Source organism: Gallinula chloropus (genome assembly GCF_964237585.1).
Source record: "Gallinula chloropus genome assembly, chromosome: 5".
Lineage (NCBI taxonomy): Eukaryota > Metazoa > Chordata > Aves > Gruiformes > Rallidae > Gallinula > Gallinula chloropus.
Window position 1 is genome coordinate 1,193,185 of NC_140090.1, and position 60,948 is coordinate 1,254,132.

Here is a 60,948-nt window from a genome sequence, read left to right on the forward strand (position 1 = left end):
CCTGGCTCACACAGCAGGTAGAGCCCAGCCCTCACCACGACAGGCACACTGCAGCCTCACCCCTTCCCAGGAGCCAGCCCTGTGCCCTGGGGCTGAGAGAGACAATGGGATCCTGGGGCATCAGGAGGAGTGTGGGCAGCAGGTGACAGGAGGGGATCCTCCCCCTCTGCTCTGCCCTGCTCAGGCCCCACCTGGAGTGTTGTGTCCAGATCAAACAGCCAGGGATCTCCTGGAGAGAGTCCAGAGGAGGGACAGAGATGAGGAAGGGCCTGGAGCATCTCCCCTGGGAGGAAAGGCTGAGGGAGCTGGGGCTGTTCAGCCTGGAGAGAAGCAGCCTGAGAGGGGATCTGATCAATGGGGATCAATAGCTGAAGGGTGGGACACAGGGGGCCATGGGCAGCCTCTGCTCAGTGTCTGTGGGGACAGGACAAGGGGCCATGGGCTCAAGTTGGAGCCCAGGGAGTTCCCCCCCAGTGTGGGGAAGAACTTCTTGCCAGTGAGGGTGAGGGAGCCCTGGGACAGGCTGCCCAGGGGGTGTGGAGTCTCCTTCTCTGGAGAGATTCCAGCCCTGTCTGGACACCGCCCTGTGTGCCCTGTCCTAGGGACCCTGCTTGGGCAGGGGGTGGGACCCCATGGGCTCTGGGGGTCCCTTCCCACCCCTGTGACTCTGATTTCCAGGTGATGTTAGCAGCTCTGGGGGATGCTGGAGCTGTGGCTGTGCTGCTTGTGCTGTGCAGTTGGGTCTCGTTTGACCTAATTGGTTTAGTTCTAGTTATGCAACTGCTGACTTGATCCTTATTCATATTTTAAGCTGCTTATAAATAAGAAATGAGTTTCTAATAATAGCCCCTTTCCTCCCCTAATTAAGGTATTTTCATTTAGCGTCCCCTGGGTGTTTTTCTGCTCCCTGGTTTGTTTTTTAACACCTTGGCCCTAATGATCACACAGTTGGAGGGATTACACTCAGGAGGAAGAGCAACTTTGGGGTGCCAATTAGAGAGTCTCCAGAGCCTGTGCCATGAGTGGGGTGTAACTGAGGGCTGCTCATTACTGAGCTCCAGATGCATCCCAGGGGTCACTCTCTGCTGGAGAAGGCAGGTAGGGAAAGCAAGGTGGATGGTTGCAGTGAGTGGGAGTTCCTCAGGCAGCTCCCCTCCCCTCAGCAAACAGCCTAGTGAAGGGCAGAGCTGCTGCTCCTAGGAATAAACTGAGGGGAGGGAGAGTGATGGAGGGAAGCCTGGCACCTTAAACCTGGGGTGCTGCAGAGGATTGCCTCTTCACAGCCCTTCTCAGGAGCAGCAGGCACACTGCTGCAAAGCTCTGCCACCTTTTTTTTTTAGTTAATTCCTTTAAAAAAAGGTGCTTTAAAAATACAGCTGTTTGGGAACAGTGATAACTTCAAGGTGATGCTCCTGTGAACCTGTCACTATAAACACTAAGGGGAGAAAAAGGCAGGACTGAGAAAATGAGGAGCACTGAGACCTGTGAGCGAAGCAGTTGTGTTCCCATGGCTTGAAATGCAACATCTTCCCTGCACCCTGCCGTGGTGGCCCTTCACCTGAGGGGTGTCAGCTCAGGTCCCACTGGAACAGAGTGCCCAGAGAGGTTGTGGAAGGTGTTTGAGGCCAGGCTGGATGGGGCTCTGGGCACCCTGGGCTGGTGAAGGTGTCGCTGCCCCTGGCAGGGGGTGGAACTGGATGGGCTTTGAGGTCCCTTCCAGCCCTGACTGTTCTGTGATTGACTGGGGGTGTGGGGGGGTGTTTGTGTCCCTGGAAGATGCAGGAGTGCTGAAAGCCTGGAAAGCAGGAAGGGGAGTAGTGCTGATGTCAGTGGGAGTGGAGCTGAGCCCGCCCTGGGGGCTGCAGTGGTGGTGCTGAGCCCCCCCCGCCCCACTCTGGGCAGTAGGATCCAGAGCAGCAAATTGTTCTCCCACCTGGAAGGAACTTGGCATTTCCTTAAAAACCCAACCAAACCTCCTGAGCAATGGATCTGGAAACCAGCACGTTCTAAGCCATTCCCAGGTCCAGCCCCCCTGCAGCAGGCTTCAGCATCTTTTAATTAACTGTTATTTCCACAAACCATCTGTGTCCCCACTGGGGAGACCCTGGGAAGGCTTGGAATGATGCTGGCTGCTCTCTGTATTCCCAGATAGTCCCAAGTGTCCCCAGTGGTTGTAGCTGGGCCCTGGTGGTGTCCAGCTGGGTTGGGAGGTGTGGACTGGGAAAGCCTGGGGGATGTGTGGTCAGAGCAGTTCTTGTTACTGACAGCACACATGGGCATGCCAGTGGGGGTATGTGTGTGGCCCTGGGAGTGGGTACAGGCTCCCCAGACAGGGATGGAGCTTTCCATAGTCCTGCTCTTTCATCCTCCTCCTCCTCCTCCCTCCTCAGGAAACTTTCATTAATAGCAAAACAAACCCCAGGAAAACCCACTGCAAAGCCCTCAGTCAGTGCCCAGTGTGAAAGCTTTAGTTAAAGGTGCTTTCTGGGGGCTCTCAGGATGCTTCCTGTAAAATCCATTGCACCTTGTGTTCCTGCTCCACCAGGCAGCTGGCAGAGCCTTGAGCTGAGACTGAAGGGTGCCTTTTATAAACCTTTACTCACTGCAGTGCTTCCTCAGGGTGCCAGCAGCCAGGTCCCAAGTGACATCCCAGCCTGGTCTGGGTTGGGAGGGACCCCAAGGGTCCCAGAGCTCCAACCCCCTGCCACAGGCAGGGACACCAACCTCCAGGCCTGGAGCTACACAAGGTTGCCCAGGGCCCATCCAACCTGGCCCTGAACACCCCCAGGGATGGGGCACCCCTGTGATGCAGAGATAAGACACCCTCATGCAGAGCAAAGCCCCTGGGGAAACCAAGTGATTCTCTGACTTCTCCAAACTGGTGTAGTTTGGCATGTAGATCCTCACAGCCCCGTGGCATGGTCTGGAAGGGACCCCAAGGATCACAGAGCTCCATACTTGTTTCTATGGCAACTGCTCATCAGAGAACCCCATGTCTTGAAGGTGGTGGGGTGTAAACCTCCCAGTCCCATCACAGACCTGTGGCTCACTGTGTCTCTGAGGGTCTCCATTGCCCCTTGCCATGATCCATCCCTTCCCTGGTGTCTCCAGCTGCAGACCCCAACCAGCCTCTGCCCATGCCAGCCTGGGAAGGGCCCCAAGCTCATTTTAAAGAGGCAAGGCTGGAACCCCTGTGCCCTCCCCTTGGCTTGCCATCAGGTTTGGGGTTGTTTGTGAGACTAATCTAGAACAGCCTGAAAGTACCTGGGGGCTGCAGGGGACAGCCCTGGGCTGGGAGCTGTCCCTGGGGGCTGCAGGGGACAGCCCTGGGCTGGGAGCTGCAGGGGACAGCCCTGGGCTGGGAGCTGTCCCTGGGGGCTGCAGGGGACAGCCCTGGGCTGGGAGGTGTCCCTGGGGGCTGCAGGGGACAGCCCTGGGCTGGGGGCTGCAGGGGACAGCCCTGGGCTGGGAGGTGTCCCTGGGGGCTGCAGGGGACAGCCCTGGGCTGGGAGGTGTCCCTGGGGGCTGCAGGGGACAGCCCTGGGCTGGGGGCTGCAGGGGACAGCCCTGGGCTGGGAGGTGTCCCTGGGGGCTGCAGGGGACAGCCCTGGGCTGGGAGGTGTCCCTGGGGGCTGCAGGGGACAGCCCTGGGCTGGGGGCTGCAGGGGACAGCCCTGGGCTGGGAGCTGTCCCTGGGGGCTGCAGGGGACAGCCCTGGGCTGGGAGCTGGTGGCCCTCATTGGAAAGGGAAAAATAGAAATGCCTATTAAATGGGGTGAAAGGTCCTGATGATTAGACTGAGCTAATTAGTGAGTGCAGCATCCAGGATGTGCAGGAAGTACAAAACTCTCCTGTCATTGTCTGTTGCAGAAAGGGGCTTTAATGAGGTTTTGGGGGTGTAGCTCTGCCACAGTGCCACCACCTGCTGCTCCAAGCACATCGTGCCTCTTCATTATGTCTCTTAACAATGCTGATAATACCTGTGTAACAGCTCCACCTTTTAAAAACTTGGCAACAGGGGTAACAAAAACCACCCCCAGCCCTGTAGCTGTTGAGCTCTGTTTTAGTTCACTGGAGTGCTGTGTGTACAACACAGCTCACCTGGAACCACAAGTTGGAGGTGTGGAGTGATGCTTTGATAAATCACTGCTCCTCTTTCTCAGAGGGCTGACAGGATGTGCCTGGTGTGTGACTAGAGCTGGTTTTCCCCATGGTGGGTACTTTATGGTCTTGAAATGGAATGTTAATGACCTGCAAATAGCTAATGAGCCCCAGCCCATGACCTGAGTAGAACAGAGCAAATAAATCCTTCCCAGGAGGAGGATGTCCAGCAGCATCCTGGCTTGTGTCAGACCCAGCATGGCCAGCAGGTCTGGGGAGGGGATTGTGCCCCTGGACTGGGCACTGGTGAGGCTGCACCTGGAGTGCTGGGTCCAGCTCTGGGCTCCTCAGCATCAGAAGGACATGGAGGTCCTGGAGCGAGTGCAGAGAAGGGCAACCAGGCTGGGGAAGGGGCTGGAGGGCAAATCCTCTGAGGAGCAGCTGAGGGAGCTGGGGGTGCTGAGCCTGGAGAAGAGGAGGCTGAGGGGAGACCTTCTCCCCACCTCCCCTGCCCTGCCAGGAGGGTGCAGAGAGGTGGGCGATGGTCTCTGCAGCCAGGGGCCAGGAGATGGGACAAGGGGCAATGGGCTCAAGCTGCCCCAGGGCAGGGTCAGCTCAGCTGGGAGGGCAAAGTTCTTCCCTGGCAGAGTTGTGGGGCTGTGGCACAGGCTGCCCAGGGAGGGGCTGAGTCCCCAGCCCTGGGGGTGTTTAACAGAGGGGAGATGAGGTGCTCAGGGAGCTGGGTCAGCACAGGACAGGGATGGTTGGACTGGATGGGCTAAAAGGGCTTTTCCAGCCTGTGACTGGTGTCAGTGCTGCCTGGAGAAGGGCACCTCCAGCAGCTCCCAGTCTGAAATGTGGTGATGTCTCCCCCAGCTGCTCTGCCTGTCTTTGGCTCAGTGCTGGTGCCAGCAGCAGTGTGGCTGGGGTGGGAAGGTGGAGCTTCTCTCTGGGTGGTTGGTGGGTTTTCTCCCTCTCTGCCAGACGTGAGGGGCAGTAAATACATCCCCCTTAGTGGTCACAGCCAGGGATGCTCTCGGGTTAAATCAAACCTACCCCACCCCTTGGCTGTGGGAGTGGGGAAGCTGGTCCTCAGTCACCTCATGGGACCAGAGGAGCATCAGGAGGGTGTACATAGAGCACAGTGCCCTGCCCCTCTTTACCAACAGTTATTCACTAATTAGCCTCATCTCTGAGCTCCAGATCCTGGTGGATTACAGGTATCCAGCTGCCCATTGTCCTGGTCCTTTTCCTTTCTTCTTTTCACAAACCTTCCAGTGACTGGAGCAGACCTGTCTCTATAGAAACAGATTCTGGGCTTTTCTGCAGTTGTTCCCAAAGTGTTTCCTTTATTACATGTTCTGAAGGCAGGGGAAGCTGTGATGAGGAACAGGGAATGATTGGTTATGAAGATCTCAGGCTGAAGAATGAAGGGAGTGGTTTCCCCCAGTGGAAGGGAGAAAGGGGAAGAAGAATGACAGTGGGGTATGTATCTCATCAGCATTTTAATACACATGAAGAGGGAAATATTTAAATGGCTTTTCAACCAGCAGCAGCCATCCCCAATAGCCCAAGTTTAATGGAAAGCAAACAGGAATGTGAAAGAGCATCAGTCACTGCTGGGTTTGTCTCCCTGCTGTCAGGTCTCCCTCCCCTGAAGGCAATAACAGTCCAAGTGCCTTTGGTCAGATCCTCAGCCCTCTCTTTACCCTCAGTGACACATTTCCTGTCAGCCCCAGGCAGTGCTGCACTTCATTCCACACCAAACACTTGTTTGCCTTGGAGTTCAACCCACCTGGAGGCTGGGGGAGGCTGGGGGAGGCTGGGGGAGGCTGGGAGCATCCCTTCTGTCTGGATCCGTGGGGCTGGGGACCGGGGGGGCACTACTCCAGCCCTGATTCCAGGTGGCAATTGCATCTCCTTGGAGGACACTTGCCTTGGTCCCTCATTTACTCCTCCCTCACGTGTGAATGTGCCCTGCTTTGGGTTAAACCCCTGGGAAGTCAGTCAGAAGGCTGGGTTGGTTAGGGGTTGGGTTGGGATCACTCTTTCCCTCGTGCATGCTTTTGGCCAGTGCTAGAAACTCTGATCAATGCCTGTGCAGCCTATTCTTCCAGAATACCCTGGGAAGATAAATGAGCTTGCTATTCTAGCTCTGCCTTGAGCAGGTGCTGTGTGGGCAGTTGTTTTACAGCAACACAGCCACTCTCCTTAATCACAGGATGGAAAAGTGATGCTGAAAATCAGCTTTTGCTGCTGCAGGTGATTGATTTGAAGAAGGCTCTGTCTGCTGTGCTGCCTCCTGCAGAAGGCAAGGTCTTCCCATCAGAAGGCTTTGTGTTATTGGTGGTCAGGTCTAAAATAAACCAGGTGGCCAGTGTTTAAAGCATCCTACAAAGGTCCCTTTGGGAAGTGATTTCTCCTTAAAGCTGAGCTGTGAGGTCTGGTTTGTTGGAGCTGAGTGCTTTGTCCTTGTCAGGCTCCTGAGAATGAAGCAGGTCCTGCCCAAAACACCTCATGGAAGTGGAAATCACAGAATCCCAGACTGGTCTGGGTTGGGAGGCACCCCAAGGAGCACAGAGCTCCAACCCCTTCCTTAATTATCAGTAAATGGGGCTCAGGATGCTGAGGGTCAGGGCAGTGGTACTGCTCAGGAGAAAAAGGAACCTGAGGAAATACCACCCAAACCTGGAGCTCATCAGCTTGGGCAGTGCCAGGGGGGGCTCCTGCCATGCTGTGGGAACAGCGTTTGGAGGGGAGGGTCAGTGTTCCTGCAGGTGAACGTGCCCAGGGCCCTGTGGCTGCTGGTTGGCCTGGGCACCGGCAGCACGCGGCTCGTGCGCTGGGCAAACGCAATAAAGGCTGATGGAAACCACCACGCTGCTGCTTCCATCCAGACTGATCCAGCTGAGGTTATTTGGGAGACACAAATCCAATCTGGCACGACGGAAGCGGCAGCAGGAGGATCTATCTAGAGCAGCAGCAGCAGCAGGCCCAGGCCATGGTTTGTTTCCTGCTGCCATCTTGGGTTTCAGTAGGGCAGGAGATGCTGTGGGTGCTTCAGGGGGCTGGACTGCGCCCCTGGCCTTGCTGTCCTGAGAGCTGAGGGTGAGCAGAGCTGGTAGGAACGTGGTAAATAATGGAGAGACTGTGTGGCCTGGAGGAATCAGCCTGAGCAGAGTCCTGGGGGGTGTGGGAAGCAGCCTCGAGGTACTCGGGGGCTGAGGAGGCCCCAGGCTGGGCAAGGGGCTGGAGGGCAAATCCTCTGAGGAGCAGCTGAGGGATCTGGGGGTGTTGAGCCTGGAGAAGAGGAGGCTGAGGGGAGCCCTTCTCCCCACCTCCCCTGCCCTGCCAGGAGGGTGCAGAGAGGTGGGCGATGGTCTCTGCAGCCAGGGGCCAGGAGATGGGCCAAGGGGCAATGGGCTCAAGCTGCCCCAGGGCAGGGTCAGCTCAGCTGGGAGGGCAAAGTTCTTCCCTGGCAGAGTTGTGGGGCTGTGGCACAGGCTGCCCAGGGAGGGGCTGAGTCCCCAGCCCTGGGGGTGTTTAACAGAGGGGAGATGAGGTGCTCAGGGAGCTGGGGCAGCACAGCACAGGGATGGCTGGACTCAATGGGCTTACAAGGCTTTTCCAACCTGGTGACTCTGTGTGAAGTGATGTTAGTGAAGAAAAGACAGGCTTTCCTAAATGACAGGTGTGTTCTTAACCTCCATTTGCTCTAAATGCATTGGCAGCTGAGGGGTTGTTTGGTTGAGCACACCAGGCAGGAGGGGGCTCGGTGAGGCGCACACGTGCCTGCATCTGGAGGATGCTGGTACCTGGTGTGATGGAGCTGCACATCCCTGGATGCTCCCAGCTCCTGGTACCTGGTGTGATGGAGCTGCACATCCCTGGATGCTCCCAGCTCCTGGTACCTGGTGTGATGGAGCTGCACATCCCTGGATGCTCCCAGCTCCTGGTACCTGGTGTGATGGAGCTGCACATCCCTGGATGCTCCCAGCTCCTGGTACCTGGTGTGATGGAGCTGCACATCCCTGGATGCTCCCAGCTCCTGGTACCTGGTGTGATGGAGCTGCACATCCCTGGATGCTCCCAGCTCCTGGTACCTGGTGTGATGGAGCTGCACATCCCTGGATGCTCCCAGCTCCTGGTACCTGGTGTGATGGAGCTGCACATCCCTGGATGCTCCCAGCTCCTGGTACCTGGTGTGATGGAGCTGCACATCCCTGGATGCTCCCAGCTCCTGGTACCTGGTGTGATGGAGCTGCACATCCCTGGATGCTGCCAGCTCCTCCACCTGCTGATGGGCATGTGGCAGCCCCAGCCTGCTCCCACCTCCCAGGCAGGGGGTGGCTTTGCACGTAGGACACAGTCCCTGTCTCCCATGCAAAGGTGGTTGTGGGTGCAGCACCAGGCAGGAGGGCAGTGCTGGGGGACGCTGTGCCATCCCATGTTTGGTCCTCTGGTTTCTGCACTTAAAGGTGTTTCTGTGAAGTGCTTAAGCTGTCTCTAGTGCTCTGAAGTGCTGCAGGATGCAGCAGGAGCAAACCGCCCTCTGTGTCCCCTCCAGGCTCTCTGGAGAGGTGCTGCTGAGGGACAAGAAATGTCTTCCTCAGCAGTTTGGGTAGCTGTGTTGGTTGAGAGCTCAGACCCCTGCCCTGGACCTGCTGGGAGCCCAAGTCAGTCTGGGAAAGGCAGGTGGGTGAGCAGACAGCATGATTCCTTTCCTTCCCAGCATCCAGACCTGTGCAGGGTGCACTCACCCTGTGCCAGAAGCGCTTGGTCTGCAGGTCCGGTGCAGCCCCCCAGAGCTGGCAGTTCCAGGCCATCAGGCTGAGTTAGTTTTGCATTATCATTCCTGAGTTCCCTGGTGGAAGAAGAATCCTCCCTCCTTTGTGAAGGATGGATTTTGTTTCTGCCAAAACACTGGCAGCTCAGCGAGCAGAATTCATCTCTAACTCGGCAGTCACTGTGTCCACCAGCTCCCATGGAAGGGGGAGAAAAAAACCCCAACTTATTAAACTTAATCAGGTTTCAGGTTTTCATTATTTCTGCTCTGATAAGCACAGGGAGCCACACTGCAGGACTGCAAAGGCTGGGAGTGCTTTGGGGGGCTGCCAGGGCCCCACCACCCTGGAGACAGAGAGCTGGGTGACCCCTCCTGCACCCTGAATTACTGGAGTCAGCTCCAGCAACCCCTCCCTGCTTTTGTACATGTATTTGCTTTTATACATATAACCCCCATCTGTCTGACATCATTATCCTAGTAAGCAGAGTGTATTTTGTGTGTTATAACTGTATCATTAAGAACACATAAATATACATATGAATGATGCTGTTCACTGGTGCTGCTGCTTTCCTGAGTGGCTGTTGATATCAAGGACCTTACTAATTAGTTTCACAGCCAGAGCTGAAATTAATGACACAGAGGCAGATATTTTACATTCTCTCTCTTCTGTTCCCCCCCCCCCCTCAGATGCCCCATGTGTTGCTCTGAGGTGGGAGATGTGCTGGGTGGGTGGCAGGGGCCATGGGGCTGGGTGCTGGGAAGGATGCAGTGGTGTAAGAGTGTAAAACCCCTATTGTTTGGGGCTTTTTTCCTTTTATAAAGTCAACCAGACGTTGTTATCTTAGTGATAGCTGTGATTTATAGGGTGCAGCACCTATGTGGAGTGGCAGGGCTGGGATGATGGGGGTCTGGAGCTCTGGAGCTGGTTTCTCTCCCACCCTGGTGCTGATGAGGCTTCAGGTCTGGGGTCCTCACTGGCTGGGTAACTAATTGTTCCTCTCTTCTGAAAAGAGACCAAATGACAACAAAGAGCTGCTTTTGTGTCGTGCATGAAATGGGTGTTTGAGTGCCAGGAAGGCTTCTTAAAGACTTTGGTGTGAATGATGGGTGGAAAATGGGTGTAATTAAACATCCTCAGGGATTGGTATGGGCATCTGGAAGGAGTGTCAGGGGGTGATAAATAAAAGCTCCCAGGATACAGAGGAAAACCCAAGCTGATGGGAGCACGTGAGCATATTTAATTATGGTGAGAAGTTATGATTACATTCCAGAATTCCTTCTGGGACTTGAGTGCTTTGGGAAGAGCTTTGGCTGCTTTAAACCCAGACCATCAGGATGGCTGCTTGAATTGCCACGGCTTGTCTGCCCTCACCACTGACCTTCCAAGCACCATCAGCCCAATGTCTGCTCTGATGCTGGGTCCAGTTTTGGGTCCTTCACTGTAAGAAGGATGTTGAGATGCTGGAGTGAGTCCAGAGAAGGGCAACCAGGAAGGGGAAAGGGCTGGAGGGCAAAATCCTCTGAGGAGCTGGGGGTGTTGAGAAGAGGAGGCTGAGGGGAGACCTCATTGCTCCCTGTAACTACCTGCAAGGAGGGTGTAGGGATGTCAGGGTCGGTCTCTTCTCTCTGGTGACAAGCAACAGGACAAGAAGAATGGCTTGAAATTGCCCCAGGGGAGATTTAGGCTGGATATCAGGAAGAATTTCATTACTGAAACACAGAGTGTACATAGACATGTGCCCACAGTTATTAAAGGTGTTAATTGGCTTTTAATTAATTTTTAGATTGCTCTTCTTCCTTCGTGGAGAGATCAGGAGCAGTATGAGATTTTGTAGGCAGCTTTAGGTGCTGAGAAGATCTCAGCTGGGAGAGGTGCTGCCCAAAGAGGAATGTGTCATTTGCCATTTGGAAGAGGAGGGATGTGCTTTCTGGGGAGTCTGGGAAGTGGTGCAAGGGCCTGGCCCTCAGCTGCTGCCAAGCAGGGCTTGCAGAGGGCTGAGTGCTGCTGATCTCCTGCAGAAATGCCACTGCACAGCTCTGCTGAGCTCCGTGCTGCAGGGCTCACTCCCATCAGCATCCGTCCTGCCCAGGCTGCTGGCTGGGGGTGCCCACGGGTGGCAGCGATGGAGCCATCAGATGGAGCAGTCTGTGTCCTGCAGCCCTTCCCAGTGGGACTGCACAGGAGAAGAGGCAGCTGCAGCTTTGCTGCTGTGAACCCTTGGGGTTAAGAGCTCTGTAAGGAGCTGTCTTTGTGTTTTACTGCAGACCTGGTGGGTGAGTGGGAGTGATGCGGCCAGTCCTGGGGGCAGCGGCTGGTGTGATGGTCCCACTGGGGCAGCAGCAGACACAGGCTGGGTTCTAGCCTGGGGTTGCATATGGACTCCTATTAAATGAATATATATGTGCCTTGTGCTTCACCTCAGCATAACTCTGATGTATTGCTGCTCCTCACCATGGCTCTTTGGACCATCAGCAGCCCGGCGTGGGTCCCAGCTGCACCAGCTGTTCCAAAGCTGGTTCAACTCCTACACTTGTGCCCAACATTTCCCCACTGAAACCCTTTCCTGCTGACAAAGGGCACGGGGGATACATGCTCACCCTGTGCTTTTTGGAGGTGACTTACTGAGGAGGTTCAGCAGCTGCTGGAGGGATTAACGGCTTCGTGCACAGTGCCAGCAGAGCACTGCAGGAACTGGGATGGCTCTGGGATACTCCTGAAACTCTTGGTCATCAGGCACTGCTCTGAAATCCCTGTGCATTTGACAAAAGGTTGCCAAGCACCTTGTTGTTGTTGTTCAGCTGTGTGTTAGCAGCTAGGATACACCTTTCTGATGCAGGGTGAGAAACCAGCCTTGCAGGGCTTGCGATGCCCGTGCTGCTGACCTTTGCGTGTTCCAGCAGCAGCTGGGCAAGTTTGATGTCTCTAGGAAGTCTCCCTGTGAGAAAAGGGGGTGAAGGTGGGGAAATGTGAAGCTTAAAACCACCCTGAGGGGATGCAGAGCACTGAGCATCCCTCCCCAGCCACCCCCCACAAACAGCCCTTGGGTTAAGCTGGTGTGCTCCTGCACGTGGATGGGTGGACTGGGGGAAGGTACCAGCACCCGTGTGTCTGTCTGTGCATCTGGGCAGGCACGTGTTACCCTGACTGTCTTTGTGCCCAAACTGCCCTGGCATCCCCAGCAGAAGCCATACTCAGCAGTATCCCTTATCCAGCAATACCAGAGGGTGTCTGTGACTGGGAAATAGAACCCCTATTTTTTCCTTAGGGTTTGGGGAGCCCCCTGTTCCACATGCTGCTCCTGATCGTTCTGCCTGGTGCTGCTCGGCCAGGTTCAGTGGGAACTCTCTACATGCAGGGGAGGTCAGCTCAGCCACTGGCTGCTGCTGCAGTGAAGTTGCATTTTGGTGAAGGTTTTTAACTAAAAGGCAGAGGAATGGGTAGAACTGAGATTTTCCTGCTCTTGAGGAGCCTTTGCAAGGCAAGTACGATGCCTGAGACTTGTGCAGAACCTGGCACTGGGAAGGGTTTGTTCTCCCAGGAACTGCAGTGGGATGAAGTGTACCCAGCCACAGTGAGGGATGGCTCTGAGGAAGAGCCTTTTGTGCAGAGAAGGGGCTGCTAGCTGCCTTCCACACAGCACCTGGAGCTTGGGAGCTGCTCTCCCAGCAGCCACAGAGCTGTGTTCCCGGGGGATGCCTGATGCTCACAACTAAACCCTTCAGAAAGAAAAGGCTTGAGAGCTGCTCCAGGGGGTGCAATGCCTGAAGTGATGCCTGTTCTCATGATTCTGTGGGTGCATGCCCCTTTCAGGCAGTGATGTGGCTTCTCCCTTGTGTTGTGGGGTATTAAACCACCCTGCAGTTCCTGCAGGCTCCAGCCCGATGCTGCAGCACCTGTCAGACTGGACTGTTCTGAGGTGCAGTGTGGACCCCAGAGACCCCCAGAATGCCAGGGGATGCTGCAGCTTGTGTTTGCCTGCATCCCTGCAGCTCAGGCAGTGGCCACAACCCATTTTACTTTATTCTTATTGTTGTCTTATTATATTTATAGTATTTGCATATCAGATTTACCCAGGGTATCTGGGTTTTCCATCCAGCCTCCCTCCATCCTGTTGCACATTACATGGGCAGTTTACCTGGTGGTTTCCTGCAGGTTATGTGTATCTACATGTATGTGGGGGGTGTATATATATGGGGTTTTTTACTTTGGGATAAGGAATACTAATTGGAGTCAGCTCATAGCTAACTGCAGCAGCAGCAGCCCAGTTCCACCATCACCCACCATGTGCTGCCTCATCCCCCAGCAGCTCTGCCCCCTTAGCCACAAAGATGCTCAGGGGGCTGGAGCAGCTCCCCATGGAGAGAGGCTGAGGGAGCTGGGCTGGGTCAGCCTGGAGAAGAGAAGGCTGTGGGGGGACCTCACTGCAGCCTCCCCGTCCCTGAAGGGACCCCAGGAACAGGAGGGGAATCAGCTTGTTAAAGGGCAGAGACTGGCAGGACAAGGGGCTGGAGTGAAGCTGGAGGAGGGAAGGGGGAGAGGAGAGACTGGGGGGAAGTTCTTTGCAGAGAGAGTGGTGAGGGGCTGGAAGGGGCTGCCCAGAGAGGGGGTGGGTGCCCCGTCCCTGAGGGTGTTCAAGGCCAGGTTGGCTGGGGCCCTGGGCAACCTTGTGTAGCTCCAGGTCTGGAGGTTGGTGTCCCTGCCTGTGGCAGGGGGTTGGAGCTCTGTGACCCCTGGGGGTCCCTTCCAACCCAGACCAGTCTCTGATTCTGTGATTTCACTTCCATTCAGTCCCCTCCCATAAGTCTGTTAAGGACTGCAGACACTTTATATTTTGCTTTATGCCACACCACCTTTTGCTGCCCCTGGAAAGGTGCAGTGTGGGGGATGGGGATGGTACCGACCCCACACACTGTGTGCCTCGCACAGCACCCATCACTTCAGCCCCTTGCCTTGCAGTGGCTTCCAGGCTGCCCCCCCAGCTGACCTGCTCTTTTCAGGGATGCCTGAAGGAATGGAAAAAGGAAGCAGTAAAGGAAAGCTGGGAAACCTCCTCTCCACCCCCAACCAGTGCCTGGATGCTGGCTGTGTGTCCTGAAAGCTGGGCTGGTGCTTGGCAGCAGCAGGGAGGGTTTCTGGCAGGGGGGATGTGCAAGGTCAGAGCTGGGCTGGTCGTGCTGCAGTGATGCTGCCTTCCTTTGCTGTGGCAGGATCGCTCTGGGCACCCCAGGACCTGGCAACCCCCTCCCCAAATGAGCTGCCCACGCCTGAGGTCAAACCCTTCCCTAATCCTGGTGTCCCCTGGAAGCCCCAGGAAGCTCTTTCTTCCTGGATTCCTGCAGGACAGGGGTGGGTGATCTCCTTTGTGTTCCTGCTCCACGCTGAATAATTAATTTCCAAAGGCAAAGGGGAAACCCCCGGGGATGGAGCTGTTACCATGGCACCGTCTCAGCAGCGGCTCAAGGCCTGGAGGCAGCTCAGGGCTCTGGGTGGGATGAGTTGGACCCTGTCTGCCTGCTCTGGGGGAATCCCAGCCCCTGTATGCCCACTGAGCGCTGCGGGGGTACTGGGGGGTGGCTGGGGGAGCGCAGGTCTGGCCCGTGCCTTGCAGCCAGCGTGAGCTGGGATGGGGCTGACAGCTCCATCCCAGCCCCGGGGCTCCATCCCAGCCCCCCAGGGCTCCATCCCAGCCCCCCAGGGCTCCATCCCAGCCCCCCAGGGCTCCATCTCAGCCCCCCAGGGCTCCATCTCAGCCCCCCAGCTCCATCCCAGCCACCCAGCTCCATCCCAGCCCCACAGCTCCAAGTCTGAGATGCAGCCCTGGGAGCAGCTGGGGGTGATGCTTGTGTTCCCCTGGGCTTCGTGCCGGGCAGGGGCTCGTGCCCCATGGTGGCTGTGCCCTGTGCCACAGGGAGATGTGCAGGGCAGGGTGCCCGTGCTGCATGAGGATGAATTCACCCCCCGTAAGGTGGGGTGTGTGTGAGGATGCTGTGCTGTTAGGTCAGCTACAGCTGCCTCTGGAATGCTGTGTCACTGACACAGTGTGCTCCTGCTCTTCCAGGCGCCCAGCGCCCCTGCACCAGGCCTGTTAGGAATCCATCTGCTGAATTGGCATTTCTTCTAATTAGCATCAACTCCAATCACAGCCACCTACACAAAAACACAAAATCCTGGGAAAAGCTCTTCCCAGCATGTGACAAGCCCTTTGCCTTGGCCTGGCTGGGGGTCGTGATGCACCTGACAAGTCTTTATCCAGTGGGAAAACCACTGGTGATGCGCCAACGGCTGTGAAATACCTGGCACTGCTTTCCCCTGCCACAGGCAAGGGTGGATGGGAGAAAGCTGGGCAGGGTTTGAGGAAGGCTAACAGGCTTCTGTTAGTGTGTGTTGACTGCTTTTACTGGGTGCCTTGTGTTCCTGCCCTGCATGTTGACATTATGCATGGTGATGCTAGCTTAGAAGGTCCCAGTCAATTAACTGGGAGAAACACCTTTGCAGGACTGGGAGTGGGGTCCTTGTTGTGGTGAAAGCTGGAGAGGACCTGGGTGGCCAGCATCTCTGCTGCCAGCCTCCCCATGCCCAGGATCACAGGGTTGGGAAAGCCCTTTGAGATGGAGTCCAACCGTCCCTGTCCTGTGCTGACCCAGCTCCCTGAGCACCTCATCTCCCCTCTGTTAAACACCCCCAGGGCTGGGGACTCAGCCCCTCCCTGGGCAGCCTGTGCCACAGCCCCACAACTCTGCCAGGGAAGAACTTTTCCCTCCCAGCTGAGCTGACCCTGCCCTGGGGCAGCTTGAGCCCATTGCCCCTTGGCCCATCTCCTGCCTGGCCCAGCCCAGCCCTGCTGCTTGTCAGAACCCTCAACCAGCACCTCTGTGGTGAAAGCCTCAGGGTTGTTGTTCTGGGGGCTGATGGGTTCCTCTGCTCAACCCTGGGGATGGGTTGTGGTTTTCTGAAAGGAGAGACAGGTGGGTGGTAAAAAGGGAGCCTGAGGAAGGGCTGATGGGGCTGGTGTGGCTGTTGGGCTGGGTGACTGGTCTGTCCATCCCCAGGTCAGCTGGTGTGGGCACAGGGGTGTGTGTGTGTGTGTGTTCTGCTTCCACAGGCAGTGATGTTGTCACACACTCATGAGCAGACACAGGACGTGTCTCAGTACAGCTGCTTGTTGCTTATTCACAATTAACACTGAAACTTCCCAAGACAGAGAGCTTGGAACACCCAGGTGTCTGCCTGTGTCCTACCTGATGGAGCCCTGGGGGGCACCAGACAGGGGTCGTGCCTGGGACCCCCAGCCGGTGTGACCTGGGTGTGCAAGGCCCTGGTCGCAGTGGGGATGCTCCCCTGGCTCAGGGGTTTGGTTTGCTGCTGTGGTTTGGCTTTTGGCTTGGAGGTTTCCTCACTCCCAACGGCCCCTCCTCACCCCATCAGAGGACTCTCCTGCATCCTCTTCCCATCACCCCGTGATGGCAGCGCTTTCAGGGGCTGGGTAAGGGCCCAGTTCCCTGTTCCCCTCTTCATCCCTTATCCCAGCAGGTGTAGCGAGCAGCCAGAGAGCAGTTGGGGGAGCAGCACTTCTAAATGCTTCAATTCCCTCAGGCTCCAGAGGGCAATCCTGCTGGGCACTGCTCTGAGGCTCCTCACAGAGGTGTCTAAGGCTGCACTGGAGATGTGGAAGCTTCAGCAGAGGTGGGGTGAGGCTGCAGCTGCCGGTTGTGATGTGAATCCTGGGAGGACAGAAGGAAACTCACTCAGGTTTTGCTCCAGCAAAACCCGTGTTTGGGGGTTTTGGGTAGGGCTGAGAACACCTTCAGGGCCCAGAGGCATTCAGGGGTGTGCCAGGCCTCAATGGAAGGATGAAACAGGTATACTTTAGATAATACATGCCTTTTTCAATTAACTCTCCCCCAAAACGTCCTAGCTGTTCAGAGCCCTGTCTGTCAGCCTCCTGTTCCATCCCTATGCAGGGCACCAATGGGTTTTCCAGCCTCTGCCCTGCCTGTGACAATAGGATGTTCTGTCTCTACAGGACCAACATTGCAAACCATCTTTTCCTTCCCCCCTTCCCTGACAGTCATTCCTGGCACTGGGATGCTGGCTGTTATTACCTGCACCCACACAGCCTGTTACTTCCCTGTGCAGTTTTGCCAGAGTGCTTTTTTCATGGGCTGAAGCCCGGGGCCTTGTCCACAAGGCTCAGCTGGTGCCCTCTGGGGAGTTAGATGCTGTATTTCCACTGCTGAGAAGAGCCCTTGCAGGGAACAGGCAGCCCAAGGCAGCCAGGGCTGCAGCAGGTTTATTCCCATCTATCACCATAGAAACACATCACCCACAAAGGGCCCGTGGCTGCGCAACCAGTGTGGGAGCTGGAGCAGGGAGCAGGATGCCCTACTCAACAGCCCTTCCTGCTCCTTGCTGAAGGCACCTGGGGAGGGGGAAATCACAAAAAAGGTGTTTACATGTCATCACCCCACACCTCTGTGTGAGGGGTGCAGGGGGTACACCCAGACAGCCAGCTGGGTGGGTCTCGGTTGCACCCATCATCTGCTGGTGGCAAGAAGGACAGAGAACATCCCCAGGATGATCCAGCCTCCCCGTCCCTGAAGGGAGCAGAGGAACAGGAGGGGAATCAGCTTGTTAAAGGGCAGAGACTGGCAGGACAAGGGGGCTGGAGTGAAGCTGGAGGAGGGAAGGGGGAGAGGAGAGACTGGGGGGAAGTTCTTTGCAGAGAGAGTGGTGAGGGGCTGGAAGGGGCTGCCCAGAGAGGGGGGGGGTGCCCCATCCCTGGGGGTGTTCAGGGCCAGGTTGGCTGGGGCCCTGGGCAACCTTGTGTAGCTCCAGGCCTGGAGGTTGGTGTCCCTGCCTGTGGCAGGGGGTTGGAGCTCTGTGACCCTTGGGGTCCCTTCCAACCCAGACCAGTCTGGGATTCTATGATACACAAATCATGCAGCAGTGTTAAGGTGTCTGTATGGGGCTCCAGGTCTCGGTGAGAGCTCTGTGTGTGTGTGTGTGTGTGTGCAGAATCACAAGTCACCCCTTATAAAACACACACCCTGTGCAGGGCCCGTGGTGCAGCTGACACACACGATACCCCGGTTCTGTATCAGACACCTCAGGCAGCCTGTACGTGGATAAAGAATGGGCCTTGTCAAGGACACTGTTGTTTCCTGCTTCTTTTAATATTAAATTCTAAATTATGCATTAGGCAGGCGCCGTGTGGTGCCTCCAGTGTTTATCAGGGATGCTTACTGCACATTCCTAGTGGTGTTTTGCCTCCGCTATGACATCATTCCCCCCCCTCCAAGAGCCCAGCAGAGCAAAGCTGGGTCTGATCCCCATCCCTTGGTGGGAAGGAGGGTGAGGGAGCCCTGGGACAGGCTGCCCAGGGGGTGTGGAGTCTCCTTCTCTGGAGAGATTCCAGCCCCGTCTGGACACCGCCCTGTGTGCCCTGTCCTAGGGACCCTGCTTGGGCAGGGGGTTGGACCCCATGGGCTCTGGGGGTCCCTTCCAACCCCTGTGATGCTGGGATTCTTTGCTGTTGGCTGTCAGACCCCTGACTCAGCCTTTCTGGGGCTGGGCTCAGCCTGACCCTCCCCAAAGACCCCGAAAGTGCAGCTCAGCTAACCCAAGGCTTTTCTTTTCACTGCTTCCCGGAGCAGGCAGAGCTTGGCCTGGATGTGACATCAGCAGCCCTTAAACCTCCTCGTTACACCCTCATTTATTAACGTAATAAAAAGCAGCCCAGACAAAAGACAGACAGGTTTAAACCCAACAACGTTTGAAAGTTTAATACAGCTTTAGATAAAACTGAGCTTGCAGTGTTAATGAATACAAGAGTCTGTTATCTGGTATAATTCAAATAAACTTGTACATTTATACAGCTATCGACTGCATGCTGGAAAAATGCATTTAGTTGATTGTAATTTGGCTCTGTACAATTTACAGTGTCATTAGTTCAAGCATGGATTCAGCAGCAGAGAACACAGACCGGCTGTGCAATCACACGGTCACTGCTTCCTAGCACAAGCATCAGGGCTGGGCTGAAAATGGCCCTTTAGGGAAACTAAAAGTGGCCACAGCAAGGAAAATGAACTATTAACCAAAAAATTAACTTCTTAACATGAACAACCCCAGCCCATTGTCAACAACATCCCTGTTTGTTCAGGCACTCTGTTAATGCCAGAGGCAAGTGCTGTGAGCAAGCCAGGAGCCTGGGACACCCTGGCAGGACGGGGCTGGGGTGTGATGTTAAAGAATCAGAACTTCACATTCCTCATGGCATTAGTGTACTAGAAGTGGGGATACTGTCCCCACGTTGCACAGACTTGCAGACACTCTTTGACACAGGTTACACTCAGGCTGCCGGTGTGTTTCACAGCTCTGGCACAGCTCCCTGGCACCTGCTGCAGGCTCAGGGTGCGGAACAGCCGCGCTGCTCCTGCTTGAGTCGGGCTGGCACAGGGAGTCAAGCCCAGCTTTCCCCCAGGAAATCGCTGCTGGGCTCTCAGGAAGGCAGGACATGGAGCAGCTGCCCTGCCAGGGGAAGCCAGGCACCTTCCCCATGGCTTTTGGCTCCTCGGTTTTGGGGAGGGAGGATGCTGGTGGCCCCTGGGCATGGCTGGTGACACCCCACTGCTTAGTCTGGGGACACGGCACAGGGAGTTCTCCATAAAGGAAAGTCAACTGTATCATGAGCTGTCAACAAGGCTGATGGGAGGAGAACTCAGCAAAGAAGGGCGAGCCCCAGGGGAGCCCCACCTTGGACCTGTGCTTATGTACCAGAGCCCCAAACCTGGGTGCAGGGGATGGGGAAGGGTATTTTCAGTTGGAAGGGACCCACAATGCCTGTCTCTTCCAACTGCAGTCACAGAAGGGAATTGGGTCATGCTCCAGCAGCATCCCAGGAAGGAGGCAGTGGTCCCCCCATCCATCACAAATAAACCAGAGAGGTTTTTCAAGGCAAGGTCAAGCTGCTGGAGCCCCTCCTTTGAAAACCAAGCCTGATATCAACTCATCCCTTAGCTGTGCCCCTGACTGAGTGGTTACCATGCTGACCAACATCCTCTGGTTTGGACTCAGTGGTGTTTTAGTGTTGACACCTGGTGACCAACCATGGCTATTCCTGACTGTCAGTCAGGGGCTGGCAGAAGAGTTACATGTGGTACAAAACCCAGTGGTATTTTACAGGATGACCTGAGGAAGTGGTCACAAACCAGGGACAAATCGTCCAGCTGTCACCTGGCCATGTCAGCATCTGCTCGCTGCACAAGGTCAGCACAGGCAGCAACACACTCCCTTCCCTTCCAGGAGGAGAGGTGTGAAGCAGAGCCAACAGGGTAAGCAGCATGCAGTGCCCCTCAGAACCCATGCCAAATGCTGGAGGGGAACTGGGGAAGTCAGCATGAAGTCTTTGGGTGTACAGCTGACACTGCAACTTCCAGGGAAGCACTGAGCCACACTGGTGTCTGACCAACCCTCCAGCAGTGCCGAGGTTCTGAGTCCTTATTCCATGCCAACAGTTCTAACACCACCAGTTTTCCTCCTCAGAGCTCATCAGCTCAAGTGTCACTACTCCCGTAGCCAGCATCAGCACTCGTGAGGGTGGCCCAGAGCCAGAAGTGCCCATCCATGACTGCAGCCACGTGTGCACCTCCTGACCCACGTGTGTCCATGCCTGGGGTCACCTGGCTGGGGTCTCAAGGGTCTGACATAGAGGTGATGTCACACACAGCCCTTCTCCTGGCTGCTGTTGGCAGTGGCCGTTGTACCCAGCTCTCTGGCTGTGGCAGCCATCGCCCTGTCTCACCCAGACCTCCTCCTCCAAGAAGGTGGCTCCAGAAAGGCATCATGACCCAGCCCAAACACAGACCCCAGACGATGGGTGACCCTGAGCACTGTAACAGCCAACCTCCAGCGTTTTGGGGAGGGCCTGGGGCAGCACAACGATGGGAACACCCTCACCAACACCCAGCCCTCCCAGCTCAACCCCGCCGGAGCAAAACAAGATGGAAAAGGAGACCCAAACACAAGCACAGCAGGATATCAAACCAAACATTTATACAAAGTATTACTCAGTTTTAAAACCCACAGGGTCAACTTCAGTTGAGAACATGTTTAAACAGCATTTTCACCATAGAGAAAGCAGAAAGGAGTGATGCCACTGGCACTGCGGCCGGGCGCCGCGTGCCCCGGCTCCGCACAGCTCCGGCTGCGAGACCACGGTCAGGCCACCACCACCTGGGCCATCCAGGCAAGAGGGAGCGAAATCCAGGCAATGTGGGGTGGGGGGAATCATGACTCTGCCTTTGGGGTGCAGTTGGCCCGGAATAAATTCCTGCTGGGCTTCATGGAGACATCCAGCTGTTCCCATGTCCAGCTGTCCTACCGCCACCAGACACCAGGCACGTCCCGCTGGTGTGACACGGTTCTCTGGCACGTGTGTTATAAACCACAAAGATTTTTTAAAAAACAGTTACTAATTGTATCTAAATGTGAGTATTATTTATTTATTGTTCTGCCTAGGCTGGCTAATACAAGTTTCTTCTCTCAGCAATGCCTTAGGGAATACTTTTGGGTGGGTTTTTTCCCCTCCCCCCCAGCAGCCTAGATGCAGGAAAAGAAACCCCCAAGAAAACGTTCAAAGCAAAATCAAAACCAGCAGTTAATTTAAGGTGAGTGGGTTTGTTGGTAGGAATTAACTAATACACCTTCTTCTCAGGAAGAAAAAAAAAAAAACAACCCCAAAAAGACATGCAGCATAACTACTTTGTTGAACAAAACGCCACGATCCACATCAGAAAAAGAGAAATAAATAAAGAGTTCCAGAGCCCATCAGAACTTACCCTGGCAGTTACCCACCTGCACGGTTTGCCTACTACTGCCTCTTACAAGGGAAAGGACCGCTTCCCCCCCATGGTTTTTCAGGCTATACAGTATAAATATAGTAGGAGTCATGCCATAAAACTATATGCAGAAATTGCACACTATTATTGCATGCGTGTTGGGATACTACATGCCCACCAACAGCCGCTCGCCCAGCGGCCTGTTGTCCCTTCTCACAGCACAGCCGCCGCTACTCAGAGGATGCTCCTGCCCCCCTGGTGCAGCGGGGAGGGGGACACCTAGGAGTTGAGCAGGCACCCAGCTGGTGGAGGGCCGGCTGTCCTTGCCCGCGCTGCCCTTGCCCGCGGCAGTTCGCACGCCGCAGGACGGCCCCCCGGTCCCGTCGCGCTATGTGAAGCGGTCGGAATTCATTTTGCGCAGTTTGGGGGGCAGGTTGCCCTCCATCCTGCCCCCTCCGCCCCCCGACAGCTTCTGCAGCTTGGGGGGCAGGTCGGCCACCGACTGGCTGATGGGATCCGACATCATCTTTGTGGTTTTAGAGACCAGTTTCTCCTCCGAGTTGCCGGGGACCGAGCTGATGCGCTGGAGTTTCATGGGGAGGTCCCCCATGCTGTAGGCTTTCTCGGAGGTGGTGGAGCTCATCCTGAGGAGTTTTTTGGGGAAGTCTTCCCTCCCGGTTATTTTCTGCAGTTTTGAAGGTAGTTTTGTGCCAACCTCATCCAGCCCATCCAGGCACTCCACCGAGTTGTTCCTCTCCTTGCTGTTGCTGACAGCGGGCGCTATCAAGGGGGAGGACATGAGCAGCATCTCCTCCTGCTCCTTCACGCTGTAGGGCGGGGTGGGCACCTCAAAGGTGGCGTGGAACTGGGAGTAATCCACTTTAAAGAACCCCTCTTCCAAGGAGATAACGGGGAAGAAGCGATGCCCCCAGAGCACCTCGTCCTCGGTGTAGGATGTCCTGGCTTGGCACGTCATCCCTGCAACGAGCAAGGGAGAAAAACTTTCACCACAAGTGTGGATGCACAGACATCATGTGGGTTTTGGGGTTTTTTGCCCCCCCAATATCCCAATGAAATGTATGGGTTTTTAATGTACAAAAGGGAAGGTGTTGGCATGCCTACTGTTCACACGCAGTAGCTATTAACTCATCATCCTCAAGGTGAAAGGAGCAGACAAGAGAGGGAGGAGAGGACCTACTCTTACAGACACTTCTGAAGGTGCTGCTGACAAAGGGAAATATGGGGCTAATGGCACAGCCTGGTACTAAATTAATGCAAAACAAAACTCATCATAGAATCCCAGACTGGTCTGGGTGGGAAGGGACCCCCCCCCAAGGGTCACAGAGCTCCAACCCCCTGCCACAGGCAGGGACACCAACCTCCAGGCCTGGAGCTACACAAGGTTGCCCAGGGCCCCAGCCAACCTGGCCTTGAACACCCCCAGGGATGGGGCACCCACCCCCTCTCTGTGCAGCCCCTTCCAGCCCCTCACCACTCTCTCTGCAAAGAACTTCCCCCAATCTCTCCTCTCCCCCTTCCCTCCTCCAGCTTCACTCCAGCCCCCTTGTCCTGCCAGTCTCTGCCCTTACCAAGCTGGTGGGCACAGACAAAGCCAGCCCCTCGCTGTGGGCAGCGGCTGCCCAAACCAGCCGGCGGTTCCAGCCCACCAGCGAGCAGTAGGCACAGCCTGGGAACCACATTGATTCCTCTTAAAGGGCTTCACCAGCAATCTGCTCACAGATCCAGCGCTGCTGGGCTGAGATCCAAGCTTGGAAAAATCAGCAGGAAAGAAGAAACATGACTAAGAAATAGACATAACACTGCCCTTCCTCTTCCTTTGCTGCCTCCCACCATGGAGTAAAGTCTGAGCACGCCGACTTGGTCATCCCAGTGACCCGTCTGACCTTGGAAACCATAGGGAAATGATGACCCTGGATTGCTGGAGGCTTCTGGGATAAATCCTACTGCTGCTTCTTAAGGGTTTTTTTAAAACGGTATCCGTAGTAATCCGTAAATAGAATTACCCTGCCATTTTATCCCAGCACAGCCAGCTGGCAATGTGACATTTGGATTTTCAGGAAGGTAAATGTACCTCTGCAAACACATCCTCTGCTGAGCTGGCAGGAACGCCTGTAAGTCAGGAGAAATCAAAGGAACGTTTGGAAGGCACAAGAATCACAGAATCACAAGGTTGGGGAAAAAAAAAAAACACCCCTTGAAGCTCATCAAGTCCAACCATTCCTGTCCTGTGCTCACATCCCTGAGCACCTCATCTACCCAACAGGAAGAATAGCAGGGCTGTGTTGAGGAGGATGGGTGATGTGCAGCCAGAAACCACTCTCTACTCTCTGGAGAGAGTCCAGAGGAGGCTACAATGATGCTGAAGGGCCTGGAGCATCTCCCCTGTGAGGAAAGGCTGAGTGAGCTGGGGCTGTTCAGCCTGGAGAGAAGAAGACTAAGGGGGGACCTTACTAATAGTTATAAATATCTTAAATGTGGGATGCAGGGGGGGAAATGGCCAGTCCCTTTTCAGTGTCTGTGGGGACAGGACAAGGGGCGATGGGCTCAAGTTGGAGCACAGGGAGTTCCCCCCCAATGTGGGGAAGAACTTCTTGCCAGTGAGGGTGAGGGAGCCCTGGGACAGGCTGCCCAGGGGGTGTGGAGTCTCCTTCTCTGGAGAGATTCCAGCCCCGTCTGGACACCGCCCTGTGTGCCCTGTCCTAGGGACCCTGCTTGGGCAGGGGGTTGGACCCCATGGGCCCTTCCAACCCCTGTGATTCTATGATTCTAATGGACTCAAAGTTTTAGTTCAAACCCCGTGGTCAGGCAGTCCCAGCCCTTCCCTGGCTCAGGTACACCAGTACTTCAGCCTTGATGGTACTCCTTCCCCTGGTCACCACATGTTTCAGGTCTGTTCACTAAGCAAAGTGGAAGCAACCACATACCTAATGGGGTGGGGGGGGAACCCCACAACCCACCCTAGATTTTCAGAGAAACAGTAATTAGAGTGAGAATTAGCATGAGCGCTTCTTCCATCTGTGCCCCTTACTCCACAGCTGCTCATTAGCACCGCTCATTAGTACCTCCACCGCCAGCACCCGGACCTTTCCTCCTCTGCTTCTCCAGAGCTGGCTCCTGAGGAGCCCTCATTAGCCAAGGGACACGGCTAATAATGCATGCAAATGGTGGGAGCAGCCTTGGGAGCCGGGCCTGCCGTGCCTGTGAAGCAGATGGCTGGTTAACTCCAGTGACCTTGTGCTTTAGGTACCAAACTGCTTGCAATGCAGCTCTGCCCGTGCAGGAAGGCTGGTGATTGCCATGCTGGCTGCTGCTGCGCTGGGCAGGCGAGCGGCACCCCCGGCGTGGCCAAAGGGCTCCCGGGGGGCTCTGGCCACAGCAAGGCTGCTCTGCAGAGCTGAGTGGGGGGGGATGTGCCTTGCACAGCTCGCTCTTTGCTCTGGGAATGCTAAAAGGATGAAAATAAAGCTTTATTGTAAATGGCATCCATTAAAATGGGTGTAAGGGGGTGTGGGGGGAACACGTGGGGCAGCAATGCTGCCAGGGCTCGGGGGAGGAAGGGGACCAGTGCACAGGACTGGCCAGCACCTGCATCCCCATCCCCACCCTCAGCCACTGCTGCGTGCCCAGGGCCGTGCTGGGGTAGGGAATCAGCTGAGCTCTCCCATCCCCACCAGCCACTTTGCCACGGGGCTGCTTCCACCTCCTGATCCATCACCCCACATCTCCCCAGCCTGCTGTGGTCAGCAGGCTTTCCAAGGAGGAGCTTTATACCTCCTTGGAATGTATTAGCTGAGACTCTGGAAGCTCAGCCTCACGTTCTGCTCCGCTGCCGTAGCCCTCTGCAAGCTCACTGGAGAGATAAATATTTGCAGGGATATAATTTCTCTTTAAAACCAATTTGTGCTATTCACTAACAAACCTGAGGGTACAAATTATTTAATTGCCTCTCAGGATGAACAGCAGCAGCTCCTCATTACAGGGAATACCTGTCACACTAAGCAGAGGATGCTAAGAGGTGCTAACGTGCTCTGATAAGCCCTCGGGCAAGAAGTCAGTTCTCAGGTTTCCTTCCCGACTCTTCCTTCCCTTCCTGCTTTCTCAGCTGAGCCTCAGAGTCATGGATACAAGCTCTGCAATGCCTTTCTGCTATTCCATCCTGGAGCATCCAGCTCCCAACAGCCCCAGCCAGAACCATCTCCTTGTGTCATCACAGCAACCACCGCGTTGCAGAAGGCGCTTGATGACCGGAGCCATTATCCACGGCCTTGGGCAGAACCAGCAGCAGCTCTTTGCTGGTGTCAGGACATGTGGCCCGTGCTGCCTCCCCACAAGAGTCAGGGCTGCAGTAATGCCTGGGAGAGGCACGGTCCCTGGGGCTGCCAGCCAGCACAGGAACAGCATGTGCATCCCACAGCGGGAGCGCAGCAGCTCGCTCCCTGCATCCCAACGCTCCTTCCCACGCACGGGTAAAACTGCCTGCACCTGAGGCAGGTCCAGCCCCACGTATGGCAGCAGCGGGGCAGCAGAAACACATCACCCAAAGCTCGGCTCTCTCCCCTTAATTTCACCATGAGCTTGAGCAGACCACCCAGACAGGAAAGCCCCAGACTGAACATCAGCAGGTATTTCCAGTTCTTCCCATAGGAAAAGCAGGAGTAGCTGGGTGCAGCCCACCCCTGGCAGCCCTTCTCACTATCTACCTCAGGATTATTCTCCTTGTTTTACTCTCAGGTAAACACAGACCTGTTCCTCTAGCCAGGTGTAGTTCCTTTCTTTAAACACCCAAACATATGAAGCAGCAGGAGTCTGGGAGCTGTGCCAGGCCACGCCAGGGCTCGGGCTGCTGATGGACACGTACCGGGGATGGCACGCTGATGTGGGCATGCCCAACGGGCTCTAACAGCCATTGCCATCAGGCTAAGACATTCTCCTCCCCTTCTGTTGCTATAAAAGGCTTTATGTACCCCCCTTCCCCCCCCAAGAAGTCACCCATCAGCAGGGTACACAGCCAGCAGGCCCTTCCATGCCTTCATCCCGCTAATGGGCCCGTTAAAATGTTAGTTACCAGGTTGCCTGTATTATTAATATTCCTCTGCAGGATAAATTTTAACCTCTGGTTTGGGAGCCAGGGCACTGTATGCAGTGCATCTCATCAGAAAGCCACCCATTTGTCAAGGTAAAAGCTTCTGCTGGGTTTTGTTGGTGGCTCCTAAGGCAGGCCACTGTCACAGAGCGCTCTGCGGGGCAGCTGACAGTCAGCGATGCCCGTTAGCCACGCTCTGACGGCATACAGACCCCCAACCACACACTTAGGCATACCTTCCCTAAAACCCAGACCAAACCTCCAATAAAACCCCTCTTCAGTAGCTCAAAACCAGGGGCTGGGAAGCCATGGTTCACTCTGGCCACGGGATTCTCCCCCAGAAGCTCGGGTCCTACCCTGTGCCTTGCCAAACCTCGTGCCTGCGCATTTGGGACCAGCCCTACCCAGCTCACCTCTCCCCATGGCCAGGAATTAAATCCCTTCCGTGGAAACCAGGACCTGCCTCTGTCCTCAAAGTATTATAAATAAGGAGCCTAAAGGAAGGCAAGGGCAAAGGTTTGGGACTCATCTCCTCACAGGCAGAGGCTGAAGTGGTGTCAGGGAGAGCTTTAGCACTGGAGATGTTGCTACTGGTTAAATTCAGTCATTTATAACCCCCCTGTAGTGACCAGGCATCCCTCTGGAGAGTCCTGTGGCACACAGAGCCACAATCCACAACACAGGGGAATCCCAGACATGCATATTTGGGAACACTTTCCATGAGCATCCCCAAATCACATACAGCAGAGCGGCTCTGGAGGCTGAGCACAGGCTAAACCGATGGCTTTCGCACCTTGAGCTGGTGATGAAAATTTATTTTGTAATTTTTTTTACTAATTACAGACTCACAGAATCACAGGGGTTGGAAGGGACCTCCAGAGCCCATTGGGTCCAACCCCCTGCCAAGGCAGGGTCCCTAGGACAGGTTGCATCCAGACGGGGCTGGCATATCTCCAGAGAAGGAGACTCCACACCCCCCTGGGCAGCTCGTCTCCTTTCAGCATTTGTTCTGAGGCAAGGGCTAGAGAAGAATACATCTCCCTGTCATCAGAAGTTATTAATTACAAGCTGTTATTTCTAATGAGGTGGAGCTCCTGGGTTTAGAGCCCGAGCTGCGCGGAGACAGCAGGTGCAATTATCCCACCCTCAGCCAAGCAGCCAGCTAGCTGAGGTTCTGTTTGTCCCTGTCTCTGGCAGGTTCAGACTCACTACTCCATTTCCAGGAAGCACCAAGGAGCCAGAGCGCTGTGCAAACACTTACTGAGAAACAGGGCTGTGCAAACAGCCAGCGCTAATGGACCAGAGCGCCCACGTGCTCGCTCAACAACCACGTCATGCAGCAGAGGGCTGGTGCCGTGGGGGGGATGCTGGGGTCCTAATGAGCCAGGTTAATGACCCTGATGATAGCTTCTACCTTTGCTGCAGGGTAAGGCCAGCTCCCCAGGAAGGTGAAGGCATCCCAAAGGACAACAGTTGCTGTCAAACCCATCAAACATCCAGCCTCATCTTGCATGGTCCAAAGTCCCATCCCATGGCTGCTGGCTGTGATGTCCCCATGGATGGCTCTGGGTTGTCACGGGATGAAGGTATCGGATGTGGACAACCTGCCCTTCATCCCCATGCTGGGCTCTGTAAGCTTGAGCTCAATTCCAGTCATTCTAGTGCTGGCTTTAGAACTTTAGACTAAAGACCATGTACCCAGGTGCTTTAGGACCTTTAGACCTGGTCTTTAGACCTAGCCCAGGGGGGTGTGGAGTCTCCTTCTCTGGAGAGATTCCAGCCCCGTCTGGACACTGCCCTGTGTGCCCTGTCCTAGGGACCCTGCTTTGGCAGGGGGTTGGACCCCATGGGCTCTGGAGGCCCCTTCCAACCCCTGTGATTCTGTGACCTTTAGACCTGGTCTAAAGGTCCTAAAGCACCTGGGTACATGGTCCCTCCTGAAGCAGCCAGAGAGCAGTGGAAACGCAGAGCCCTTCACCGCTGCGAATCACCAGCTGAGATCTGTCTCCCCGAACTAATAAGGGGGCAGATGGAGGACAAAAAAAATCTGTAAATAAGTGCTTTGACTAATTCTAGCCTATAATAACCCTCAAATTATGTCTAAATTTCTAAAGTACCCAGATGGAGCTGGCTGCATGCAGGCAATTTCTAGAACTCGTAATGCACTGCCTTGGAAAAAAAAATCTCCCAGGCGTGCTGTTATTTCTGTGGCTCTCTTTAAGGATTTATTTCAGAAGTTGGCTGATAGTTGACAAATCACAGAGCACTAATAAGCTTTTAATAGCCCCCTCCCCCTCCCTGTGAAAGTTTTCAGTGGGGATTTAGGCAACCAGAGGTTCCAGGGCTCTTTTCTCTCTGCAAGGTAACACCAGAAATTTCACCTTAAGCCTTTTTATGCTTCTGGGCTGCAATTTGCTGGCCAAGGGCTGGGCACAGGCACGGCAGGAGGAGGTGTCATCCTTCTTAGCATGGACACATGGAAAAGTTTATCTGAACAGAGATAACTGTTGTGGCATCAGGACTCAACAGCGTGTTGTCCCGAGGGCACCAAAAAGGGCATCTTGGCACCCGACCCGCCAGGACAGGAGCAAAGACAATTTCTCTAGCAAAATTCACAAATATGCTTTTTTTTTTGTCCCTTTTCCCCCCTTCTTAAGAGCTAAGGCCATGCCTGGACCCAAGCCAGGTGGCTCTTCCCTTCACCGTGCATTTCCATGGCGTTTGCCACCCTTAAACCTGCAGCATCCCTGTAAAGCCTCAGAAATCCATGTTAGAAATTGGTCAGAGTCACAGAATCACAAGGTTGGAAAAGCCCTTTAAGATCATAAAGTCCAACTGTCCCTGTCCTGTGCTGACCCAGATCCCTGAGCACCTCATCTCCCCTCTGTTAAACACCCCCAGGGCTGGGGACTCAGCCCCTCCCTGGGCAGCCTGTGCCACAGCCCCACAACTCTGCCAGGGAAGAACTTTGCCCTCCCAGCTGAGCTGACCCTGCCCTGGGGCAGCTTGAGCCCATTGCCCCTTGGCCCATCTCCTGTCCCCTGGCTGCAGAGACCATCGCCCACCTCTCTGCACCCTCCTGGCAGGGCAGGGGAGGTGGGGAGAAGGGCTCCCCTCAGCCTCCTCTTCTCCAGGCTCAACACCCCCAGCTCCCTCAGCTGCTCCTCAGAGGATTTGCCCTCCAGCCCCTTCCCCAGCCTGGTTGCCCTTCTCTGCACTCGCTCCAGGACCTCCCTGTCCTTCTGATGCTGAGGAGCCCAGAACTGGACCCAGCACTCCAGGTGTGGCCTCAGCAATGCCGAGTAGTCATCCTGCAACAGTAAACCCATAGCTCAGAATGAAGCTAGTTTACACCTGCAAAAGCAAAGCCTGGCATGAGACGCAGTATAAGAACAGACCACACTCATCCTGCCCTCTCACAGGATGAAGGGAAGATTTATTGCCCTAGAAAAAAGGGGAGTTGCATGATTTAAACGGCAATCCCACCTCTTCCAGGACTGCAGAGACAAGCCAGGAAAAGCAGCTAAGGAAGCGTGTGGCATCTTGATGTTAACATCTGTCTGCTGCGTTGGAAAAGCCAAGAGATGTCTGAACCCTGCAATGAGCTGGAAAACGGGCACCTGAGATGGGAAGGCAGGGCCAAAACTCGGGGTGAAGGATGCTCCTGGCCTTATCCTCTCAGTGTTCACTGCAGTGTTATTTTTTAACGCTCATTAGGACCACAAGCTGCACCACACCGGCCTGAACAAGGCCCGGCCCGGCTGAAGGGCTGCCAGGCAGGTGGAAAGCGCAAGCTTCCCCGTCCCTTTGGAAAGAACAGCTATTTTTAGCATTAACACAATTGCAGGGGGTATTTTTTTATTAAACTGGTGGCAGTTTGAAGAGCGATAAGAGTTTCTGTCAGGCTGTGGCAGGCAGCCTGCTGCTGGCAGCTGTGTCTGCTTCAATGCCCCGACCTGGACTTCTGAGGCCTTATTTTCTCTGGGAGCTGGGCAGCCACCTACAGAATGCTCCTGATTCCCTCTAAAGTAACGTTTAATTAAGAAGAACCTTCTCTTAAAGGGAAGAAAAATACCTAATTTCCTGAAATGCAAGAGCCAAAAGAGGTGTGATAGAAAAAACCGGGGAAGAAATGAGGAGAACCTGACATTGCTCATGAGCCACCAGTCCCAGCGGAGAAGATGGAGGCTCACACACGTCCTCAGGGACACATGCAGGCCCCAGATGCTGGGACAGCCTGTGGGAGATGGGTAATTCGGGGGCTGTGACAGGCCCTGGGCCAGGGCATGGAGACTAATTCCTCCCTCAAGAGCACGCTTCCCATGAAATATCACTCTGCCTTTACAAAAACCCTGGTGCTTAATCACCATTTACTTATTACTGAGATCTAGCTCCAGGCCTGGAGGTTGGTGTCCCTGCCTGTGGCAGGGGGTTGGAGCTCTCTGATCCTTGGGGTCCCTCCCAACCCAGACCCGTCTGGGATTCTATGATCTAGAAATGGCCCCAACTAAAGGAGGTCAGAGATTAAAGGAATTAACCACGAGGGGAACCGAGGCAGGCAGCACACACGCCTTTCTGCCGCCGTCAGCCATCAGTCTTATGCTAAACACTCTAATTCCTCCTCGTGCTGAATAGCAAACCCAGGCTTCTGCTCTGCTACTCGATTTAGACACGTTGTTTATGCTCCAGCACTATAAATACCTCCCGGTTTATTCAGACTGTGCCGTTCTCCCAGGAGCTATCTTGACACTTAAAAAATAGCGGTGACAGCCGAGGTATTTTTCTTATCAGCCGGTCCTCTTCGCAAGGGCAATTTTTAATCACTCATAAACACATAGCTTTCTGACATCTCACAGGCAGCTCATCTTGATGCTTACCAGGACTGCAGCTACCCATCGTTTGCACAAATTATAGCAGGTTTCCAAAAATGTCCTAAAATCCCAGCACAGGAAAGCAAGGCACCGCTGTGGTGTTAACACTGCTCCCATGGAAAGGGATGCAACAGGCTGCTGCCAGCTGAGCTAACCACTAACCCTCCAAACCCCCCTCCCCAAAGCCAAGGGGGAAATCAAAGCACAGCAGCCTTCAGCGCTGCCCTCCTGCGCTCAGCCTGCGGATGGATGCAGCACGGTATTTTCCACTCCTTTGCAAAAACAGCGCCAGGAGCAGAGTTATCAGAGCAAAGCCACCTAAGACATTTAATGCAGAGACAGAAATTGGTACTATCTGAGAACCTGGCCTGGTATTTTTCTTATAATTTTATTTTTTGGGTTTTTTTCCCCCCAAAAAACCCTCCAGTCTCTGAGCCGTTCCCTTCTACCTACGTGCTGGAGTGCGTCAGGGCTGATTTCAGCCCCTTCAGCTCCTTCCTCTGAGCAGGTTTTTTTTCGCAGAGCCATCTGCCACACTCCCGTTTTTGCATCATTTCCCTCCTACCGGGATGTTATTGAATAAGCAGCCACTGCACCAGAAAGGAAAGATTTAATTCCCTGCTCCGTGCAGCGCTCTGCTAGGACGCGTCGGGAGCGCAGTGCGGTGTCGGGCAGGGGGGAAGGGGCAGAGGGAGGAAAGGGGGATGGAAACGGGGCAACACACCTGGTTTTGGTGGATGGGGATGTTTACAGGATGCTCAGCAATACCTATGCAGTGGCACTTGGCTGTATACATGAGTTGCCCACCCACGCCCTGGCAGAGGACGGTGGATGCTCTCCAGAGCTCCCCTCCAGCCACAAACACGCTGTTGTCTGCACAGCCCTGTGATACCATCCCTCATGCCCACAGCTGAGAATATTTCCAAAGCAGAGCAGACAGAACAGGATCACCAGAGCCAGGGGAGGTGGGGATGCCTTCCTCCAGCTCCTCAGCCCGGGCACCACACGCTGCATAAACGGCAGTGCAATTCTGCATGGCTGGGGATGCTGCAGCTGGCAAGGGGTCATCTTCAGCAGTCTGGTAACTCTTCCCAGCTCTGGGCTTCCCAAATTATTGTAAGCTGAAAGTGTTCAGCTTACCATGCTGGATCCCTATCGTGAGGGAAATAATTTCTCAAACAAAAAAGACCGCTTACCAAAAAACGTTTCAAGTTAATACAACACTGGCAACTTCCCCACCGAGGTCTTCCTCGACTCTAAGTCCTACCTGGGACCTCTCACTGTGCAGCTCCCATGGGGCAAAGTCCCATCATCATCAGGCTGGGGCTGATCTGCCCTGGGTGCTGCTGCACCAGCCTGCGCCGGGGCTAAAGAAATGGGGTTTGGCTCCCAAACCACAGCCTGATCCACCACCCGAGCACTGGCTGGAGAAGGGATGGGGGTCACCCCTCATTTTATCTCATGCCTGCCCCAACAACAGCAAGCTTTGAATTTAAAAGCAAGCAGCTCTCAGTTATCCTTAATTAACGTCACAAATAATGGGATGAGACGTGACTCCCCTCAGCTCCCCACTGCCTGCATCATGCCAGGGGCAGCTCCCTCCAGGAGCCAAATTCCAAATACGGTTTTTCTCCCAGTAAGAATGAAGCAGCTGGGTCCTGCAATTAATGCAGTTTGGGCTCCAAAGGGCAGCCAAACAGGCAGTGTTTTCATCTGGAGCCCGTTGGGGATGCTAGGGAAGAGACACAGGAAGAAAGAGTCGGGAGGATGCCACAGAACATGTCACAGAGGGTTCTGCCAACCAGCCAGGTAGAATGGGTCAAAAACCCAACAAACCAACATTTGAAATCAATTATACTCTTCAAATGAGAACATTTTAATTATGAGGCAAGAAACACAAGCCCAGAGCCCAGCCTTTCCCTCTGAATATGCCATTTCTTCAGCGGCCCTGCGCTTCTCCAAACACCCACCCAGCCATATGCCGCTGAGCTCCAAAATAGAGCACTTCAGGGCTTTGGCAGGCCTGAAAACCTCCCCAAAGCAGCATTTCATGTTAGAGACCACCTTCCTGGGGTGGGAAACTCTTTCTCTTTACTCTGAAAAGTACCACGTGCTGGTGCTATACGACTTGGCCACATCATTTGTGGGCTCCAAGTTACGTGAGCATCTCCTGCATGCTGCCTGCAGTGCCCAGGGGGAGCAGAGCAGCGGGGAGAGACCTGCTGCAGCACCAGCTCCTCCTTCCTGGCATCCTGTGGTCCAGGAAAGGCTCTCAGGGGATGGCTGGGGGGCTTCTTAAATACACCATACACCCGGCAGCCAATCACCGAGCCAAAATAACTTGTAGTTCAGCAAGAACTGCACCAAGAGAAGGATGAAGCATGCCATGGAGCCTGGTTTGGGAAGAAGCTTCCCTCAGTGCTGTCGGTCTAACAGAGGCATTTGCTTGCTCAGCACCTTCACCACAGCGTCATTTCAAGGCAACCAACTGCTGCAAAGCAACCTGCTCCTGCACCAGCTGCCTCCTGCTCCTGGCCTGCAGCCCCAGCTGGCCTGGGGGTGCTTTGGACAGACGTTTCAAGGTGGGATATCCCCCCACACATACCAGGGCCTCTGGCCAAAGAGGGAACACCTCATTTACTGTCCCCTCCCATTGCACCAGCATTTGAAACCTATAGTGATTACCAACTGCCTGTGTAGCCCACAGGTATCTCACCTATCTATCTACACAGGTATCTAGCTATTCCTACATAGCCCACAGGTATCTTGGGGATAGACCTGGGGTGACAGAATCACAGAATCACAGGGGCTGGAAGGGACCCCCAGAGCCCATGGGGTCCAACCCCCTGCCCAAGCAGGGTCCCTAGGACAGGGCACACAGGGCGGTGTCCAGATGGGGCTGGAATCTCTCCAGAGAAGGAGACTCCACACCCCCTGGGCAGCCTGTCCCTGGCAACCAGGAGACAGCCCCAAAAAAGAGGGGAGAAGGGGACAGAGGGCCTCCTGCTTTGGGACAGGGGCTTCCCACAGCAAACAGCTGCAGGAGGGAACATAAATACTCCTGACAATCCCAAAACAACCCCAAACCACCACCTCCCATGCCAGGAGGCTCCTCTGTCCCTTTCAGCTGCACAGATAAACCCGACAGTAGGTTTGAAGCGGCTCTTTCACCCCCGTCTATCTAAGAGCGCCTGTCTTGCGCTTGAAACATTCATAGCCCCAGCCCCAGCATCTCCCAGCCTGCTACAGCTCCTGTCATGTAGTTAAAATTAATGCACAGTGCTTAACACGAGATCCCTTGAACTAAACATAGCGTTTGCTGCACAGGCCCTGCTTTCAGCTGACAAACACTTCTTGCCAACACATCAGGGGCACAGAATTTCCTGGGGAGAGATGCACCCATCCTGGCGGTGCTGGGAGAGACGAGCATCAGGCTGGGCTTGACAACCCCTGGGCTGCAAAAGCCTCTTCAGGAAAGCAGAAGCACCTTGCTACAACCTATGTATATAGGGCAGGTATGTATATAGTTAGAGAAGGAGTTATGCCCTTCGTGTGTCCCCTGGCAGGAGGGTGGCCTCACAGGGACCCAAGCACCAGCATCAATTACCTGTGCTGGTTTTTAATGACAAGAATTACACTTAAATTACAGCAAAGCCACAAGAGCATTAGGGTTTGTACAGCTCTTCAGGAGTGATCCATGAGGAGGGCAGGGAGAGGTGGGATGCTTCGCTGGGAGAAGCCAACACCCAGCCAGGTGCCCACCCAAAATCTGTGGGTTTAGAATGCTTTTAGTCCCAGCATAGACACAGAGCCAGGCAGAACGTCCCTGCAAACACACAGTCATTCATCAGGCTCCATGTCCTGAGAGCAGTTCCAGTTTGGCAAATCACCTCTGTATATACAGCTAGAAATGCCTCTTTCAAAATAATCAAGAACTTCAGCAAGGAGAACCCCTCAAACTCCAGGATCTTCTCATCTCTGCGCTGTAATTCATTGATGCCATTGCCAGCAATTCCTGCAATACACATGAGAGTATCGAGCTAACCCAGCACCCATGCACATTTTGGGAGGCAATGCAGATTCACCCCAGGTTCCTCTCCCTCCCAGCATGTTGTACACAGGCTGGGTACAAGCCTCAACACATCTGCTGCGCTCCCTTTGATCAGAACATTTCCCTTTTTGGGGTAAATCAGCTGTTACGTCTCACAGCCTGTCCTGAGGAGGCAAAACCACCTTCTAACTCATACAAAAAGCTCTACCCAGGTGTGAGTCCCTAATCCCAGTGCCCACCAGTGTCCACCAGTGCTTGCCATGCTTACCAGCTGTGCAGGCTCTGCTCATCCTGCCCAGTGGGGAATGCTGCCAAAGCACAAAGTTGAAGTGGCAAAACTTTTTAAGGACATTTTTTAGGATTAATTAACAGAAATTAAATTGCTTTCATTTTCCTAAGAGCCATGACTGAGCCCCAGGCATCTGGTGGGACATCCCTGGGCCGTGTCCTTCCCATCTGAGCAATCCTGGCCCACAAAGAGCAGTGAGAGTTGCTTGATATCTGGCGTATAAATTGCCCAGTATCTGGAGTATATGTTGCCCAATATCTGGAGTATATGTTGCCCAGTATCTGGAGTATATGTTGTTTGATATCTGGCATATAAACTGCCTGGTATCTGGCATTTTCAGCCTCTGAAGGCTGGCTCAGCAGAACTCCACCCCGCCAGTCGCTGTCCAAGGCCAGCCTCTCAGCCCTGGCCCACCGACTGATGGTTAGCAGTAAGGCAGACAGAGTGGAAGAAAATAGACCCATTTTTGGATGGTGTTGGGGGTGAAGGACCTGAAGGGACAAGGGGCCACCTGGCAGCTGCTTTCCTCTCTCTCTGAAGTAACGTTCTGGGTCATCATCTCAATGCAAAGATGCAAAGGAGCGTTACCACTAACCAGTACACACAGGGCCGTCCCACAAATTCAAGATTTGGAAGCCAGCCTGCCAAAAGCTAAGGTCACCCCCTTCCCCTGCAGTGAGCAGAGCATCTTCCCATCACCAACCCCTCCAAACTGCCAAGTTCTCTTCCGCTAAACTCAGGCTTCCCTTTGGACAATCTCCTAAAAACGGGTCTTTGTGCCTCCAGTAATGCTGTGTTCTTTCTCCTTCCCCTTGTAACACACCTGGCTGATCCCTACAGATCCTACAGGATCCAGGTGCACACCACTCCCCAGCCCTTTATTTGCAGCATCATCAAACCTCTCCTGTATGAAAATAGAAATCCCAAAATAACCCAGGACCACCATTTCCTGATGCAAAGGCAGGGAAGGCAGATAAGGCTCTGGGTTATTGAACGCTGCCTTCTTCCTAGGGCCCCATCGTCCATCCCAGTTCATACACAGAGATAATACAGCTGAATATCATTTCCTGCAGCGTGCACAGGAGTGAGATGATTACAGCAGCCAGCAAAGGTTAATTAGTGACTATCTACCCTGCACCATCATGTCATGCAGTGTGCTTGGCATTTCCATGTGCACCCCAGGAAAATAAACAAGCCACAAGCCAGAGCTGCACTGCACAAACACCCATATGCCAATGTTATCCACACACCCCCCCCCCTTTGTCACTCTCTTAAAATCTTCTCAGTCTGGTATTTAGAGAAAACCCATTCCTTTTCTATCTGAAAATCTCAAAATGAGTGGGTACTTCTGACATTTCCTGGTGGATTTTCATTGTTTTTCACTGCCCATCTCCCTATGGCAGCGCACGGCTCTTCACCTAGGAAAAGGGTCGCTGGGGTGCAGAGGCACCTCTGCACCCTGCACCCTTGTACAGGATGAGGCCAAAGAGGTAACATGAAGTGCTCTGAGCTGTTCAGACTGCCATCACCACACAAGACCTGCTCAGGTTCAGCAGTTCCCATCGCTTGTTCAGTTTTAGGCACGGTGAAAAACAAATACAAGTGAGCACTGAGAAAGCCTCTGACGAGCAGATAAACCTACCAAGCACTTCAGAGCAAAACAGAACAAAAATATCCTTCAAAAATTGAAAGATTTGCAGATTTCCCCCAAAAAATATGCTGGTGGAGCTGGTGGAACTCTCAGGGAACCCCACGGCGTGATGGCTTTGCCCACGCTGCTGCAGAGACCAGTGTGGGTAAAAGACAGAGAGCTGAGGGGGAGATGGATGGGCAAGAGAGGTGGAGGATGAGGAGAGGCTGCTGGAGAGGATTCAGTTCACCCATGAGTACTCTGAAAAATCACCACTGCCATGGAGCACCCTAGGAAAAAACTCCCCCTTCACCCCCCACCCTAATTTCTCCCTTTGGTGGCACCATCACATTCAGAGATACAGTACATCAAGCACGGACAGTGCCAGGACTGTGTGGGTTATCATTCTTTGCTATAGGAGAGTTATTTAAAGGAGTTGAAGGCTTTTCTTTAGAGAAATGGACACAGCTCTTTCCATCAAATTCTAAATGTGCTACTTCCACGCTCTGCACCCTCCCATGTTACCCCTCTGATCACCCTCAGCTCTTAGGGCACCGTGCGGCTCCTTTTCACGCCCCCGTGGATCAGAGGACCCATCTCTACTGCAGCCCTTTCAGTACAGAAACTTTCCCTAACAGCCAACCTGAACTTCCCCTGGCACAACTTCAGACGGTTCCCCTTGTCCTGTCACTGGCTGCCAGGGAGAAGAGACCGACCCCACCTCATTACAACCACCTTTTGGGTGGTTGCAGAGAGCGATGAGGTCTCCCCTCAGCCTCCACTTCTCCAGACTGTTTACTCCCAGGTCCCTCAGCTGCTCCTCAGAAGATCTGTCTTCTAAACCCTTCACCAGCTTTGTAGCCCTTCTCTGGAGATGCTCCAGCATCTCAAACATCCTTCTTGCAGTGAGGGGCCCAAAACTGAACACAGTGCTCCAGGTGCAGCTTGACCAGTGCTTCTACTTCCCATTTGCCAAAAAAACCCCCAATAGTCCTTTTTTCCCCCTTCTTTTTCCTTTGCCTATTACTCACTTCCCTGTGCACTAACATACAAAACACCATTTTAGGCATTTTCAAGGCATTTTCCTTCTCTGTGAACAACACAACGTTTCCAAGTCCAACTAGACAGACAGGGTCTGTCTGCTGGGCTGCTGCTTTGCTGTTGCAGCCCCTCACGCAAGATATGATGTATACATGCACTTCACATACACCACACAGCACCCAACCCAAGCCTGAGCACCACTGCATGCAGCACTGGGAAAGCCCACAGCTCTGCATCATCCCACTGCACTGGGTGCACCCCTGCAGACTCCGACCCCTCCTTCATTATCCCCAGCAAACTCACTTTATATATTTGTTAAAACCTTTCCAGACAGCAGCCACTGCTGCTCAGTTTATACTCCTTTTAGACCCCTGGGGAAGGAGGCGATGGGCATCCTGCCCCAGCTTTGAGCATCACCACCCATCACCCAGGGAGTCGCCTCAGAGCAGCACACCAAAACCCAGCCCAGGCCAGTCCCACCTCCCCAGCCGCAAGGAGCAGCATGTTATGCTACCTGAAAGTCATTAATTACTTTGTTTGTGTTTACTGATGTTCTCAGGTTGATCTGTTCAACGCTAATGAGCCATTTACTCTCAATTAGAAGCCTCGCTCAGAACAGAACTCTAATTCCAGCGAGTTTTGCTGATGAATTAATTACAACCTGAACACAGCCTGCTGCAGGAGCTTCTCCTTCTCTTGGAGTGAGGTCCCTGAGCAGCAGCACCCACAGAACATCATTTATCTTAACGCTGCTGACATGTTCAGGTGGGTAATCCATACCCATGAATGCACTTGGAGTGGCAAGACAGGACGGTTTCATGGGCATCGTGGATCGAACAACATCCTGAGCCACGTTTGTCAGGCGGGTTGGAAACTCTTAAGCTCTTCCAGGTTAAAAATATAAAAATTAAAAAATCAATTTTCTCGGAGGCACTCAGGAGAAAGCATTACATGAATGTTTCCACAGCTTTAAAATCCCACCCAGGTCTGGCTGCTGAGCAGAATGAGAAGCAGCCGCCAGCCGAGGAGCCCTGCGCCGCAACGCCAGCCTGGAAAGAAATATTAAATACAGATCTGCGGTGTTCCATCACGCCACGTTAAGTCAGCAATGTTCCGAGGAGGGGAATTTCACCCCCATCACTGCGCAGCGTGTGAAGCCAGAGCAGCTGTGGCATAATGAGCAGGACGGCAGGCGCTCCGGCGGAGCACCGGGAACCTGCTTAGCGCCAGGGTTTGTGTCCTGTTACACTGAGACAGGCCAAGTGTCACCCCACAAAGCAAGAAGGCAAAAAAGGAAGGAATAATTAATAGGCTCCGAGGGGCAGTTTTGGAGAACAGAGATACTGAGTGCGAGAGGCTCCAGGGGCTGCTGTCTATCTGGTGCTCGGACCCTCGGTCGCTGCAGCCCCTGCAAGCCGCAGCGCTGCGATGCTTCGCCCGCTGCTGCTGGGGCCTCACAGCTTTGCCTTCAGCCATCTGCTAACAGGACAGGGCCCGAGGCAGCAACGAACACACACGAGTCGGAAGCAACGTCCCCTTCCTCTCTGGCAAAGTGTGGCTGCTTGTTGGGGAAGGCAGCAGGCCTGCCAGCAGCCTGACTCCCCTCACAGCAGGCACAGGCCCTGCCAGCAGCCTGACTCTCCTCACAGCTGACACAGGCCCTGCCAGCAGCCTGACTCCCCTCACAGCAGACACAGGCCCTGCCAGCAGCCTGACTCCCCTCACAGCTGACACAGGCCCTGCCAGCAGCCTGACTCCCCTCACAGCTGACACAGGCCCTGCCGGCAGCCTGACTCTCCTCACAGCTGACACAGGCCCTGCCAGCAGCCTGACTCCCCTCACAGCAGACACAGGCCCTGCCGGCAGCCTGACTCCCCTCACAGCAGACACAGGCCCTGCCGGCAGCCTGACTCCCCTCACAGCAGACACAGGCCCTGCCGGCAGCCTGACTCTCCTCACAGCTGACACAGGCCCTGCCGGCAGCCTGACTCCCCTCACAGCAGACACAGGCCCTGCCAGCAGCCTGACTCCCCTCACAGCTGACACAGGCCCTGCCGGCAGCCTGACTCCCCTCACAGCTGACACAGGCCCTGACAATGTCCTCGCGTTCCCCTGAGACAGGAAAGTTCCTCATGCTGAGAGGTTTTTTGGAACCACATTCTCCAAACACAGTGGCCTTGAAGCCAGGGGTACAGACTGCCCTAAACCAAGAAGGAGTTGTGGGAAGGGATTTGGGAGTGAGTGAGCATGTCAAGAACCAGCCATAATAAATGGTCAACAACAGGTGTGCAGATAGTTTTAGACATCAAAGGTAAACTAACAATGCTTAGCTATAAGATATGCTTATCAGGACTCATTATAATCACTAACCAGTTTGGTGTGAACGGTGTATGTAACCAATTAGCAGTTTTTTAGCTTGCCATTTGCAGTAACAAACGTCTATAATCTGTGTGATTTCACCCAAGAAATGGCTTCACCTTAATTCATATCGAATTGGGTGTTGCCCATCGCTGATCTCCACAGCTGCTGGCCAAAAGCACCAGGGAACTGCTCTGGAACAAACAAGAGCTGGCTTGCAAGGGGAGAACACCCAGGTAGCGCCAGGGGACACAGGTAACCCCAACACTTCCCAGAGAGGTTTCTGTACTGTGGACATCAGCATCCCCAGGAGCTAAAATCACCATCCCGAGATGCGACTCACTCGGGAGCAGCTTCTGCGGTACACTGAAGGTGACAAACGGGAGCCAAAGAACTGAGAAGAAAAAAAACCAAACCCTAATTATGGTGCTGCAGAAGCTGGCTGAGAAGCAACAGCACGGTCAGCACACTGGGCTCAGCCATGCCGTGGCACGACGTAGCATCGTGCCGAGCTCCAGCCCCATGGCACTGCCAGCACCCATGCGAGCCCAGGAGAACCAAAGCCCAGCGTAAGCCCACACTGGCTGTTCTGGTTTACTGCTGCCGGGGCTGTGTGCTCTTCAACTGTCTCTGGGAGCTCTTAACCAGCTCTTGAGAAGACACATCCCGGCCTCAGCCCCGGCCTGGCTCTTCGCCAGTCACATAAAACAAGGGAGGGGACCAATTCTGCACAGCTTTCACAAGGGGGGTTTTCCTGACTGCGACTCATGTAAATGGAAATAGCTCTTTAAGGGCAGAAAAGCATCAGAATTTCAGAGAGCAACTTGCAGTTGAATGGGGATCGCTTAAGAGCAATCGCTGTGCAATGCAACATGTGTTATAAAAGGGAATATATATGGCAATAATGCAAGCCATGGGATGGAGACACAAGCTTCTAGCTGTACTTAGATATTAGATGCTCATTTTAAGTATTTACCCCTCTGGGCAACATCGATTTAAATGGGAAATCCTGGGGGCACTGACTGCAACTTGCACACTGCTGCAAAGGAAAAGCTACTGCAGCCTTTCCCCCCATCCCTGCCCCACATCTGGTGGGGCATCCTAATAAATCCCACAGCCCCACACTTGGCAGCTTCCAAAATATTTTAAAAATTAACTAAAAGGGACTTCATGTGCGTGGAGTGTTGTGGTACAGAGGGAGGCAGCAAGGCAAGCCATCACCTACTGCCCACACCCAGGCCCAGCCGAGCCAGCCTGCCACGAGCTGCAAGCACCAGCAGCCACCAAAGCCCTCCTGGAATAGTTCAGCTTTAGATTTTAAGACACAGATAATCCTTCCTCAGAGCATTGCTGTCTCAGGTGCCAAAAAGCTGGTTTTTTTAGGGACAATGTGGGTAGCTCTCTGGAAGGGAACGGGGACACAGTTATGTGCTGTATGGAGATGGCTGAGGTACTCAACAAATTTGTTGTCACAGTCTCCATCAGCAAGTGCTCCAGCTGCACCACCCAAGTGACTGGGGGAATAAAGAACCCCCTGATGTAGGAGAAGATCGGGTTAGAGACCGTCTGAGGAGATGGAGGTGCACAAGGCCAAGAGACCTGACGAGACACATCTGTGGGTCCTGAGGAGCCACGGAGATGATGGGAGGGCTGGATGGAGCCCTCTGCTCTGGAGCCAGGCTGGGAGAGCTGGGCTGGCTCAGCCTGGAGAAGAGAAGGCTGCTTCTGGGGAGAGCTCTGAGCCCCTTCCTGTCCCTCGAGGGGCTCCAGGAGAGCTGGAGAGGGGCTGATGCCCAGGGCAGGGAGGGACAGGCCCAGGGGAACGGCCTCCAGCTGCAGGAGGGGGATGGAGAGGGGCTGGGAGGCAGAAATCCTTCCTGGGGAGGGGGGAGGCCCTGGCACAGGGTGCCCAGAGAAGCTGGGGCTGCCCCGGGATCCCTGGCAAGGTTCAAGGCCAGGTTGGATGTGGCTTGGGGCACCCTGGGCTGGCGGGGGGGTGTCCCTGCTGGTGTTGGGGGTGCACTGGGGGGTCTGGGATGCTATTTTGCCCTGTTAACGTGTTCACATGCAGCAACACAGGGGTTTCAGCACTGCTGGAACACTCTCTCTGTGCTGCTCTCCTGAGAGAGTTATGCTGAGCTGTGAACTTGGTAGGAACAGAGTTTTTAATGTGGGAACTAAAATTACTGCTCCAGGAGGGTGATGGCCTGTGGAAGGAGCCCAGGCAGACGCTGGGCTGTCAGCTTTGGTCTCTGCATGGACAGGAAACCAAACCCAGCGCCGAAAGCAGCAGGGTATTGATTCCCAGCTCCACCCCAGCCCCATCTTTATTACCCTTGCACCTTCCTGTACCCCGAGGTCATCATTTTAACTTTAAAGCTGTTCCAACTCCTAGTTACTCCAGTCCCAAAAGCACTCCAGCAATGAAACCCAGCCAGAAACCCCCCTCCACCCTAGGCTAAGAGCGCCGCAGAAGGGAGGGAGAGCATCCTGGGTTTGCTGGAGAAGCTGCTTTGCAATGCAGAACCGTGCAATGGCTAACAGCAATCGACAGAGGAAAGATTGAGAGACCTTAACACGGCAGTGCCACGTCGGACACGGCGCTGTACACATGTCCTTAGTCACAAACAATTAGTCACGCCGTGTGCTCTGTTATTTATGCAGGAGATGGGAGCGCTCAGCTTTCTCCTGGATCCTCCTGCTGCAGACACAGATCAATACAGCAATGAGGAGCACAGGAAATCTTGTTAGAAAAATTGTTGCTCTGAGAGGCCACCTCATTTTTCCTACGTTTGTTTCTGTGCTGTCTTTCCTCACACCAGCTCAAGTAAAACACGTAGGGATTCCATGGGACTAGGGTGCCTGATTCCCCCTGGAGCAGCCGTGGGACTGCACAGCATCTCAAGGTCACCACTCCCACAAACATCCCACAAAATCCCTCCCCACCTCTGGAAAGGATGCAGACACTACCCCGCAGCAGCAATGACTAGTGCAGGTACCGCACACCCCTTCCTCACAGCTGTACCCCAAACTCCAGTCCCCCCAGGCCAGCGTGGTGCCACAGCTCAGGGTGGCCGGGCAGGGCAGCGCTCGCCCTGCCCACACGCTGCCACCACTTTCCAGGGCTCTTTACAGCCCCGAGTGCTACCCAGACATGTGCATTTCAGTGCCCACCCAGTGCTCCCTCTGCAGCTCATGCACTGCCCACAGGGGCTGCGTCCTGCAGTGCCCGTGCCGGGGGTGCCCATGAGGACAAACAACTTGAAGAGGCAATTGGTTTTTAGAATGTTTGCCTTTTCAACAGGTAAGTAGGCTTTTTACATCGTTTGCTTACAGAATCACAGAGTCACAGGGTTGGAAAAGACCTTTAAGATCATGAGCCAACCGTCCCTGCCCTGTGCTGACCCAGATCCCTGAGCACCTCATCTCCCCTCTGTTAAACACCCCCAGGGCTGGGGACTCAGCCCCTCCCTGGGCAGCCTGTGCCACAGCCCCACAGCTCTGCCAGGGAAGAACTTTGCCCTCCCAGCTGAGCTGACCCTGCCCTGGGGCAGCTTGAGCCCATTGCCCCTTGTCCCAGCTTCTGTCCCTGGCTGACCTGGATGAGGAGAGCTTTGCCATCATCTATTTTATCCGGTGCCTGCAGCCATAAGCAGAGAAGCCCTTTGGGCTCTCCATCCCTGCCTTCCCCAAGCAGCATGTGTCCCAGCCACATCCCAACCCACCCAGACAGCCCACTGCAGCATTTCAGAGCAAGATAAGCTCTTTGGAGAAAAAACAAGTGTCCTTCAGCACTCTGCACACAGAAATGGCATCAGAAGTGGCCTCTTCAGGGGCTTGCAGAATGCTGAGGGGAGAGGCTTCAGGAGCATTTAATACAGGGGGGGCTGGGTTTTTTTGGATTGCAATTTATAATCCCTTAGGAGGGCAAGTGCACAAGGAACAGCCCAGGAGGGAGCTGAGGTATTTAGTAAAAGCCTCCCATTGTGTAGCATTCTAAATAAAGAAAACTGAGCATAAAGGTATCCAGGACAATAGCGGGTATCCATGGAGAAGACAGCTGGGCATTTCTTCCAGGCTTTAAGCAGACAGAACATCTGCTGGAGGCAGGTACCCTGCTGAACATTATTTTTTAAATAAATAAATAAATTCAGAGGTATCAATTGCCTGCTGACAGCCCCCCTGACAAGATCATTAATAATTTATTGAGGATAACCGTCCAGGGAAGGTTGGTGTTGCTGGTTGGTACGGTAACTGAGAGAGGAAATGAGTTGCTACATGAAAATAATGGCAAAGACTTCAGTGCAATACACAAAACACTCTCCTTAAAGCAGAGCAGCCCCAGCCCTGCCACTGCTCCACAGCACCCTGGGGACCATGGACCCAGTCCCAGCCAGGAGACATCGATCAGCTCCTGCCACGAAGGCGTTTGCAGGGAAAAACATTTCTGCCCCCCACCCAGCTATGGAAAAATCAAGAATATCGTATATTCAACTGTAAAATAAAAGGGAAAACAGAGGGAAAAAGAACCTATGATCCTTGGGGTTCCTTCCAACCCATACCATTCTGACCACAACTGACCCTGCCTCCCAGGAGAGGTGGGATGGCAGATCCAAACCGGGCTCAGGTTTTTGGAGAGCTCCTCTCCAAACAGAAAGCACACTGGGAAAATCTAACTCTGAAATCCAACAAAACCCTGAATAATAGGCTGTACCTCTGGGCCAGTGTTATGCAAACCGACACCTATGTGCTGTGAGGCACAACCTGTTAAAACAGGCTTAACAATGCCACTCCCCACGCACAGGATGCGCAAAGAGCATCTGAGACCCTGAGGAAATGTTTCACAGCGACACCAAATGCACCAGCAGCAGGCAGAAAGTCACCCAGACGGCCACTTTTGGTTAATTTTGTGCTCCCAGCCACACTGAATTACATTTTCCTCCTCTTTTTACCAGACTGAGTCCAGTGAGCAAGTCCCCCTTATGCGGTAGCACACCCTGACTCAACCCTGCACCCTCCCCTTTGATGTGCGTTCGGTACCACACTGGTCTCTGCTCTGCTGCTGAGCATCATCATCGTCATCATCATCATCATGGTCATCATCATCATTATGGTCATCATCCCACCACCCCAAGAGCCAGTGGTGGGCATCGCCCAGCCCAGCCAGCCCAGCTCAGCAGCGGGGTGCACAACAAGACACCCACACACCTACCCCCAGCAGGGCTGGACACACCACACCAGGCTCCTCTTGGTGGGGCTCCTGCAGTCAAAAAAGACCCAAAAAACCTGGAACAAGCGCTGGGAAACGATGCAAAATGTCACCCAAGTCCAATGTGCCAACTGGGCGGATGATCTGTGACCAGTTTCAAACCAGTTGCCTGAAGGTGTGCTATTAAAACAGCACTGCACATACTGCTGCAAGGAGCAATGGTTTAGCACTGACAAAGTTCACTCCCAAATGCATTAGTATTTTTATTGGGTTTTTGAACACAAAGGCAGAAAATGAATATTCCCTAATTTCTCTGCCATGGATTTGTCCTGTGGTAGGAAGCCACAGACCACCATGAGGACTCCCCTCAGCCTCCTCCTCTCCAGGCTGAACAAACCCAGGGCCTTCAGCCTCTCCTCGGGAGCCTTCCCCTCCAGACCCTGCCCCATCCTCATTGCTCTCCTCTGGACACTCTGTCCCCCTTGTCCTGTGGAGCCCAAATCTGCCCCCAGGACTTGTAGTGAGGCTGCCCCAGTGCAGGGCAGAGCGGGACAATCCCCTCCCTGGACCAGCTGGCTGTGCCATGCTGGATGCCCCCCAGGGTGCTGCTGTGCCCCAAGGCTGCCTGGGCACGCTGCCCAGATCCCCAAACCCCTCTCAGCACTGCCAGCTTCCAGCGCCTGATCCCCAGGCTGGATGCACAGCCAGGGTAGCCCCATACACACAGTACAGGGCAATCATAGGAATCCCAGACTGGTCTGGGTTGGGAGGGACCCCAAGGGTCCCAGAGCTCCAACCCCCTGCCACAGGCAGGGACACCAACCTCCAGGCCTGGAGCTACACAAGGTTGCCCAGGGCCCCAGCCAACCTGGCCCTGAACACCCCCAGGGACGGGGCACCCACCCCCTCTCTGGGCAGCCCCTTCCAGCCCCTCACCACTCTCTCTGCAGAGAACTTCTTGGAGAAGGAGCTTAATGGGCAGAAAACCCAGCACCCCCCTCACTGTGTTTGGCACAACAGCTGCCCATCATGCCAAAACTTATGGGTCCTGGGACTAGAGGGAAACCCACTTCCTTGTCCAACCAGGCTTTGGAAGTCCTACCACTGATCCAGCAAGGCTGCTGGATAGAAAAGTAATTCTGATCTCAACCTAGAAGACAGAATTTTTGAGCCCATGTCCTGGTTTTCCTGGCAGCACAGAGCCTCTTGCTGCTTCATGCACTGTCCTTTCCCAGCTGAGCATCTCAAAGATGGATCTCTTCTTCTCTGATCCCCATGACCTGTGCCTGTGCTATCCAGCACTGAAATAGTTTCTAAATTGAATTCCAGCATCAATACAGGATGTGCAGGACGCAGACTGTATGTCTTGCTTGCAGGTCCTGTCTTCTCTCCCAAAGGAAAGCACATTCTTCCCCTAACAGGGCAGCTCTGGGGACTCATTTCAGCCCTGATGACAAATGGGCCAGGGCCACCCATCTGGTCTGTGATCTCACCAGGGGGATGGATACCCCAGCAAAGGCATCGCAGCACGTGGGATGACCCAGACTCCCCCATCCTCCCAGGCATGTCCCAGCAGTACAGCTCAAGGGAGGGCAAGGGATGCATGGAGAGCCACGAAGACACCACGTCCATGATTAATAAAACACAGCCCCATTTGTGCCTGCTCTGCACAAATACAGCTACACAGCCCATGTGGGGGGAAATAAACCACCCCTCGGATTCAGGGCAGCTCCAGCTCCCACCCTGGCACAACCCACACCAGGTCTCTAAGCTGATCTTCACCCAGACCTGCAGCAGCACCCTCGTGACTCCAACACCTGGGTTACCAGAGCTTTTTCCTGTCCAGAAATGCAAAAAACCCACCCCCAAACCCCTACATCAACCAAAGACCTTGGGAGAGGCACTGATGGTTAAGAGGACAAGGACAAAGTTAAGATCCCTATTTAATGGTTTGCTGAAAAACCCCAAACAGGTGAGGACTTGCTCAGGGTGAGCACTGTGGAGTCCCTTATTCCTCTGAACTTCCCAGAGAGGAGCGACTCAGGCCTCTACTTAGCAAGCAGCATCACCCCAACCCTGCCAGCTGGTGGGATAAAGTGAGGAAGCCAACACCCCCTACAGCCCCTGAGCCCTCTGCCTTTCCAGCCCAGATGTGTACCCCATGGGGCAGATCCTGCCCCCCAGCACCCCGCAGCCAAACCCACACGACTCCAGCTGCAGAAGGGACGCACACTGATGGAGAATGGGATACTCCTTTTTTACTCATTGGATACAATTGATTTCCTTCAGGCACGGTGCAGATTTATAGCAGAGATCAAGTTTTCACGCTCCCCAGTTTCCTGGATGACTGCACATGTCAGTCCCCAGAGGTGAGGAGCTGAGCCCTCCAACACTGATTCATGGACAAGGCGGGACTGGATGTGCAGCCTGCCAGCACCAGGCAGAAGATCAGCCCCGAAGCCTTGCTCAAGGAGAAGGCTTTCCCTTTGATTGAGCACAGACAAGTAGATCTTGCAAAGACATGACTTCTGATGAATCACAGGAGGAGGGATGGGGTACCCAAAAGGCAAGGGCTGCAGGTGACAGGAGGGATGTGGTGACCAGCACTACCCTCTCCCAGCCCTGCCTCCCCAGGACCTGCACACAAACCCAGTGTGGTGCTTTGGCCCTGGCTAGAGGCCAAATGCCCAAAGCTGCTCCCTCACTCCTGGAGGAGAAACAGGCAGAGCCTCTGCGGGTTGGGATAAGGACAGTTACTGCCAAAAATCACCGTGAACATAGAACAATAACAGACAGTTACACTCACACCCAGTGCTCACACAGAGTACCTGATGATTAGAGGGCTGCCCAACAGTAAGGGCTGCCCAGCCCGACGTCCCAGCCACACTCAGACTGTCCTGGAGGCAACCAGCCCCTACCCTTCCCCAACCAGCTGCTTTTATGGGGAAGTGGTGTCAGGTGGTGTGGAAACAGCCCAGGCTGACTCAGCTCACCTGGGCTGACTCAGCTCACCTGTGCTGGCTGCTTGGGGAGGTTAACCCTGGCCTGGCCAGAACCAGGACATCCAGCAACGTGTGCTCCATCTTCCCAGAACCTCTAATCTTACCATCAGCATTAAAAAAAGAGAATTAATAATAATAATACTAAAAAAGCCATGCTTCCTTCCCTCTTTCTGAGCCAGCTGAGCCCTGTGGCTGTGCTGCACCTGAGCAGCAGCTGCAGGAGGGGCAGAGGGACACTGGGTGACGAAGGTCCCAATTTCAGCACATCCTTGCTTTGGCAGTGACAAAGGTCTTTGCTGGCACGACCATGAGATGCTGGCTTTGTGCTCCCCCCCCCAGCAGACTGTAAATAACAGCAGCACTGGGAGAAAGGGAACTCCTGAACTGTGAAGGCCACCAGGCTTTCAATGCTTCAGCATGTTTAGCTATGCTTTAGAACAAGAAGGGGCTGAAGAAGCCCTGTCACTATGCAGCACTGTGGAATGGTGCTCCTCCTGCCACCCTCCTGCCTGACACACCTTGCTGATGTCACAGCACCGAAACGGGAGTGGAGTCGGCCCTGGAGATACCCAGACCCTGTCTGGACATGGTCCTGGGCAAGAGGCTCTTGTCGGCCCTGCCTGAGCAGGGGGCTGGACCAGATGACCTCCAGAGGTACCTCCCACCCCCAACCATCTGTGATCCTGTGGTAGGATGCAGAGAAGTGATTCAGAGAGACGATTCCCATGGGAATTTAGCCATCAAGTTATCCCTGGTGAAACCTGGCTTGGGTCCCCCAGGACCCTGGTCACCTCTCACCAACACAGAAGACTCCCCTCACGCCTTGCCAAAGGCTGTACAAACAGGCCCATGACACAGGTGCAGGTCCATACTCCACCCAAACCAAGCTACTGACAGCTTCACACCATCCTCACAGAGCAAGGAAAGGGCCACCAATGGCACAGCAATGCCAGCGTGCATGATGCTGGGCAGAAGTCTGCTCTGGACCTGAAGCGCCTCACTCTGCCCTTCCACATGAATTCCTGTCCTGGTGATACCATAAGATTGCCGGTACCTCATGAACACCAAGATCTGGTTGCAAAAACTACTGTAAGACAGTGGAGAAGGAGAGTGAGAGGATGAACAACATCCAATGTCCATTATCTGTCAAGGGATGCAGTGTCAAAGTCCATCAGCTCCAAGGGATGCAACATCAATGTCCATCAGCTCCAAGGGATGCAATGTCAATGTCCATCAGCTCCAAGGGATGCAACATCCACATCCATCACCTCTCAAGGGATTTTGACTCTGGTTAGCTCCTCCATTAACCCCAGAGGATTCTACCCCTCTCCTATCCTCTGCCCTCACCACTTTGCCCACACCCCCCCAAACCCCCCAAAATCCCAGTGGGGTTCAGCACAACTGGAATAAACCCATTACCCTCCCCCTTTACAGCTGCTGGCTTGTGTCAGGCTTTCTGGGAAGCTCAGCGACCTGGAGAATAATGCAGAGGGAGAATGGTTTCCAGCAGCCTACAAATTACCCACCCCACGTTAGTGTTCAGATCTGTGGCACTGGGCCTGGTCCTTTCAGCTCTGAAATCATTCCTGTGTGTCTGTTTCTGAGAAAAACCTTCCTGTGGAGACCCATGGTTCTGTAATCCAAGCTACTCATTTTTTAAAAGCCAAGCCAGTGGAATATGCCTTTGATTCTGTCTCTATTTATTTAATTAACAAGCCTGCGAGGCTGTTTGATTTCTCTAATCAGAAGATGATGTTAAAAGGTTTCCCAAATCACATTTAATGAGCTTTGGAAATGGATGCACATGCCATTCCTGCCAGGTTTCTGTACGTTTCAGGTTCTTATTAACCATTGTTTCTTGGGTTTTTCAGCAATTTCAGCAGCTTGTCAGGAAGTCGAGGGGTAGCACAGCAGTTGTGAGAGGTGATGTACTCCAGACCATACTCCAGAACACAGGCAGAGGCAAACCCCCTGAGGAGAATCCATCCTCAGGAGTCAAAACTCGTTCTCCCCACACAGCCCACCAGGAAGGTTTGCTGACAAGGGAGCCTGAAATCCTCCATCACAATACTGGGGAACCAGGACAACAGGCTTTGAACACAAACACTCCCAGTGCTCTGCAAAATTACACGTTATCAAAGTAATGGAGGGGTTGGATAGATATCAAAAATAATCCTCAATGATTAGCAATTACCCTCATGAATCATAACCATCTTGGGATTCTGAAAAGCCATTTGAATGTCTCAGCAGGGAAACTCTCCCATCGCTGGCTGACACTCCCAGCCCTGGGAATCAACCCAAGGCCAGAGCCAGTGCTGAGCATCCTCAGGGCAAAGCTCCAGGGATCCAGCATCAGGACAAGCCCAGAGCCCTCCCCATGCTGGGGTCTGTCTGGGGAGCACGAGGAGGTAGAGGGGAGAGTCAGGAGCCACCCACCCTGACCTCCCGCATCCCTGACACCCCAAACAAGCCCACCCAACGCTCTTCTGCTGAGATACTTTGCTTCTGGCTGCTAAAAGCCAGGCCTGGCTGGAAGGGGACCCCCTGGCTGGAAAGGGACCCCCTGGCTGGAAGGGGACCCCCTGGCTGTGACAAGCTCAACCCCGCTGCTGCCTGCACAGGGGGTCAGAAGCCCCCGGTTTTCCCCCTCCAGGGATGTGCTGGGGCTGGTTCCCACTCTCCACACATCATTAGCTAACCCACCCAAAATCTGTAATTAAGGAGGGTGAGGAAAGCACCAAGAAATGTTTATATCTCCAGAAATTAAAATTTCAGTGACGAGGCAGTAAATTAACTTAATCAAGTTGGGAGGCATCTATGAGAAGTCATTTTTACATGATTGAATGAGAGAAGGCATCGAAAATGGTGATTTTAATCAGCCAAGTGGGATTTATAAGCAAGAAGTTCCTGCTTAAACAACTCATTAGAGTCCTCCAAAACCTCCTCGCTGTCCCTGCAGACAGTCAAAGCAAGATTTATTGTATATATTTACCAGTTCTCTAAATCCCTTGCAAACTCTACGTATCAGAAGTCAACTGATGAAAGCAGAAAACAAAGTCAAAGGGAAAAAAACCCTGTTTTCATAAGTACCTGCTAAAGAAAACCAAGGGGCTCCCAGCCCCTTCCGGAGTGCAGAGCTGACAACCTGAAGGCTGCTTGGTCTCCTAAATCAACTTTTTAAAGGGGTAGACACTGGCAGGACAAGAGGATGGATTAAAACTAAAGGAAGGAAGGTTTAGACGAGATATTAGGGGAAAGTTCTCTGCAGAGGGAGTGGTGAGGGGCTGGAACAGGCTGCCCAGAGAGGGGGTGGGTGCCCCATCCCCGGGGGTGTCCAAGGCCAGGTTGGCTGGGGCCCTGGGCAACCTTGTGTAGCTCCAGGCCTGGAGGTTGGTGTTCCTGCCTGTGGCAGGGGGTTGGAGCTCTGTGATCCCTGGGGTCCCTTCCAGCCCAGAGCATTCTATGATTCTATGATTACAAATACAAGGTTATATAAGAGACAAAAATATCCAATACCTCCTAACACTCACTATGGTTTGCAAGACACCTGCAGCCTGGCCCAACCCAGCCGTGATCCACATGATCCCATGTGAACACAGAGATGTGATGGCACCACTAGGTGTATTTTCTGGTGTTCTATTAATTCTAGATGTATTTATAATACTCCATGGTTTGTGGAACAGGTAAAGGTTGAGGCATTTCAAAACACATCAGGAGCCCGGATCCACCCCACGGATTAAGTTAAAGTCTTTCCAGTGACTTTAACTCTCTGCTTTTTATCATCTGCTGCTGGTGAACCAGCTTCTCATCAAGCTGCTGCTCTGCCCAGCACACAGCTCCCTGCCTGGGATGAAGACATGAGGGGGGAAGTCACCCCTTTTCACAGGGGAACGTGCCCCCTCCCCCAGGAGAGCCCTGCCTTGGTCGGCAGCAGCACAGGACCTCAGCACAGGAAGGGGTGTGCATCATCACCTGCTTGGGTGTGGAGAGACCCCAAATGCCAGGGCTGTGTCTCTGTACAAACCCATCCCTTTCTGTTGTGTTCTGGTACTGAGATGCAGGCTTCTGTGTTTCAAAATCCCATTGGATTTCAATTCCATTTAACAATAGCAGATGATGATGGGTTTTTCCCTGCAGCAGTCGATGGGAGGGTCAGGGGTCAGGGCTATGAAGGCAGCTCTCTAGCCTGGCAGGTAGGAAGCTCTTCAGGCTGCAGCAAACACCTATTTCCCCCTGGGATGTGGCACAAACCCACGGTAAGAACAGGGCTGTGGGAGACACTTGCTCTGAGGGGCTGCTGCCCTGCCTGGGAATCACCAGAAAAGCCTTTTCAGAAGGATCCCCTCCTCACTGGCTGTCCAGGACAGAGAACCCAGCATCACCTTTACACCCAACCAAAACCAGCACCCTGGTTTCCAAACTCCTGTCAGTACTGTCTGCTCTTTCCACGCCAGAGGACATCTCAGCCTGGTACTACACCTTTGACATCACGTACACATCAGAGGGAGGGGGGCATCCTAGCATCCTAGAGCTGAGATTTCCCCCTCATCACCTCCCCTTTCCTATGTATGTGCTCCCACCATCGCTGCTGCTGGTTCTCCTCCAGTCCCGCTGCCCCCAGCCCCATATTCTCTCCTCCTTTCTCATTTAGTCACATTTTTAAAGCCTGTTTTCCCTTTAAAACCCTTTCACCCCACCATGTTTTATCCAGACAGAGCACATTTTGACCTATTTTACCCAATACTCATCTCATCTCAGAAAACCAGGTCACAAAATTTGCAAGCTTGCCTGAGCTGGGCTTTCCAGACCCAGGAACCCCCCACCCCTTCCCACGGCTCCGCCTACGATGCCTAAGCCTGAAGTATTTACAAACACCAACTCAAAAGCACACAAACACCCCACTTTTTGTTTTAAAATCCTAAGGAGCTGTTTACAAAATGCCTCTTCTTCCCTGTCTGTGGTTTCAAACGCTTCTGCTGGGAAAATACAACAAACAATCTGGAGTCCTCTGGTCTGCACGTCAGCCCTGAAACCCAGAGACAAGCCAGCTACGCTGACAGCATGGAGCTTTGCTGGAAATAGCAGGATGGTTTGGAAATAGCAGGAGGTTTTGGAAATAGCCAGGAGGTTTCTCTGGAAGAGCCTGGATGGTTCACCTCTGGTGCCTCCAGGTATGGGGCTGAGTAACCCCAATTCTGCAGCCTGAGGCTCCTGGAAGTTGCCTCCTGTGCTAGAAAAGCAACCCAGCCCAGAAACACCGAGACACCAGCATCAAAAAGCCATCAAAGAGATTCTGAATCTCCCTGCCGAGCGCTGCCCTGCAGCAGGCAGCGCAGGGAGGCACTGGCTGGATGCAGGAGCATGTGCCCCAGCCCCAGCCCGAGCATCCCTCCTGGGTGACGCCACAGGGAGCCAACAGGACTGACCCTGCTGCCACATCCCCGAGCCACGGCGCAGCCACGACGGAGGATTCTCAGCCGGGCTGGGAGCAGAGAAGCACATCGCCTTGGTAACCGCCACGGTGCCAAAAATCCCTCCAACATTCTTCACTCCAGAGGGAAAAACAACTTTGGCTGCGCCTCAGAGCGCCTGTGAGATCCGCCCACGCCGCAGGATTAAAGGGCAACCTGAGGCACCTGGGTTTGCAACCACAGGGTGACACCCAGTTTGTGGGGTGACACCTGAACTCGTGGGGTGCTCGCCCGCTCTGCTCACCTGTGGTCTCCACGATGCCCTCCAGGATGACGACGATCTCAAACTGCTCGGTCTGCATGCTGCGCTGGGACAGGTCGTAGAAGGGGCTCTTGGCATCGATCACGTGGCAGATGGTGAGCGGGGACACGAGGAAGAGCTGGTCGGCCCCCGTGCTGAAGCCCACGTCCAGCTCCAGCTGATCGAGCGGGAGGAATTCACCCTCCGGGGTCTGGCGGGACTGGATGATGAGGGGAGAGGCAGAGAGAGAGAGAGAGACAGAGACAGGCATCACTTCTGGAACGGCTGTCACCGGGGCATCCCGGCAGCGTCCCGCAGCCCCACCAGTGCTCAGCACCACCCGTCACGCGTGGCAAACACCGGTTCAGCCGCGTGGCCATGAAACAGGTGGGAACACCACGCTGGCAGGCATGGATTATTCCTAGTGCTCACCCCCCTGAGACTGCATCTTGGCAGCGTGGGAGCCCAGTGGGACACTGGCCACCGACACCAAGCCTGGAGCTGGAACCCCAAACGGAGCTCCTGCACCTCGCTGGAGCCACACATCCCGTCCCTCACCCGGCAGCAGCACCGGAGCCGGCACAGCCCTGCCTGACTGCTTCCTCTCCACCTCCTCATCCTCCTTCCCATGCTACGAATGGGAAAGAACAAAACCTTACAGCCATCCCTGGTCATTACTTTTATTAGACTTCTCCATGATTCCCTACTCCAGTTTGGAAGGCAGCTTTACAAACTGTTGCCTCCACAGCACACAGCCAAACCCTGCTGTTAACCCATGTCTGAGCTACACCTCCATCATTCCCACCTCCCGTACTGAGCAGCGGCACCGACTTGAAACGGGAGGTGTTCCCAGCCAGCAGCACCATTACACTCATAGGAAAAGGGTAGTATCTCCTCCAGCATCGTTTCCATGCTCCACATTGTTCAGTCCTGCTGCCTTACATATGTAAGGGGGGTTACCTGCCCCCTTGGACAGGCCCAGCACAGCCATCACCTACCAGCGCTCCCAGAAGTGACACCAGCAGCTCTCACAGAAATCCAGCGACCCCAGTAAAACACCCAGCAGGGGCAGCTGGGGGTGGGGGTGGGAGGTGGGAGGATGCTGGGTGCCCCCAGGGAAGCCCCCAGCGAGGGTGAGAGGGATGTAGGCACGGCTGAGCCCCCAGACACGGGGGCTGGAAGTGGTTGGGCAGCAAAAGGCAGCCGACAGCCAAACCGGATTACGCGCCTCGCTTAGGATTTGGTTTCTATTTTTAAACTCTTCCCTGAAGGGTGGCTGGGTCGGGGGAGATCTAATCCCAAACAAACAATCCCCTGCTTCGCTGCCCTCAAGGTCTGGCTGAGGACCACACTTGGAAAGGTGGGTTTATCCCACGGGCCTCTGCTAGCCCACCCTGGGCAGTTCGGGTACCACCCTCAGAGCCCAGCAACACCCAGAGCCCACCCACACAAGGATCCTGCCAGCTGGGCTTTGGCTGCTCCTTTAGGGAGAAGCCTGCTTTTGGGCAGGAAGACAGAGCTGCAGGGGTAGCACGGGACCATGGATGGCCGTACACTGAGCTCCAGGGAGGGAACCACAGCCCTCAGCATCCCAGCAGCCCCGCGGGGTGAAGGCTGGTCCCTTTCTGGGTGCGTTGTGGACACTGAGCCCCCCTCCTCACCTGGCTTTGGGACAGAGGAGAACAGCGGCCCCGGGTCAGGGATCACAGACTGCAATTAAGAGTTGGCACAGCAGGCCTCGTTAGGAAGGTTAAAGGTTTGGGGTGTCCTCCAGAAGTAAATGATGGGGAAGAAGGGTTAAAAGGGGAGGAGGCTGCTGGCTGGGTGCCACGAGATGGGGCAGGACCCTCTGCCCACCCCCACAGCATCGCCCCGCTGCCGCCACTCACACGGGAGCCCATGGGGTCCCCGGGGAACTGACCCCAAAGCTCCCCCAGTGTCGTATCACTCCGCTGCCAAGCCACATCCACCGGTGAGGCCGGGTCGCTCCCCTGCTGAGGACAAGCCTGGGAGCTCAAACCTCAGTGCCAGGCCGAGCCCCGAGCCAGCCCTGAGCTCGGGGCTGCGGCACAGCGCGAGCCCTCGTGCTGCCGACACTGTTCCACAGCCTGGGCGGCTCGGCTCGGCCCAACCACGGGGCTCTGCAGCTTCACCCAAGTTCTCCTCAGCCTTGGAGAGTCATTAAAACCAAAACAATTAAAAAAACAACATTACAACGAAGGAGCCTTTGTGCTGAGCTGCCGCTTTTAAGGCTTCATATTGTTTCTCCAGCGTGGTCTGAGCTTACCAGGAAATAGTAAAATAACAAGTGGCAAGGAGTGTGTTGGGATCTCTGCTCCCACAGCAGAACAACCAGAACCTTTTACCAAACAAGCAGGATTCCAGCAGAAAATTGAGCCCTGCAGTCACCACTGCCCTGGGTGCTGTGTGGCCCACCCCCTGCAAGTGCTACAGGCAAACCACAGCACAGACACCAAAGGGGCAAATTGCCCCTGCCATGTGCTCATGCTGCACCCCTCCGTGTCCTGCTGCAAGCCTCTGGGGAGCTTAATTAATGGCTTTTTGTATCACAGAATCACCAGGCTGGAAAAGACCTTTAGGATCATAAAGTCCAACTGTTTCTGTCCTAAGCTAAACCAGCTCCCTGAGCACCTCATCTCCCCTCTGTTAAATACCCCCAGGGCTGGGGACTCAGCCCCTCCCTGGGCAGCCTGTGCCACAGCCCCACAACTCTGCCAGGGAAGAACTTTGCCCTCCCAGCTGAGCTGACCCTGCCCTGGGGCAGCTTGAGCCCATTGCCCCTTGGCCCAGCTCCTGTCCCCTGGCTGCAGAGACCATCGCCCACCTCTCTGCACCCTCCTGGCAGGGCAGGGGAGGTGGGGAGAAGGTCTCCCCTCAGCCTCCTCTTCTCCAGGCTCAACACCCCCAGCTCCCTCAGCTGCTCCTCAGAGGATTTGCCCTCCAGCCCCTTCCCCAGCCTGGTTGCCCTTCTCTGCACTCGCTCCAGGACCTCCATGTCCTTCTGATGCTGAGGAGCCCAGAACTGGACCCAGCACTCGAGTAATTTGTATTCATTTATTTTTGGGCAGGGGGCCTGGCCAAGCACCATGTCCCCACGGCAGCAGCTGGATGCACCACGCAGAGATGCTCGGTAGGGAAAGTGCTGAGCCAGCCAGAACCACAGCCACAGCAGAAACCCCATTTTCACCCGTTACTGCTCTAAGACAGTCACGATGCAGCCACCAGCACCAGCAGCAGCCCCAGCAGTGTCAGGCCTGATGGACAGCCTTTCCCATCTCCCTTTCCCAGCACGACCCGAGCCCCACGGTGCAGGGACACCTCTCTTTGTCTGCACTGCTGTGACAGCCGGGCTCCTTGCCGGGCTCTTCTCAGCACTGCCAACCCCCAGCCCTCTTCCCCAAGCCAGGAGGAATGACGGCTGGGACCCCGCTCTTTCACGTATTTCAAGTCCGGGGTATTTCCTGGGGCCACTCTACGTTTTTAGCTCCAACTTTTTTCACTCCCCCTGTGGCACCTGGGTACAAAAGGGGTCGTTTTCAGAGCTCCTAACGCCAGTGACTCATTTTGACTCTTTAAGGCTATTAAAGATGTAGGTTAAGTGTAACAGCTTCACCTCTCCATAGCCCGGACGCCTCAGCACCCCAGGCAGTCCCCTCCCAAGACCCGAGGGTGACTTACCAGCCTAATCGCCCAATTTACCCATCTGAACTTGTGACACGAGGATGAGGATGGCTCGACACCAGGGAGGAATGCCACTGCAATTCCAGCTGACTACTCGAAAAGGCAAGAGGAGGAACGGCTGCCTCCGGCCGGCAGCAGCCAGAGCATCCTCACTGCTGCGGTCCCTGGCTACAGCCGTCGTCCGGGCACGGCGGGCAGGAGACGAGTGGGATGACAGAGAAGCTGTACATTCCCCTTCCCCCAGCTTGCTGAGCACAGCGCTACCCCTCCTTGCAGGTGTACCCCCCCTCCACGGGTTTAGGGGGCAGCGGAGGTTCTGTGACCCTCACTGAATGCAGCAATGATCCTGCCTGTGACACCCCCATCAGAAACGTGTATTTGGGCCAAAACACCCCAAGCGCAGGAGCCCCCCCGCAAACCCTACTCGTGCTTCGGCGGGTCCAGGCACAGGGGATGGGGGATGAGCATCCCTCTGAGGCAGAGGAGCAGGGGAGAGAGCCGGGCAGCCCCCCGGGTGGGGTGCATGCGTGTACCCCCTCCTTCCACAGCAAGGGAGCGCACACATCCCCCGCCAGCCATGGAAACATGCGGGATGCTCTGCGTCACCCGAGCCGCCCTCTTCCACCCACCCCACGCTTATTTCATCTCCCCTCTGTACACGCAGCCGTGTCAAACCTCAGAGGGACGCCGGATGCTGCCGGGAGGTGCAGGGCCATCACCCCGGCGCTCTGCCTCCCCTGAAGTGCCCACACCAAATACATGAAGTTCCGCCCGGCCTCAGAGCTGCCCGAAAGCACAGACACACCGGGCAGGCAAACAGCCTCCTCCTAAAACACACACCAAGGAATTCAGGCGACAGCGGCGGATCTGCCTGTCAGGAGCCCGACAGGAATATGCAGACACGCATGGAAACCCAGCGCTGAATGCAGCTGCATCAGGAGGTCACAGTAAAGCTGGTTGGTACCCGAAGGCACAGCCCCAAGAGCACGGCAGGGACGTGGAAGCTCTCCTGCCAAAAAGGGCTCTTGGGGAGACCGGCAGCCCTGGGGATGCAGAGGGTGGGGAGGATGGAGGAGGGGGTACAGAGGGATCTCCCCAGGACACCGGTGGTGGTGGGACAAGCATGGCAGGCACCGCACTTACTTTGAGCAGCTTGCAGCGGATCTGTGCGGAGACCATGTGGCTGTTGCGGAGGTTGCCCACCCGGAACATGAGCGTGAGCTTGCCGTCCCGCATGGAGATGGCGGCGTGCTCGCTGAACATCAGGGTCTCGGCCCTCTTCTTGGGCTGAGACATCTTGATGAACATGCAGCCGATGAGGAAGGCGTCCACGATGGAGCCCAGGATGGACTGGAAGAGGAAGAGGATGATGCCCTCGGGGCATTTGTCCGTGATGTAGCGGTACCCGTAGCCGATGGTGGCCTCGGTCTCTATGAAGAAGAGGAAGGCGGAGGGGAAGTTGTAGACGTTGGCCACGCAGGGCGTGTAGCTGTCGTCGTGCGCCTTGTTGAGGTCTCCCCGCATGTAGGCGATCACCCACCACATGGAAGCCATGAAGAGCCAGGCCACGGTGTAGGTGAGGATGAAGATGAAGAGGTTCCAGCGCCACTTGAGGTCCACCAGCGTGGTGAAGAGGTCCGAGAGGTACCGGCTGGTCTCGCCGCCCAGGTTGCCGTGCTGCACGTTGCACCGCCCGTTCTTGTCCACGAAGCGCTGCCGCTTGCCCCGCGGGGCCGCCCGGGGCGGCGGCAGCCCCCCTCCGCTGGCAGAGGTGCTCACCACCTGGTACTCGTCCCCCAGCTTCCGCCGCAGCGCCGACATGCTCCGCTCCGCGCTGCTCCGCGCCGCCCCGCGCAGCGCCGCCGCTCCCGCCGCGCCGAGCCCGGCCCCGCCCGGCCCCGCGCCCCGCGCCCCGGCCCGGCACGGCCCCGCCCGGCCCGGCGCCGCCGCTCTGCGGGCGCGGACGCACCGCTCTGCGCGGCCGCCACCCACGCGGAGCCGGCGGCAGGGGCGGCCCCGGGCAGGGCACTGCCCGCCCCCCGCCCGCTCCGCCCCTCGCTCCGCCCCGCGCAACGCCCCCCGCGCAACGCCCCCCGCGCAACGCCCCGCGCAGCCTCACTGCGCCCCGTGGCCTCCGCGCATCCCCCCCACCCAGCCCCCCGGCTCACACCGAGCCGCCGCCGCCGCCTCCTCCGCGGAACTGCCAGGAGGGGTCGGGGAGGAAAGGGTAAAGGGGGGTACCCCGGCGCCGATGT

At 54.9% G+C, this 60,948-nt stretch overlaps 1 protein-coding gene across 1 annotated transcript; it reads right to left on the reverse strand.

Moving 5' to 3' along the window:
• Positions 1–22,112: 22,112 nt before the first annotated feature.
• KCNJ3 (potassium inwardly rectifying channel subfamily J member 3) lies at positions 22,113–60,514 on the reverse strand (the record flags this gene model as incomplete). The annotated part of the gene is made up of 3 exons (XM_084264307.1): positions 22,113–22,702; positions 54,995–55,211; positions 59,837–60,514. 3 exons carry the CDS (start codon positions 60,512–60,514, stop codon positions 22,113–22,115), a joined length of 1,485 nt encoding a protein of 494 aa, XP_084120433.1.
• Positions 60,515–60,948: the final 434 nt, after the last annotated feature.